This window comes from Trichoplusia ni, chromosome 4 (genome assembly GCF_003590095.1).
Source record: "Trichoplusia ni isolate ovarian cell line Hi5 chromosome 4, tn1, whole genome shotgun sequence".
Taxonomy (NCBI): domain Eukaryota; kingdom Metazoa; phylum Arthropoda; class Insecta; order Lepidoptera; family Noctuidae; genus Trichoplusia; species Trichoplusia ni.
Window position 1 is genome coordinate 18,754,930 of NC_039481.1, and position 72,089 is coordinate 18,827,018.

The 72,089-nt window shown below is 33.6% G+C and overlaps 2 protein-coding genes across 2 annotated transcripts; one reads left to right on the forward strand and one right to left on the reverse strand.

Moving 5' to 3' along the window:
• Nucleotides 1-24,317: 24,317 nt before the first annotated feature.
• On the reverse strand, nt 24,318-25,409 carry LOC113493231. Its single transcript, XM_026871102.1, has one exon. It carries the CDS (start codon nt 25,407-25,409, stop codon nt 24,318-24,320), a length of 1,092 nt encoding a protein of 363 aa, XP_026726903.1.
• A 2,280-nt stretch (nt 25,410-27,689) lies between these two features.
• Nucleotides 27,690-58,440, forward strand: LOC113493445 (calexcitin-2). The gene is made up of 6 exons (XM_026871432.1): nt 27,690-27,708; nt 50,190-50,255; nt 50,331-50,383; nt 53,233-53,352; nt 55,425-55,637; nt 57,370-58,440. Exons 2-6 carry the CDS (start codon nt 50,198-50,200, stop codon nt 57,478-57,480), a joined length of 555 nt encoding a protein of 184 aa, XP_026727233.1. The 5' UTR covers nt 27,690-27,708; nt 50,190-50,197; the 3' UTR covers nt 57,481-58,440.
• Nucleotides 58,441-72,089: the final 13,649 nt, after the last annotated feature.

The following is a 72,089-nucleotide window of genomic DNA, read 5'->3' on the forward strand; positions in this document are numbered from 1 at the left end:
ATTGGACCGGCATTTGTTCCAGTTTCAGCCTTTGTAAAGTTCTAGACTGAAGTAAACGCTGATTGGATTTGGTATCGGAGTTACTCGCTCGCTCTAGATATTGTTTAAAAGTTTTTGCTCGTTTTTTATTTAAATTTAGTTTGTTATTTTACGTATACGTGAATGTTTTGGACTCTGCATAAATTTGAAGTAATAAACACATTTGTTTACAAGTTTAATGTGGCAGTTACATGTTGAAATTTAATTATTTGAAAACGAATTTTAGTCGGGTTTATTTTGTAGATTTTATTTTTCAATGTTAACTGTATAATATTTTTTGTGAAATATGAATTTTATATAGCTGTATTGCGAGAACTTTTGCCCAAATCTCTACCATGTATCGCCGTGTAGTGGTCCAAGCTGCTATACTGTAGGCCATGGTTTTGATTATCGCTCAAGGCGACTGTTTGCATGATAAGCACCATCAATAACTCTGCCTGGCTATAATTTGTTAAAAATATGTATGTAGGTAATTAAAAGTATGTTTTTCAGTTGTCTAGCATCACTCATGTTCAAGAATTATATATATGTAAGCCGTGAAGTAAGTAAGTTTAAATTATGGTTATATTACCTATTTATATTACATTGATATAATTTACTTAAAATTTGTAAGCTTAATTTAAAAAAACTTATTTTACAAACGTTATTTTAAAAATTCCCTTCATCCTCAGCAATCCAATTTGTCGGTTCCGTATTCGAAATCTGATTGGAGAAGACGTGACCAATGGTCCAGCTGCAGCGATGACGTCACTCACTACAATTTGCGTTAAAACGTGAACTCGTGACCACTCCGAATCGAAGATACGTGTACTGAGTTTCAAGTTTGAAGAGTCTTTTGGAGTGGCAACACGTTAGTTTACTTATTTTGTAGTCACAGTATATGGATGACCATTTAAAAGATTTTATAAAGGTTTATCTAGCTTTTTTTAGATGCCAATGCTGGAAAAATGCCTGTGAGGCCTTCTTTTTCCAAAAATCTGAAAAAAAATTGGGAGTTATTTAGCTAGTCTCAACATTATTTTGGGTCATCTATAGAATAAATGTGACTATGTCACAAAAAACATTAAATATTCTACTAGGTAGATATGTATCAAAATGAAAATTGGTAAAATAATGCGTGGTTTACTATAAAGACTTTTAATATTATTTCATTATTAAAACTCATGTTGTTAATAGCATCGATGTGACAAACGTTTAGACACGTATCTGGAAATATGAATGTAGCCTAGCAAAATATTTGTACTGAAAGTCGACTCTATTTTGTAGAGTTTTTAATATTCAATTCTCGACGATACATGTATTTGTTATCACAGTCCGCCATATATTCGATGCTAAGGAGCGGCCCGTCAACTGCAATGCAGTCGATAGACGAACAACAAAATTCACTACTACGAAAACTCGATGTCATATTTAAAATATAAATGTGAGTTTTTTTTGTCATTACAGGGCAGTTATTACGGTTTAATGCAGATTTTAGATGGAAAAATGTTTGAAAAATCGAATTCTGCTGTCATCTCATTTATTTAAAATTTTCATTTTTTGCTTGATATGTTTCGCTGTAAACCCTTAAAGCAGGAGTTTATTATTAAATTTACTACCTGGGAATTAAATTGGGAAATCCGTTTTTAATAGTAATAGTTATTTCTTTTACTTATACATAATTCAGTTTTTCAAATAAATTATGATTATTGAAAAAAACATGCGTTGTCGGTGGTACGGGTCCTATCTAAAGTATTATGAAATAACGTTTGAGAAAATATCGTTTCAGTCAAACGTAGTAGTAATAGTTACGCTCAATATAATGTTATTGAAACTAGATACAATAATAGTAAATTGATGCGAAATTTTCTCTCTTTGTATTTTTTAATCCTTGCTAAAACAGCCTAATGGACTACTTCTGTAGTTCTAAAATTATTCTATTTCAATTTTAAGATTCCATAATTCGGATGAAAGCGTATCAACGTTAATATTCTTAAATTTGATTACTTTCACCTTACAAAACCAATTTGTAATGTACGCATATTTTGATGATATGTTTTCAAAATGTTCGCGTTATCAAATTATCTCATTCGTTTGTGGAAAGTAACATGTTGAATGAATTTAATTTTATAATTACGTTCGAACCATGTTTTGATTACCTCATCAGTATAAAATAATATGAGCCATGTGCGCATGCATTATTTTAGGCATAATTGTGTTCAAATTAGATATTGTTTGCATAAGCCGATGACTATAATATATGTATATATCATAGTTTGTATTTAAAATTTTGGTGGAAACTAAACGAAATATGTAAGTGTGACTCGCCACAATGAGGGTTCTAAACTTAATAAAGAAAAATCAATTGTAAAACTCGTTACTATCAATTCCAGTATCAGTTTTAACTGTATAGATTTCCTTTCAAAATCAAAGCAGTCGATCGCAATAAAAAAACACCGTAACCACTTAAAAGGATTAATCCCGGACCATGTTTGTCCAACCCAGGATTCCAATTCATTGCAATCCCGTGGAGTGAACTTTATTTTAGTAAAAAAATAAGTTTTTGTTAATAGAACTGTCATATCGTTGGATACCGTTGCCGCGTTGCCAAATAACAAAACTCTTTTAAAAAGTTGGTCCACATATGAATTTAAAAAGATAAAAGATGAAATGTATATCTTTTTACTTTTGCTGGCACGTTTCACTTTGTTTTCGTTACTAGTTTTATTTTATTTTTTTACTATATAAACGTCCTAACATTAAAGTTTGAAGTGTTATATTTATTTGGCTTCATTGAATATTTAATGCAAGTAAAAGATTTCATAATATGCCGTTTTTGCGGCAAGTCAGAATATTTTCTTAAATTAAATAAAATTACATTTATTCTTATAATTAATTTTACATTTTACATTTAAAGTTAAAACACAACAGATAGACTGAAATCAATAAACAACATACAATGCGAATAAACTATATCAGACCAAAGATTTTTCCACTATCTTTGTTAAACAGGAAAAAGTCAATATACTTATAGATTAGTTGTTTTTGTACATACGTATTCCAGCGATGAGCGACCATGATACATCACGAAATCTATTTCCAACCGGCGTAATATTAGGAATCAGCTGTAATTGAGTATTTCATTCACCAATCCTTGAATGACAACCGCTATCCGCATCAAATACCTCCCTGACATCACGAGTTAGATTAAAGAAGATATTAACGAATCAACAACACTATCTAATGATAGAACATAATTGAAATAACTGCTAAAACACCTACCTTCCTTCTAAAATTGAAAAGTGTGCAATAGAGATAGCGCTCTACATTATGCAGAGCGCCGTCTCACTCCCACAATTGAATCAATTTTACTTTAGGGGATAGAGGTAGGTGCCATAATCCCATCTAATAATAACTGATCTGATTGACATTTTGTTTGGTGGGTACAAATGGACCAAAGAGGTGGAATACCACACTGATTGACTGGTGAACAAGAATGTTCTTCATTAAATCAGCTAGCTAGATTTAGAACTTCTTGAACGCGGAACAAAAGCTTGAAAGTAATCAATAGACTATGTCTTAATATACGCTTATGTGAATACAGCATGGTTGTCCTTTAAAACCACACAAGTGGACAGTTAAAATTAAATAATAATATAATGACTAGTGATCGCTAAAATTTTTTTGATTTATGAGAATTGTGTGAAAATTGTGGAATATTTTAAAAGAAATACCCACAGGCGCGTAATTATTAGAAATATTTGTAATTCTTAACTTTTACGACATAGTAAAATCATCTACTATATATTTTATAAATGTCATGCAAAAGAACCTTATTTTTTCTATAAATACTTTCCAAGGCACGAGAATATAAAATGCTTTATAATTAGCATAAAAGGAATATTTTATTGTTAATGTAACACAGTATTATTCCCATAGGAACGCGCACGTCTGTTCGACAAGTAATTAAGTAGAAATTATCGATACAAAGAGGTTTTAACAGAAGGCTAACTCGAATAATTTGTTAAAATTTTTATTAATAGATCATTATGGGATATTATAAAAATAAAAATGGATTTTTAATCATTTTCTTCTAAGTGGGCAACACGATAAAAAATATTTAAATTTTTTTTTTCTTTCTATGTGGAAGATTATTTGGTTAAATTTATTACTAGGTACGGGAACCTTTGGAAAGTACTTAAATTCAGATTTTTCATAATCTGTTTCAGTTCATTTCGGTTTCTTTTATATGTGACATTTATCATACCAATACTGTGAAGGGTGGGCGATACGGGGAGCTGTCTGTGTAACTTTGACATTCAATAAGTGCTACTTTGTAGCCTGTTCCGAATAAACGTTTTTTTATTTTATTTTGATTCATTATTAATAGTGGCTATGCCTATATGTATGTAAAAGCTAGAAAAATCTTTTAAAGAAAGTTACGCCTTCTGCAATTTATTTATTAAATAATATGCGATCCAATTTATTAATTATATTTCATACAGAATTCGCTGATTGCATTGTGAACGAACAATTAACGAGAATCATTAAAACTGGTTTACATTTGCGTTCCAAATTATCTGAAACGTTTTATCCCAATCACAAGTTATGTTATTTAAATTTAACAATACTCTTTGGACTAATAAGCATGTTACTAATTAACGATTGGTGGATTTTCGATAAGATTTCTGTTTTGATCCAGTTTACTCCCTGTTTTTAGAGCTCTAGATAGAACACTATACTACTGAAGCACCACAGTCTGTCCATCTGTCCGTCCGTCTGTCATCAGGTATCGAATACCGAAAGCGACCTACCGGCTGATAACTATTAGTTAAAATTTAAATAGACGATGCGTCACATACTTATTGCTGCTATTACAAAAAATATTATATATAATTTATAGGTTCAACAACGGCAATTGCCATTGGTAACGCTAAATATCGCTTGGTTAAAACTTAGACGCACGAATATAAAGAGCAATTACTGAGTATTTCTTGACACAAAACACATATACTATGTTCGGCTAGACCAATTCAAACTTAATTGGAATCTTGAATAAATTGGACAATAGAAAACTATCTTACACACTGTTTTGTTTCGTAAAATAAATCCAATGTTCCATTGAAAACTCTCTCACCGTCGAAGATCGAATTTACCTCTCTGAGGTACAAATGTGCTGTTTATTTGATGTATAAACAGTGTATTTGCTGGGGCAAGCCTGGGAGAGATGCTATCTGATTCAAAGCCGATTCGAAGAACTGAGAGCCGCTGATACGACTGCAGATACTCGCTAGATCAATAGTTTGGTTGGTGAGGAAAATGCATTAAGGACGAAGGAGGTTTTAGTGCAAGGTAGGATTTTTTTTTAAATAAGAATACTTTTTCGAGTTTATTTCATTATTGCCTTTGTTCTGTTTTGTTTTAAGCAAGCAATGTAGTATTAAGTGTTCTAAAACCGTCAATTTCTTGTTCAATCACGCATTTATGAACACTTTTCCGAAGCAAATAGAGATGCGTTAGTTTGTGAAATTCATATTGTTTGTAAAAATAGGTACTCTTTATGAACGCATTTCAATGAAATAAAACAAGGAATTATAAAAAAATATTACGTCGAAATAACTCACATAAAGAGTTTCTCAGTAAACCTATCTAGACTAAGCAAAGTCTACAAACTTGTCAAGGTAAAACAAACTTTATGAACATAAAGCCATGTACTAAAATCACATAACCCAGTTCCGTTGGTTAAATAAAATTCAACTAAGTTCGGTCCCTGGAGGAAATCGTTGACATCGTGAGGAAGCTCGTTGTTTCACGTTTGTAACCGAATTTAATTGTGTTACACCAGTAACATGAGTTACACCACAGTTATGCTCATAGTTGGTAAAACTGTTAGTCATGTTGACATCGATCGTGGAACCAAAGGTTTGTGATCGCTGGAAGAGACAAAAAATATACTGAAGAGAGTAAGTTTGATTTTTTTGAAGGTTTTGTTTTATTTCTAACACAAACATAAAGAATAGTATAACCGACTCAAAAGTAATTGTGTTAAAATTTTGACCACTATGTTTGCGTTTCTGTGTGTCTATCTGGGGTAAAATGGCCCCTAAATGGGTAAACCGATTCAGATGCTGTATTTTTGTCATGACTTAAAAAAAATGTTTTTACGAAAACCATGCTACTTTCAAGATCCAGTTAACAATCAGAACCTACTTTCAAAATTTACTTGTATCCTATCTTGGAATCTATCACTTATAGAATAAAATTCTTTCAAATTTACAAAATCGCAGCCACAAATAACACCCTTGGTAACACTATTTGTCAGAAATGTAAAGACTTATCGAATTTGAAAAGCAGATCCAAATAACTGCTTGAACGAGTCCCCGGGCTATCGCAATGCGATTATGCCAGGATTATGCCCATCACAATAGTTTCATGGGCTCGAATTGGTTCCCAACAATCGGAGATCCATACATGGATTGAACATTTTATAGACGCTTAATAACTCTTAAGCGTCTGTTAAATGTTCGTGTAGAGTTTTAGTGGGACAAAATTTGTGTGTTGCTGCGTTTTCATCAAAATTAGCTTTTAATGCGATATATTTAATATGACTCTTAAAGTCGTGGTTATTACTCGAAAATTTATTCTACGGCTTATTAAAGAGTTAAAAAAACGAGTCACGGCTAAAAAAACAACCCTTTGGTATATAAACTCTATAGTTTTAGTGGGTTTCAATTTACACGAACGACACGAAAATAAGATTATTGCTGACTTAATTTCAATAAATAATTAAAAAACAAACATATTTCTTCATGCAAATTAATTAAAATTAATATCGAGTAATACTTTAACATATTTCAAACAAAAGCAATCAATTCAATGCTTGTTTGAAATTAAAATAATTGGTAGTTATTTATGTCGATAAATTAACCATAATTATATCCACTTACAATTCGACAACCAAATCAGTTGATAGAAGTAGTGACAATGCTACTATTATTTAAAAATGTTGTGATTGTTTCATCAAATGGATTCCAAAGCATGTTAATTACTGCCTTTTCCCAACTATATTGGGGTCGGCTACCAGTCCAACCGGATTCAGCTAAGTACCAGTGTTTTACAAGGAACTACTGCCTATCTGACCTCTTGAAACCAGTTAAGTGGGCAACACGATACCCCTTAGTTAGACTGGTTGTCTGACTTTATAAAATTTCATAACACCCCAAAACATCTAATAGCGTAATCTCTTTAACTTAGTGTTAAATTTTCCGACTTACCAAAATAGAATGCAAAGATTCCAGTAGCTCAACTAAGCTGCATCTGTAGTAAACACTGGTTTCGCTAATTCCTCAAGGGAAGAAAACGTAGCAAACTAAAGAGAATATTTTACGACTAACCAGTTTTGTTCTAGTAAACAAATTGTGTTTACGATGTAGAAATAGCATTTGTATACATCGGTTTTAATCATAAAATGATATAATTTTAATATTGTATTATTTTAGGAACAATAAAATACGACTGAATTATATATTTGTTGGAACAAATGACAGTCCAAAGTTCTGAGGGCATAAAAATAACTATAAAAAAACCTTACCTTGAAAATATTATGGTAAATACATCAAAATGTCCGGATGATTTTAAGCATTTAGTTGAAATGCATTTCAGCGTAGAGATCGAATTTTTACGAAACGAGTAACGAATCTACATAATATATATACCCATGGATACGTATTATTGAATTATAGTGTCGTATAAGGGCAACCATGTGCCCATGTGTCAACTTCATAAGACGTCATTCTCTGAAAAATATCATGAAAAGCATCTTGCTTGGAATTCAAACACACATCAAACGCTTTTAGTGGTATATTTAATGGACTGGATTTGTACTCTATCTATTTTGGCTTTGGGAGATAATTTTTAAACTTTTCAACTTCAGATAATTAGTTTCTGCTCTTTAAAATAGAACCTCAAGACACTGTTTATTAACCATTTTTAACAAGTCTAAACTCCTTTAAATCCCTAAATCGAAAGATGGGTATCCCACATGCAGGCAATAACCATTAATAAAGCTGTATTTACAGTGTGTCGTGCGTTAATTAGATCGCGTGATTTGGTTCTTAATTGCTGGTTTCCACAAATGCTTGTAACTTGGGTTATCATAATGAACTCTTGGCAGGGAATGGGGTAAGTGTTAACTGAAATATAATTGCAGGCTTGAAATTAGGGAGGAAAATAATGGGTCTTGATTTAGGTGGGTTTTTGCGTCGTCAAAGTTTTTATGTTCGCAACAGTAGAAAAGCAGCAAGCAGCAGAAGATTAGGTCGTTTTTTACTTTTCCCCCTTATGATACTTGTGACGGTTTTTAATTTAAATTGATTAACGATAAAAATGTTTTTAAAAGACATAAAACAAATTCGGTCGAACAAGATCGCACAAGCAAATATATTACAAATAATTCAACATCTTAAAATTTGTTTCAGGATATTCTTGGTAGGAATCTACTGAAACTGAAACTTCAAACAAGCCGTGCTTATGATCATGCAAATATTAATCGCAAGTAACAAGAATACTGGGGTCGTTTCATCTCTGAAACTAAACTATTTCTCGTAGAAGTGAGACAGGGCACTAGAGAGTGTAGAGCGATGTCTCTTTTCAACACAAGCAATGGTCTTACATTCAGATGTAGTGGTAGGTTCCTAACATAAAAAGCTATTATTCTCGTGGGACTATGCATCATACTCTGTAACTGTCACTATTTTAATATTGTTTACCTCCTTTATAAGAAACTTTTCTTCCTAGGTGAGATAATTGAGCGATTGATATGGATAGTTTTGTGATTTTCTTCTTTTGAATATAGGAAAAATAAAGAAGACTTTTTAGGGATTTTTGACGTATTTTTATATATTTTAAGAAAAGAAAGAAGAACTCGAAACTACAGCTGCCAATGAGTTTGAAGAAGTGGTATGAGTGTTAGCCCTTTGCATAGTCAGTTCAACATCACTTCTACAGGATAGCGGTTAGCAAAAATACTTTCTTATATATATCATGTAGCCAGTTTTAAGTGACTGTTGTATGTCCGTACGTTGTACATCTATTCTCAGTCCCTTCACCCTGTAAACTACTTTACCACTCCAAAACTAAGTGCAGCGTATATTTTTAGAGTTAAAACAATGTTGGACGCAGATGGCTGTTACTTTGCAGTTTCATAGTGGAAGTGCTTGGCAAACAGATTGATAACACGATGTTTTGATAATATTTGTGGCGATGTTGTCGTCGGTAAATTCTAAAAACGTATTTTCTTGCTCATTCCACTCATGACTGTTTTTATAAGATTACAAGTGTTGGTCATAAAGTATATAAAAAAAACCTTTCAATAAGAGCAACACTTGAAATAACAGCAGTTTGGTTTCGGTAAATAGATCATAGTAACAGTATAGTTTTTGAACGGTTTATCCAAAAATTCTCGAATAAAGTGTTCTCGTTTTATTGTTAACATACTCGTAAGTCTGAGCGAAAGGTTTGACTGTTTCACTGAACTGTGACGGTGTTCCAATTGTTCACTAAAACGTTCAGTTTTTGTTTTTTTTGATAACTGGCAAGTTGGCAACTGTGTTTTGACATCTGAATGACATTCGAGTTTTCAGTGACTTTTATATGCGCTTGACTGGTGACACTGTTGGTGGTACTGTTTTTGTAACATTTGTCATTGCTGCTCTGCTCCTATTAATTAAAACATGATATAGCCATAGCAACAAATAGGCTACGAAAGGATTTTTTAAATCGGGATAGTAGTTGCATGTAGTTGCACTGAGATTAACCGGTTCAAACAACTCTTCAGCTTTTTATTTAGTATTGACAATAGCAGTCCTTGATTTATCTTTTCAACGCAATATAAATTGCATCAAGAAATATATTCAAAAGAAAAAAACAGAAATCTTCCAGCAAAACTTATCTTTGTACCAATAATAAATATAACAGCTACGTGAGACACCTACCAATGAAAGCCAAGGGATATTGAATAGTCGCAGCTATTTACTAAGGGATGCTCGATAACAGAGCCTGCAGGCATCTACCAAGAGCTGTTAAAGTAATAGTATTGGAGATGCAGGAAAGAGATGTCGCTCTACATCGTGTAATGCGTTGTCACGCTTCCACTAGTGCCACATGCCACTCTAAGACCTGATGGTAGGCTCCTAGATCCCATGGGAAATTTTATGCGAAAGATGAGTAAGGAGCCTTTTCCTATGCGTTGGGCCAAGGTCATATTTTGGAACGAAAATATATTTTTCAATTTTCCTGTTTAGTGAAACGGAAGGTCCTGTTTATGATGAATATACGTATGAATATACAGACGTATTACGTATCTAGTCATGACAAAAGGCACGACGATTGCTGTCAAATTGCTATTCTTTAAGTGATTAGTTATTTAAGAATTACACCTTTGAAGTGGATAATCGTAAATTAAAATATCAAAATAGAGAAGACTTTTTTAACAAATCTTAATAATTTAGTGTCATTGACTGATCTGTTGGTCTAGGTGTTAGTGACCGTGACTGCTATACCGGAGGTCGTGGGTTCAAATACGACCCAGGACTGATGTTTTATCATTTGTTCTGGTTTTTAGTGTAGTTTAGTAGATGTAGATGTATAAGTAGGTATGTATCGGATGTCTGGTACTCATAATACAAGCTTTGCTTAGTTCGAGACTAGATGGCGTTGTGTTAAACTTTTAGAATATTATATTATTCCAAATTCAACGGGCCTGTTGGACTAGTGGTTAGTGACCCTGACTGCTATACCGGAGGTCGTGGGTTCGATTCCCACCCAGGACAAAATAAATGTTCATGTGATGAGCACGATCATCTGTTCTGTGTCTGGGTGTTATTTATCTATATTATGTATGTATTTAGAAATATATAAGTTTGTTTATCAGTTGTCTAGTACTCATAAAACAAGCTCATATTATATTACATTATATAATCGTATGCATTTCCACAGTAAATTGATTTACGAGCATATAAACATAAGTTTCAAAGATCCTTTTAAAACTAAGAATATCTAAAAGAACTGCAGCCGGTGAAATGCAAAAGTTTTAAATGTCGGAACAATGAAGAAAAATGGCCGCACTTATCTGTAGGCGAGGTACATTGCCAGAATATATTCATGATGCATTTGGTTTATTGACTGATGGTTGCACCGAATGTGAAGGAAAATAAATGATGAGCATAACCTTTTAAAGTGTATGAACAAGATAGGTAAACTTTTTAAAAATATATTTTATTTAATTTCATGTTTTTTACGAGGTTTTCTAAGGTGCAGATGAAGCCATTCTATCTTCGATTGTCTCGTATGTTTATTTTAACGGTTTCGCTCCCAAAGGTTAAATAAGAAACCGTATCCCTGCAGCATTGCCGTCTGCCTGATTTTTTTCTGTTGCCAGACTGTATCTCATGAACCGCGATAACTAGAAGGTGACAGGTGAAATTTACAAAAAAAAACATATTTTAAATACACAGTTGAATATGATCGAAATAACAAACTCTTCAGACGTTCTAAAAATAAATATATTGAAAATGTACCTTTGCAAGCAATGCCGATAAAAATATCATAATTAATTTAATACGGCGTCTATCATTGTCATAATGACATGACGACAAATTAAACATACCTATATGAAACAAATTCTATAATTACGATAAATAATTCAATAATAGTCATAACAAGAGAACGATGACTAATAATTCCCTCATGCGTCTTCCAAGGAAATCGATTTTTAAATATTTAAACCTTCCAACTTCCTGTTGGACTCGTGTTCATACATTTTTAATCTATCTATACTAATATATTAAGCTGAAGAGTTTGTTTGTTTGTTTGAACGCGCTAATCTCAGAAACTACTGGTCCGAATTGAAAAATTATTTTTGTGTTGAATAGACCATTCATCGGGGAAGGCTTTAGGCTATAAACCATCACGCTGCGACTAATAGGAGCGAAGATACAATGGAAAATGTGAAAAAAACAGGGCCGGTATAAATCATAACTTATATCTTCTACCCACGGGGACGAAGTCGCGGGCAACAGCTAGTGTTTTATAACCCTTCAATTCACGGAATGGCTAAACCCAATTATGGAACTTAACATTTGTCTGTTACCACTGATGACATAAGGAAACTTTATAAGTCTAGTATCAACATTCATACAATAGGGATGATGACAATCTTGTAATTTAATATCCATCTTATAGTTTAGTGCATAATAATGGATACACATTTTTTCTTTTGACCCGCAAACATATATATAAAAATTACAGTCAGTGAAACTTACGCGTGACGTCACAATATTGAAAACCAAACTTTAAAGCAGTTCATCAGTAAATTTTCTTTGTTCAGAAAAAATACGTGTCCAATACTTTTCAATTATCTAACCAGTCGTCTCTGTATCCTATACAGGGCCTCCGAATACTTGTTAAAGTACTGTTGCTCTTGTGGAAGCAAGATTTCACTATACTGTGTTGGGTGGCGACTCTCTTCCACAACTCCAATGATCTTAGCTTAAAAGGTGGTGAGATTATACTAGGTAGACTGAAAATTTCAGAACAGGAACTTAGTCATTCAGCGTAGTTTGAAACTATTCGTATTGAAGTACCTAAAATGCGTTTGCGAAATTAAATAAACTGTTTTGGGTGAAATCGCTATATGCTATCGAGCAGCCTGCGTTATGCGTGTGATTATCATTTCATTTTCCTTTGTTTACCTTATCACATTGTGATCAATATATCAATAAAGTCTTCCTTAATATTTTGTAAACTTTCGGAAACAAGATAAATTAAGGCTCTATCTATTCTTAAGCACGAACCACCACCCACCGGAAACCACTTAAATCACTTGGCGCCTTTCTGGGTTTAACTTAAAAAAGTGTAAGCAGATTAAAGTGAGTTAAAGTTTGTATTGCCGATAACTTTGGGTAAGAAGGGCTTTTGTTTGCAAAGGGCTAAAAGAGGTCTTGATATTGAGAGATTAAGTCAAATAAAGGTGGGTTGCATCTGCTTTGGAAGTTTTGTGAAGAAGTTTTTAAAATTTTTGACACATAATATATACGACTCTTTATCTGTCGTTATGTTTGTATAACTGAAATAGCCAGTTTTAAATAAAACAGTTCAAAAAAAGTTGTGTATTCAGGTTTTAAGTATTTTTCATGTACAGATGCGACTTTTTCAGGTCAATGTCGATAAAAAATAGATTAAAAGATATTGTAAGAATCCAAACCATTACAAAAACCAATACAGCACTGAAACTCGAAATATTTTAATGTTACGAAAAGACAATAGAAGTTTAAGTTTTGCTTATTTTTCTGTTTTATATTCTTTTATTTAATTAGATGAGAGATGAGAAAGGCTTAACCGTTCACCTGCCTTCAACAAACATTAAACCTTATAATAATGCTAAATTTGCAATCTAAGCATCTATTCAGTTAAAAACCGGTCAAATCACACCATTATCTATACAAAATATCTTTGGAAAGGTGATAACTACCAGAATAGACAACAGTTAACGTTGCTTCCCTTGTTTTAACTACAATTTAACACTTTGTATTCAATTTTAAAGCACACTCAGACGTTTAATACGGTGCTTTAAGATTTTGTTACCCAGTTTATGAGATCGTCTAAGTGAGGTCTAAATACTTGTTTATAGAAAAATTATAGGTATTTGTTAGAGTGCAATATTATTTTAGTGTCTGTTCATTTAATGACAACTTAAAATTGCTTCAAAATTATTATTTTCTTGTTGATATTCCGTTATCAACTGCAAAAACAGTTTAGTGCCGACATTCATTTTAACACATTATTTCCCATGGAAAGTTGGTGGCCAAGCTATAACTGCACAAGTTGACCGATTGCAGGTAAAGCGACGCTTGGCACGGTCGGTCCAGTGATGGATGACCTTCTTTGTCATTACTAGTTGCTCCGTAAAAGCGCTTTAAATTGTGGGTCCCGGCTGTTATTCGAACATTTATGACTGTCGATGCTGGTAGAAAAAAGTTAAAGCTAGAATGTCTGACAACCAATCCTAAGGAATATAGTATTGCACAGGCAACTGGGCTGAGGAGGTCAGATAGGCAGGTGCTCCTTGTAAAACACTGGTATTTAGCTGAACCCGGTTAGACTGGAAGTTGACCCCAACATAGATGAGAAAAGGCTAGTCTACGTAAATGAAAACTAGATTTTAGTAGTTTCGTGTACCATAGTAACAGTCTGAAAGATTTACATTGATGAGAACTGCTAGCTTCAAAGTGTTCTCACCACTAATTGCCTCTTTATCGACAAAGTGAGTTCCTAAACTCTTAACTACTATCGATAGTGATGTGATCTGATGTATCGATATTTTTTTAGTTTTTAGTATAGTAGTTTTTTTTTATAGTCTGACGTGTATTAGGGTAAAGCGCAAGTGGAAACATAATAAAATATGTCAATGATGTTTTTCTATGTAACACAAGTATTTTCGGAGATTTCTGTGATATTTTTCTTCAGATTTTTTAAGTACTGGATGAAATTGTAATGAATTCCTTTGGATCCAACGTGGCATCATGTTGTGTGAGATTATGTTTTTTTGACTAATTATTTTGTCGAATCCTGTTTAGCATTCTTCTTATGTTCAGTTCCCATACTCAGTGCACATTAATACCCCTAATTTTACATGAAATGATTAACAAAACTAATTATTAGAAAAAAAGAAAAGTTAACTCCTCCATTCGAAGGAGATTTTAGTGGTTATAAATCTCATTATCATCATTCTATAGTTTTATTCTAATTATTCTATTTAGCACTACAGCCCAGATAACAATAAACTCTGTTAATTAGACAAACTTTCAAATATATCTAAACAACCATCAAGTCAATTACAACTTTAACAGAAGATATTACATACTACTATATCAAGTCTAAACATAACTCATTCAGGAACGGCGTCGTCATTTCATCTCTCACACTATGCAATGTAATGTATGCTAAACCATCCTAAAATACTCCGTCACTAAAGAAAATCTACGTCTCTTTGAGAGACAAGAGACATTCATCGCGATATTAGTGGTAGAACCTTATCATCTTTCTTAGTATTTGTACGCGTCTGCGAAACGTGACAGGCATATACTAGTGTTAGAGAGACAATCATAGAATACCGAAGTTGAAGGAAGTGGTTACTGGGGTTACATAACTGTAAATATTGAGAGTTGATGATCAACCTCAGCGTATCCGCTGCTAAAAACTCATTACGCGTCGTCGTCGCCTTATTATATCGGCTACTTGCTAATAAAAATCCCGTCAAAATCGGTCCAGCTATTTCAAAAAATAGCCAGAACACAGGCAGACAGACAAAAGATATAAAAAATGTTATTTTCTTTTTGCACCTACCATATGCCTGTGGCAAAAGCGAATATTTCAAAATCTCAAACAATCACTCTATAGATATTATAGTTATAGAAAACAAAATTACTCCAATAAATACATTGGTATCTACAATCATTACCATAATTACATTCAAATGAAAATCGTTAAAATAATTTGAATAAGAAAATTAAGTTATTTACGATGATTCATGTATCACGCTAGTGGGCAATCAATAGTTGACATATGTTTACATTCTCACGATGTTACATACCATGGCGACTTGTTCAGCGGGATATTAAACTCAGTTCGTTGTGAAATAATGTGCATTGTGCATAATTTAAGTTATAATTAAGGTTTAGTAAATTTATTCTCTAACTTATCTACCTACCTACTCACGCTTAAATTAGTTTATAACCCCTGACTGAAAAAGTGGTCTTATTATTTTGTCGTGTCTGTGTTTGGTTTAATAGATATGATTGTTTGTTGATTTAATATGTTAACTCGGTGTGTTGACTACGCCTATTGGGTTTTCTCTCTTGAAATATATTTTAAGTTTTCAAAACGGAGGATAAACCATACAGCATGATGCAAAACGCGCGTTTATTCACGTTATTTATCTCGATTGCCCGACTAGCTTCATCCGGGATCGCGGCTCGCGACCCCCGCGCCGCCATAGAATCAATTAACAATGAATCATGCTAACAAACTACAGAACTATAAAGTAAAAACCATTAAGAATATATAGGGTGATCACCATTAGATAACAACAGGGCACTAGTTATTAATTACAATAGCTTCGAACACAAAACACGTGTTTAAAAGCTTCGAGCAATCAATCAATCAATAATTATCAAAACAAGAGAACGTCGGCGAGCGCGAATGGATCGGACTCACGCTATTATGCTACCGTATAGGCGTGGCTTGGGAGTTACAAAGCATTTATATTGTTTTTAAATATCACTTTTTTATTCTGATTTGATTGTGACATGGTTGTTGAGAAAAAGGTCTTAATTCTTTCTGTAAAGAGATGCTGCTAATGCTTGCTTAGTGATGTTGATGATTTTTTATTTATTTTTGGAATGCAGTTTTCTAAACAATAGTCGCCACTAGATTAAATGTAAAAAAGGTTACATTAGAGTATGTGAGTCGTTTTATAAAAAACCTAAAGTTTGCAATGCTATATTTTTTTGCAAATTCAATTTACATTACATACATTTACAAAATGCATACAATTTAAGTACATAGGTATATAACGAAAGGTATTAAGACATTAAATATTCGTCTTTCTCTAATTTCTATTATTATTAAAAAAACGACTCCCGCACTCATTTTGTCAGCCCTACGTTTCAACGACCACGAAAATCTCGATAATTATTTATTAATATCGATAAAAATACTTCCCATCCCTACGTCTTGCCATAACCACGTTAGCTGAAGGTATAAAAGTACTTAATGATCCAATTATCCGCTTTGACCGGTTCATTTGTTCATTGTTATTATCTTACCAGGTAAAGGATAATAAACTGAAAGAAATCCCTTCGTTATTTCACGAAATATTCATTGTCAAGGAAAGTCATTAAAAATGGTATTGGATTTATTGTTGAGGAGAATTTGAGTGTAGTATTCTTTGTTGTTAATTCTATTCAATGAAAAAATAATGTAAAAATTTTCAAGACAACATTTTAAGCAATTATTTAATATTATATAATTTAAATTTAATTTAACATCTTATGAGTTTCTTGAAATCATGTCTTCATCAATCATCGGTTATAAAATGATGATGAGATCATTCTAAATGTAAACCTCTTTAACATAGCACTCTACGGAAAAAAGAATTAAATTTAAAAAATAAAATCATAATATTCACCAATATATTCATTGTTTTAATTTTTCAGTAGGTATCGCAATTGCAGCCATTTCAATTATCCTAATATCGTTATATTTCATATCTTTACCAATAATTATTTCGTCGTGTCAATTTTAACCTAATATTTAATTTGAAGGATGGTAAAATATTTTATTTTCTCGCCAGTTTTTACCCACTGCATCCAGCGTATTCGATCGGCGCAGTTCCGCTTGTGGTTTCAGTTAGCGGTAACGTTAGTTTCAAAGCGAGCCATGTTGCTTTCAAGATGCTTTGATGAGGGGAGCCAATTGCAGCACTTTTTATTAACGGCCAGTCTGTTTTTATTGGCGGTTTTTTTTATTTTAAAACCGAATTTTAAGTTAATTGGTCGTTAAAAAATATAAATCTAAGATTGCATTTGAAAATGTAGAACATCATGATATACTTATTTTTTTTGGATACGAAAAATATAAGTATACATTTCTAGATATTTTACCAAGTAGTATTCTGTAGTCATTCATGTTATTACGTAGAAAATGTAGGAAAAATACGACCGTAAACTAGTAATTTACAAAATAGGCGCTATTAGTGTAAAGCAAAATAAGTGACATACAATGTACTAGCTAGGTAAAATGATGTTATCTATATCGACACGTCTGAAAAAAAAAACAATGTAGAACAATAAATCAAAACAAAACACGACTCGTTACAACACAATTTTAATTGAATTATCCCGAAACATAATTACAACAGAAAATGAGGTCATACATCCAAAATTAGCTAAAGCAAAATTAATCGAAATTTCAAAGTCATTCTCGCTAATTGCGTGGAAAACATCGTTTAAACTTCACGCAGAGTCAATTTGTGCGTAAATCGAAGGTGCAAATATTCAGGGCATGCCGATCAATCTTTGGGTCCCGGTTTCTTTGCAACTGCAGCGGTGCGAGCAGAGAAGGCTGGGTGAGAGTCGCCGCACGGCATTCTGTGTCAAGCCGCCATCGCCGCAGACCGCCTACCAGGTACCGACCCTTGCTTATTACGACTACTCTGTGCTCTTACGTACATTTCAAAAGTGTTTTTCTCGATTATAATTTTCTATTTTTCTATTCGATTAACGAAATTCAAACGCTAAATTAGAAAAAAGTTTTTATTAAAATTAAAAATAGAGATTAAACTTTGAATGTTCGATACAATTTAGAAAAAAGTGTTCGATAGTTCCGGTAGCTTTCGATTTTCTAAATTTAAACTCCTGATAAACAGTGCAGGTTAGCTTCATTTTTATTTTTTTGTTGGTAAAGTACCGTGATATTTAACGGTCATAGATTTTTATGACCGCTAGTTAAAAGTCTCCGTTAAAGTTTTGTTGAGCGCGCGTGTATTTTATAGTGGCTGGTTTAATTTAGGTTCCCTTTAATATTTGTGCAAAATGTAGGCTTTTTATGATAATTATTTTATTAGTGTTCAAATGTTTAAAAATAGACTCGATTTTGTTCTAAAATCCTTAGTGCATATATTCAATATAAATCGAAAATATATAGTCCTAGAGGTTTTTTCTACGATGTTTGAGTAATCAATAAAAATATTATTTTTTTCTATTTTTAACACGAAAATTTTATCCAAAAACCTATTTGTGAAACGTGAAAAAACCGTAACTTTTTATCTTGAGAATGTTTTTTTAAGCATCGCGTGCTCATTTTTGTGGTAACTTAAGGCTCTAGGGATCATATTACAATGCTTCACGTAGGGCTGGTTACGCAAGACATAAAAGGCATAGACATTTTTATTCGTAGCACTTACAGGGTTAGGTTTCCCTTTGTATTAAATTCAGCTGTGGTGTTCTAAGGGTTAAGATAACGAGAATCACGTACGAATTTGGAACGTGCTTTTTTTTTAAGATTAGGCTCGGATATAGTGGTGTTTTATATCGTATAATATTTCAATAAATTGTGTTGAGGGGAGGGCTTCCGATTTTCAAAATGTTCTGATAGATCGCTTGTTTCGTGACGTCAGATTATTTTTGGGGTTGTATAAAATGTGAATGGTTTATTATTATTATGTTACAGTGTATCGGAATTATTGTTCCAATGTATTTTGTAACGTTTTATTGCAAGTCATTAAAATTGAGTTTCCGTTTCGTGTAATTAATACGGGGTTTTATATTTCCTTGGAAACGTTATATAAATATCGTTATAAAAAGTAGGAATATTAATAGATTTGTTCGTGTAACGAAATAGCGAATCAGCGAAAATGTTTATAAAAGTGAAATAGAAACTGATAAAATTACTTAAAAAAATCGTATTAAAGTTAAATATTTAAACTCCCTTAAAAAAAGAAGTGTAAACTTTTTTATTCCAACAAACCATAATTACATAACTTGTCAATATCCAATATTCTAAAAATATAAACCGACAATCCCAAACATTTTAACGTTCATACATTTTTGCTTATCCCAAGACTCGAACCCGGTCCATTTTGCGCAGTACACACTATACTGCGGCAATCGAGCCGGCACGCCATCTGGATGGAGACCACACCCTAAAAATATAAAACATACAATGTTCAAGGAAAGGGGTACACAGATAGTGATCAGAATTTACAGTGCGTGTACAGTCACACGCAAAATACTGCAGTGTACTTTGTATGGAAAGTATCGGTACATATGAGTACATAAATTGATGTAGTGGGTTGTCGATAACCGAAATTTGATTGGAATCTGGTATCATGTTTCAATATATTCCTTTTTTTTATTTCTTCTATTCTGGCTCTTCACGGTTAGGGTTGGGCAATGACAATATTTACTAAAGGTAGAAAAACAAAGGAATATGAAAAGGTACATTAAATTTGGAATGACGTTTAAGAGAATCCTGTTGTTAGTTTTCTTTTTTTATTCTTTTTAAAGTCGTTTTTTTAAGCGACTGAGTGATGTAAATTCGTAAAAAACGTCAGTGCTCTAAGATCTCCTTTAGGTTTTCGATTTCCTATGATATCCACATTCTGGTTGTACGGAACAGCTAAAACGTTGAAATTTTCACGGATGATGTATTTTTGTTGCCGCTTTAACATTTATGGAAGATAAAATGAAAGTCGAGGTTAAGCAACGTTTGTTGGGGTCATTAATATGATGGGTAACCACTTTATCAGAAAATTAGTTTTTTTGACCCTAATGTCGCGAGTCTAACTCGCACTTATTTTTTAATGCAAAAGGTTTTGATATTATTAAAATAACACTTATGAGTCAGCAATTTGCGAGCGGTTTATAGGAAGCCTAGTCCATCGATAATAAAATAATGAGCCATAAAGCCATAAAAAAACTTTAAGTATCTTAATTTATTATTATTAAGATAAAAAAATATTCGATGTCTAGTTCAGTTGACCCGGTACCACGAAACGTCCGTGAGAAAGCCATGCAGTCCTATTTTTAATTACGTAAACGTTACGTGAAATATATACTTTTTTTAATCTAGATATTAAATTGAGCTGGTAGATCATGGTAGGGGGGGATACTTAAGGTCTTCGTCTTCAGTTGTGAAGCGACAGTGGCTGGAGTCTGACGTGTGGTTAGCAGGACTTTAATAGTTTCTGAATTGAAGTTTAAGTGAACTTAACTTCGAAGCGAATAAACAGCTTTAAGGTTAGTTTTAGTTCTTTTTTGAATATTTTTTGAAAGTAAGAATCAAATATTATGATACTACTTATATTATTATGATTATTTTAGAAGTAAAGACATTCTACTTTTTTGAAGGCGGCCAACCACAGTTTGTGGTATCATATAAATACTAACAATATCATTCGCGTACGTAATATATAGCCGCGTCTGAACCAACCTTTACAAAAGAATATCAACTCAACGTTGAAGAATAAAAAACAAAAGTGAATTAATTTTTATTTTAAAATTAATTTGAAAACGCGACTAAAATACAACCAACTTTCAAAGAATCATTACAAATAACAAAAAAAAATCTACGCGAAAAAGCAACAAAAAAAATTTAACCGAAAGCCCATGGGTTCAAAACGAATTAGTCAAGCAATCTGTAACAATAGTCCTGATAACATCGAAACCCTGTAATCAGTTTTATCACCCTTCCTGTAACGACTGAAAACCTGCTTCCACTTCTCAAAGTAAGATAATTTATCGTGTGGAAGAGAGATGCCATTATACACTGTACATCACGCTGTCTCGCCCCTACAACGGCTACAGTTTCACTTTAACCGGCGGTGCTAGGCCCTTGGCCCTTTTGCCATTTGTCTCCGACCCTTTGTTTCGTCTAATTTATTATTTTAAGGTTTCGATTTTACGATTCTGTCTTGCAAGCTGGAAAGATTTCATTTTAATTGAAAGATTGAAATTTAACTGGTAAAAGCTTGTTACAATTAATTTTGTTTAGGGTTTGAATTTAATTTGTAATTTTTGTTCAATGTTTAATATTAATTACAGAAAAAAATGTGATGCAATAGATACGTTACGCAGGAATATATTAATCAAAATCTAAATGTTTTATTACTAGTCGGCCTAAAGAAGGCGTTTAGTCAGTCTCTTGCATTTCCGTGTCTGTATTGCGAGTCCGAGTTTCGTAGTTTTCAGTTAGTTATCTGACAGCAAATTTACTTTACATTTTTACTTTATTCAGATTTTTAACAATACTTTTAAACAACCAATCAAAGAAAACAGTTTGAAATAAAACATGTAAACGTTTTCCTTCCAAATACCGCACACAGCTGATAATTTTCAATAACTTATTCATAACCCCATTATTCCCGAAGCTTTCTTTTTCATTTCCCCCGCGTTTCTCCCACTTCTTATAGCAATGCCACAGTGGGACTCTCATTCAGTAGCTTTTATAACCTGCTGAAGAAATCCTAAGGGCCTACCGAGTCTCTTCAAGTAATATTATAACAGATGTGGGAGCGGGATAGAGCGCTACATTGCATAGAGCGCTGTCTCTTTTTTACAATTGCAATAAAATTACTTTCAGTGATCGTGGTATGAGGTTTGCGTGAGAAATGCTGAATTTCATGTTTTATCTCATTTCGTTGAAGTGTTTCTCGGTTTTGCGTGCCAAGTACTGCCAAATACTGTTAGTACGATACAATTGTAGGAAAATGAACTTTATAGCTTGGTAATAAAGGTTGGGTAAATGAGTGTTGGGTTGGTTGTGAGTGTCTTTTTTCAATTTTCTGTCATAATTGTATTACTCAGGAGATTTAAGGATAGATAAATGTATGAATTGCCACATTATTTATTTTGTATTATGTTTTTCACTCAAAAAAAAGAGAATTTTAATTAATTTAGAATGCAGATAGTTCATAACGTTTATGTTCCCCGGACAATTTTCGATTTGTAGCGGGTTTACTTACTTAAGTCTATTCAACTAGCTGTATTCAACGGGTCTGCCGTTGAATACAGCTAGTTGAATAGACTTAAGTCCAACTATTTCCTTATTTCTTGCGGCTGATGAAAATCATGGATTCCATGCACAAATCCCTTTTTTATTCCAATAAACATAAAAAATTATAAAATGTTTTCAATCTTCTATTCAATGTTCGCTAAAACCTCATTCCACAGAAATGGATTTTTCATCTGCATTTCCAATTTATTCGACTCTATCGTTACATTACTGCGTACATTTGAAACATTTACTTCAGATTTTCTGGAATCGGATATTACAATTTAACTTTTCAATTCTTGGTATTCAGGCTTACTGATCGTATCGAAAATTGAATTGTTAGCCAGTAACACGCTATATTTTTTTGTTTAGAGGAAAAACGTTTTTAGTTCCAAGTAAGACTTAATAAAAACTTTATAACAATGTGTCTAAAAATATAATTTCTTCGTAACAAATATGAAGGAAATAGAAGTCTTACGAAAAGGAATTATTATACACGGTGATTTTTTAGTCGTCTTACAAAAGCAGCCCATTTCTTGTATCCAATGACTAGAACACGTTCATGATAAAAAAATAGGTATTTATGAGATTTGAATAAATTTAAAATGCAATTTTTATTCAATATTATGATGCAATTCGTATTTTAGAAACACAGCTCTGTTGCGAGCGCCGTCCGAGCCTTGTAACAATGGTGAAGGGCGCGGGCGACGGCGTTTTTATCATTTTAAGAGTATTTTCAGATTTCTCTTGTTTAATTTTTCTTCGGATTTTTCTTCTTAGTTGATGATAAAAAAATAATAATCGCGCCTAGGATTTCACGTCGCCTTTACGTCGGATACATGAACTGGGCTCTTTTTGTAAGACGACTAAAAAACCACCGTGTATATTTATTTAGGTATGATTGGTTTCAAAGTCTTCTTCTTCTTAAAGTGCCGTCTCCCTTCAAAGTTTAGCAATCATTTGTAATCTTGATCTTGTACTTTTGTTGAACCAGTCACGTAGATTTTGTACTCAATAAATTCTTCTTGTACCAGGCTTCTTCCTTCCCTGCGTGCAACTTGGTATGACTATTTGTAGTAGGATATACATATATTTGCTTGAAATTTCTCAAATTTCGAGGCAGCAAAATTTAACATATTCAGGCAGCAAAATATTAAAGAGTACAAACAAAGAATTACCCAAAATGTTTACAAACGATAAATTGAAACAATATTGCAATGCAAACTGATCCCTTAATAACGGTTCATGGATATATTTAATCCTGAAAATAAATATTTTGAAACTGAATCTGAATTGATTTAAATTTCAATAGTATTAAAGCTAACTTAATCCCTAAATCGTGTCCGTTATATCTGCAAATACGATGAAAGGACGGGAACTAAAATTTAAATAATAAACTGCGAGTGAATCTATTTACCGCCGCCGCCGTTAGCCTGGGGGTCTACTATCGACTTTTATAAAGTCGTAAATATCTTTTAAAATCATATTATTTGTAGTTGTCAAAGTATGACGGAACATTTTGGACAAGTAGAGGTGTCTTGTCGAGTAAATAAATAAATAAATAAATAAATAAATCATTTATTATCAGGTAACAAAGACCCATAGATAAATACCTTAACCTAAGTATACATACAATAATAACAATTTTGTTAGTAAATACAACTTAAATCTATGTTAGTAACACTGGTGCACTATGTCTTTGTGCGTTCCGGTGGTACTTGTCCGCGAAACCGACGAAATACCACATTCTGTGGCCAGAAGCTCTCGTCCATCACCTGAGGCAGGTAGCATGTTGGTATGCGCACCACAAACGCCTTAAAGTTGACGTTGCGATGCGATTCCAGCAGCTGCACTCTCGGCACGTACTTCAGCCTCTGGCGAACGTACTTGACGATGTCCTCCGCGTCAGTGGTGTAGTGAAGACGGGAAATGTACACCGGCGTATTCGGCTTCGCGGCACGCAGGTTTTCGTTGGGCTCATAAGGAGCCTTGCCGCAGCGGTTCTTACAGCTCCTCTGACGGCGCTTCCTCCTTTGCACCGTCACAAAGCCGTCATCATCAGCCCGGGTTTTCTCCTTTACGGCCACGGGCTTTGCGGGGGGAGCAGTGGGAATGCTCACAGTGACCACCGGGTCAGAGGGTCGCGTCGGTCGGGCAGCGCTGCGGGGAGGAGCTGCGGGGACGGGAGCGGGGCTGCGTTGCACACTAGGCGCGCGAAACGCAGACGCAGCAATCGGCGCCGGCGACAAAACTGCTGACGCGAAACTCGTGACTGATGTGTCGAGGCAGCCAGCACCTCGGCGCGTGTTTACGTAGCTTACACGCGCCGGTGACCCAGTTAACGCCACAGAGTTGCGCAACTCGTTGAGTTCTGTGCGCAGGTCTGCGACGGTGATCTGGGATGTCTCCAACTTCCTCTGCACATCAGCTAAACTAGCTTTCAAAGACACAATGTCTTTCAAAAGGCTCGTAACGTCGACGTGGTCGAATGTGACTGGAGGTAACTTGTTCAAGTCCCTCGCCACAAACGTCGGCACGTCGTCAGGATCGGTACACTTCAGTAGCGTGATAATGTCCTGCACACTTGTCTTAGTCCCGTCGCGCCGACGAGACACCATCTGCTCGACCTTATCGAGCGACCGGAACAGCAACAGCTTCGCAGCAGCGATGTCATCCTCGCTGAAGTTCGTGACACAGATCTGGACGGCGGACACCTCGTCCATCACGTCCAGTTTCTGCTGCAGGAACGCCAGCAGTTCATTTGCCACAAGTTTGTCACTCATGGCCACAAAATTACGAGCGTCGGCTTGCGCCGCGCTACACGATAATAATATGTATTATTATGAACAGTGTCGCAACGTCCGCCTCAGAGCGCAGTGCACACACGAATGAACCATGCAATAATAGATCCATAGATCCGTCGGCCATAAGAACTTCAGCTGTCAATTATCGACTTGCTAATAAATAGAAGACTAAAATCAAACATTAAACCGCGATAAAATCCGGAAAAGTAGTTTCATTTCAAAATGTTGTATGTACTGTTAAAAAGTAGTTTTATCTATTTCTTCTTCGCATTTTTAAATGTTTTTAATTACAAATCGGAATATTTCTGGCATTGTAAACAGTAGTTTTATAATTCAGTAACATAACTGTGACACTTAATCAATTCCTATTGTAATCAACTGTACTTTTTTGCATAAGCAAAAAACTTTTTACTATGGCTGAGACGTACTAGTAATAAATATGTACACATGCTAATACACGTCCCTACATATTTTGTTGCCTCAATAAATACACCACCTGTCTAAATCTTAAGTGGCCCTTTTCATTGCCAAAAACACTCAATATTTCACACCAGAACCATTAAAACGAGAGCAGATAATTTATGAAGGCAAGAAAAGGGGCTTGCGAAAAATATTGGCAGGATTTGATAAATTTCAGCCTTCTCCCAGATATAGCAAAAAATATTAAGCTGGAATTTAAGAAATATGGCATTTCTTTTGACCTAGGTATTCGATTTGTCAAGTACTTTCCAAAAATGATCGTATTTTTTAGGGTTCTGTGCCCGCATGACTAAATCGAAAGCCTGGCACCAAGACTCCGCTGTCTGCCGCCAGGCTATATCCCGTGAACCGCTGTAGCTGGACAGTTAAAATTTTCACAGATGATGTTCTTCTGTGTTGCCACTTATGTGTATCTGTTTGTATTACGTAACTAATCATTACCGTTATAAAATTTGATTGGTGGCCATTTCCTAAGCGTAAGGAACTCTCCGTGCCACGAGTCCAACTCATACTTGACTGGTTTTATGACCACAATTTAGGGAGAAAAGTTTGAAGTTTTGAATAGTTTTCTACCGTGATAAATTCGGATAATTCTTTTCACAAGGCTTAAAAAAATAATATAAAACTCCTGCAGTACCCAGCGAAGTGGAAGCTAGATAAAGGATTCATAATCCGTCGACTATGCAAAGACTGACAAACGCTTTTTTAATGACCGCGGAATTACGGCTGGGATTATTATAATAATGAGTACTGCAGAAATAACGCTGGTCTGTTCAAAGCAGACAAAGAGATACATATTAATATAATTATACTGTAATTGTATCCAAAATAATTTCTGCTACTTTTCCTTTTCGCTGTTAATGGCATGGTAGAGAAAAATAAAACACGACTACATTATTCTGATGATTACCATCGAACTAGTTTATACAGATTATTGTTACTAATCTTACTTTACCAACTAAGAATAATGTTATAAGAACTTCCACCACTCAGGCCCCCAAGATCAAGCTTCCAGCTTAGTTTGGGGGCCATTGTCAATAAATGTAATGAAAATTTTAATTTTCAAAACAATAATTTGTTCTTATTTTATTCTATTCTTATGATGTAGGCAGAAGGAATCAAGGGGTGTACCAGCCAATAAAAATGAAAGAAATAAAATAACTAAAGATAATTGCAATCCCAGCAGGATGGTCCTAAAGGGATACCGCGATCCTGGTTCACGGAGGGCAAAAAATAGAACCCATGTTCTAAACCAATGTGGGTTTTTGTCAGAAAAGGTCGGACACTCCCTTCCACCCAACCCAAAGCGGAAGGAATTATTTGATGATTTCCCATCAGGAAAAATGGCAGTTGCAGCAGTAGACGAAAAACTACGTGTAATGCGCTACATCGTTTTTATTGAAATAATTTTACTCTGAAATTATTTCAATAAAAATTAGATAATAATAATACATTTAGATGCGACCTAATTCATTAGTTCTTGTTGCTGTCTTCTCTAGTACAAGCATACAACGTTATCGACTAAAATCGACTATACTGACATCCTTATCAACTTTAATTGTCTCTCGTCCAAACATCCTTTCAATTCCATTAATTAGTTTACTTATCATTATTACTTCATTATCGATTTCGACATCGCCTATTACGGTTATTACGTTTTATGGACTTTAAAGGATTTTATGATAATTTAACGATAGCATGGCCCCAATTAAATACATTTCAGTTCAATTTGTATGCCCTCCAATTAACTCCCTCGTTTGCTTGCAGATATCACTTTGAAGAGTCGCAGATCTCACTGGTAAGTGCAACTTGTAGCAAATTGTTTAGTTTTAAATGTCTTAATTCTAAATTTGAGATTTTCTAGATTAGGTATGACCGTTTGAATTGATTTCAACCTTTATTAACACGATTCTACAAAATGACCGATAATTTGAAACGTTTGTCGATGATCCGATCAAATTCAGATTATAACCTTAGCATCTTGGTCGATAAAGCCTAATCGTCTTGGTTTGGGTCCTAATGGACTTTCTTTAAGTTTGAAGAATGTAATTATTTACATGTCCTATAAAGAAAATTAAAAAAATACATATTATATAAAACATTTTACTTGAGCTCTACAATTGTCATATGGACGAAGGGTTTTGTAAGTGTCGACAATGAATAAGCAAGATTATGAAAATTTGAAAGTTGACTCTTGGCATAGACATAACCTAGTTTCAAACTTTAATACGAGATCATTTTTCCTGTCTTGCCTTTTGGGAAATTAAAACCTTTTCCGATGAGAAATGCGGAAGCTTTTGTTCTGAAAAAAGAAGGTTTACTTTGACTTAAAAATTTTTTACAAAACATATAGTTGATAAGTTTCTACTAAATCATTCAAAATTTTAATAAAATCTGGTTAGCTAGAAAACAAGATAATCATAAAAAACAATACATTTCAAGGTAATTTAAATATTAATGTATGATTGTGTACTAAAGTAAATACCATCATAAAGGTAAAGAAAGAAAATGACTTTCAGAGACTAAATTTCTTAAATACAGTTATGAGAAATTTCTATGTTCAAAGCAAACTAATTTTGGTTAGTTTAACTAATGGTTTCGAGGTTGTTTAAAAATTCATTAACTTAAATGAAATTCTCGTTAAATAGTCTTACTTTATTAATTCTAAAACCTCGACCGAAGGTTTTTAAAGTAAATGTATATAATATCTTTAATCTTCATTAACAACTCAAACTAGTTAGAGTTTATGGAAATCAAAGTACTTGATGAGACGTGCAACTAGTTTCCTTGATTTTTTTATATATTTGCCCATTTATGCCCACTTTTGTCATTATTTGAATTAAAATCATACTCTAAAATTATAAGCAATTTACTGAAGAATGAAAAAAGAAAAAAGAGGGCAAAAATTGATTTGCTAAGACTAATCTTATACGTAATAAGCCAATTTATTTTGCTATTATGAGATAAGAGCCGTGAAGAATAAGATTTTTTTCTAAAAATAAAAGATGAACGATCTCGAAACGCCTAGAAGTATAATTGAAAATTAAAAATCATTTCCCAAAGATCTCTTGTAGAGAATAGACCAGACGATCTATTCTTTAAAATCAATAATGAATAACAAACCTCTCAACAACAGAAGTACTTGAAAAAATTCGATTACCACTTGACCATTTACTTTTTACTGAATAATTCTTTTTCAAGAAGAGCGTATCAGCAAAAACAAAACACACCCGGCAGAATGAACAACCAAGGTTTTAAGCATTTTGAATTTATAATTCTGTTGTTATCTGTACCCCTTTGCTTATGCAAATACTAGCAAAGTACTATATTCTACGTCTTGCAATTTGAGAGAGATGATAGGGATAAGAAGCCACAACACCCATATTTAAAGCGTTGGAACTGAGCCAGGGAGTATATCATCTGAGATAAATGCAGGAAAATATAATTACCAACATTTTGTCGGACGATTATCATTTTATGTATTTTGAAGTAAGGAAAACTGTCGGTTGTTGAATTCTTGCCAGACTTTAATTGTTTGTGGAAGAGTCTTTATCATTCCAGCTATTATTCATTTACGTGAAACAGATTATTTTTTAAGTAGTAAAGAAGCTAGTAGCTATTCCGTGATGAATAATTTTCTGATCCTGGAATCCAGAATCTATATACTAATATATAAAGGTGAAGAGTTTGTTTGTTTGTTTGAACGCGCTAATCTCAGGTACTACTGGACTAAATTGAAAAATTCTTTTTGTGTTGAATAGACCATTCATCGAGGAAGGCTTTAGGCTAAAAACCATCACGCTGCGACTAATAGGAGCGAAGTACAATGGAAAATGTGAAAAAAAAGTGGGCGGGTATAAATCATAACTTATATTTTCTACCCACGGGGACGAAGTCGCGGGCAACAGCTAGTCATTAATAAACCTTTGTGAATTATTATTAAATCTTAGTAAAACATTGCGATGGTTTCATACTACAATTAAAACAAAAAAGTTAGCTAAGTAAGTTACAGACAATTGTATTTCTCTCGACTCTAGAGAGAGCTCTATTTTAGTTCTAAGCTCATATTTCCAAAGTCTCAATTTCAAGGGTTATTAGGCTTGGCAATGTACGAAATATAACGTACGTGACAATGTTTGGGCGGGAATAGTTGTTTCACAAACACGCCGTGCAGGTTGGATAATTTGACACGTAGGCTTGTGTCACACTCGCCGTTTTGATATCTGAAACCAAAAGTGTTAGTGATATTATAGATGGAATATAGTACCTATTGGAGAATTTTCAATTGTATTTAAGTGTTTATTATTTAAATGTAGTGCTTTATTCTGCTCACTACTCTGACCTCATTTTTTCCCACAAATATAGAAACTAAATTGTGAAATGTAAGTGACATATAAATTTCAAATATGTTTTTATAATAATGATAATTTTGGAGAAAGCTTTTTTTTGCTGTGTCCATTGCATCAAAATTAAAACAAAAGATTTCTATATTATATAACTCCAGTTATGTTACTCTAAGCTGTGACGACCAGAATATTGTGTCCGCGCTTAGTAGAATGCTCAAAATAATCATTCTGCGAAATTGAAACAATCTTGTCACATAGTTTTAATTAAAGTTAGAATATTCAAAACGTAAAAGCTTGAAAGGATATTCGTGTGAACATATTTTACATACATATGAGTTTCAGTAAGGGGATTTGGACGTCACCATAAAATCTGTAAGAAGTAAAATCGTAAAGGAGGTTGAATATAGGATTAGATAGCATACCTTTTGATCCTCTCTCTCTTGATTGTACACTAAGCTTACGAATCTTTGAAATATTGGTCTCCGATACACCTTTTGGGATTTGAATAATAAAATGCCAAATCAGATATTTGAACAATCCCAGATCAAATATGGGATTGGACACAAAGAAAGGTATCCTATTTTCTATTTCGGTTTAAATCTGGGAAGATGAAAAGGTAAAATTCTTGATCTGGATACATGGAGTTTCATTTTACTTTTGACATTTCTATTTCTTAGAAATATGTAATTCTCTTGGGATGTAGCACCACTTGCTTTTCGACTTGAATTTTAGTTTTCAATAGTCATTATACACGGGAGTAGACGTTTTTATAATTCCTTCGTTTAAAATCGTTTTTACAGTAAAAGCCTGGATAGAATAGGGTTAGTTTTATTAAATTAATTTTCTGTACAGTGAGAGACTAACCTTAATTATACTATGGATTTTTGGCAATAAAAAACAAGAAAACAAAGACACTTCTTCAGAACTGGAAGAAGTAAGAAAAAGAACTAAATACACCTTTTTTGAAATCCAATTATTAATTTTATGTTTCAAGGTGTAGTTCTGCCTCTCTAAACTTAACTGCAAATGCCACAACAGTGTCACTGACAAAACTTTATGCTATCTACAACAATTTATTGCGTAAGTTTAACCTCTGAACCTCCGAGGCAACACTGATTTATTGTGACCGGTAACTGTTGCATTATACCCCAAAGACGTTTGAGGATCAACACTTGGATAAGCGACGAAGTGTTGGTTACGTCACGATACACAGATAAACCTTTTTAAAATAAGGTTTCTTATTTTTGACACGCTTTACTCACGCCTATTTAATCGCTGTAGCCCAACTAGTCGCCTTTACTCACGGTTGGGTCCGAAACTAGACGGGCTACCCCAATAAACACGCGTGAGTAAACCATGACACAATTTAATAATAAAAAAATTATGAATTCTTCTGTTTAATTTTTTTTCTTGTCAAAAACAATAATGGATGAGACGTCGAGAAAAAACATTTTCTCATAATTAGTTTCTACTAATTAGCCTCTGTTATGATATAATATTAAAATAATAATCTTGTTAACAATATACGCCGCAGGCTGATTCCTATCCTTTACTTATTAAAACAATATTCATTGTTTAAAAATCCTTTGTAATTATAAATGCTTAGTCCAAAATATCTATTTTCATTAAGTAAAACATATTTTTTTTGGTTACACCATATATCTTTAAATTCGATATCAAACGAAATCTTTGTAACAATATCCATTACATTCTCATTTTAACTCGTTTATTTTCAATGAAAATGAAAATTTCAAATTATTATTTAGACTAACAGCAGAGGATAAAATATAAAACGTAATCCTACATAAAAAAATATCTTTTTTATAACACGATTAAATTTAGCTATTCCTACCTAATTTTTCATAATGGCAGAACCATTAAGCTCCAAAAGTTCAAGAGATAGATAAATACAGGTCACTGACAAGGGAAATTGCTTCAAATTAACAAAAGCGACACTTCGAAATCACTTTGTACATTTTTACTGCCGCGATAAAAATCGACTGTCAACGGATCAGAAAAAGAAAACTCGTATTTTCTCTAATTGGTATTTATTACTTTTAATTTAACTTAGTTTTAATGCCATTTTGACAATGTTTGTCAGTTAGACAGTTGGTTCTAATTAAAATTGAAATATATAAATGTCTTCTAACTGCTTGGACGTTATTGTGACAGACACGTCTCTCAGCCTATTCTTATTTGGCACTTGTTGTTGTTCTTAATCGCATTACTTTGTATTGTATTATTTTCGTCTTCCATTTTGGACGATACTTAAATTTCACATTTTTTATAATCCTTGTCCCTCTCAACTTTTAAAACAGAATATTTAACCTTTTTACCGTACACGAAATTTATGTAATGTTCGGGACATGCAAAAAATGCGGCGTTCTCGCCATCTGACTGTGATATTTATCTCACCATTCGTTTTTATACCGTTCAAAAATAGCACCGGCGGACAACAAACTACTATTTCCCTTTCCCGAAAATGCAGACAAAACACCGACAAAAAATCCGAAACGACGTTACATCACGAATTAACTATTCGCAAAATTAAAAAGTTAGGCTTTGTCGGCTGAGTTATCGCGGGACTGACAAAGGGGGGAAATGCGTGGCTATTGCAAAATGAAAAATTGTCACCAGTCATTCGATCATGGACGACAAGGACTATTGTGCCGGTTCGACTCGCGTTGACACCCAAAATGTACGGCCATTATTAATGGAGAGACCAATCGACGAAGTGGTGTGGTGGCGTATTTATCATTGTGACGTGCAGGCTGAATAATTAATTGGATATTTTTATGTCAATGGTTTCCGCGTCACTGACTATGAATGAATTGTTGAAGTATTTATGAGCGGGTTTGATGAACAGCTTGATTTTCTATGACACTTTTGGACGTAATGTATTAATTATCAAACCTACACTGCGTGTGTGTTTGATTGAAGATTGCCGAAGTGCTGATGATTTTGTATTTCGCTTATATGTGCACATTATGCACTGCGTGTTTCATTGAAGACTGAAGAAGTGCGGATTATTTCGTATTTCGCGTTTACGTATGTATATTAAATCCTTACCACTCTTGAAGGCTTTAAAATCTTCCCTTGTTTTAATTAAGAAAAGAGCAACTTATTTAGTTTCTTGTCGGTTCTTCTCCATAAAAATGACACTTTGGAACCGTGCAACTAGAGTCAGTAATGTAACGTTTTAAAAGTGCCTGAGAAACGGCCTATTTGAAATAAAAACTTTTGATTTTGAGAATAAATTACATACAGAATCCTCCTCTTCAACCCTCTTTTATTCGCATTAATCTTCAAAATTCAAGAGACAAGATACAATATCCATGCGTCCAGGAAACAAGGAGAAATAAACTTGAGACCGAAGTCTTTATTTCCTGCTTTAAGGATCTCTTAACAAACGATTAGGTCTGTCCGTTCACTTTTGTGGGAAAACCTTCGCAATTTATTACAGCAGTTAAGTTTGTAAGCTTTATTATATTTGATGCTGCAAATGTTGTCAAATAAAAATATACATATACTAAACAAATTACAGATTTCCTAATTCAATCAAAACTAATTAACAGAACTACCAAAGGCCTTCCTACGACTTCAAAAACTCCACTACTCAATTGATTCTTGAACTATTCAACATTAAACCAGGCATAACCATACCTATCAAGGGATTTAACTCCAAAATTGTTTAATAAATCAACCAAACCCAACGGTTGAAGCTTTGAGATTTAGTCAATGTTGTTACATAATCAGTTGGACTAATTTACATTTCAAATTGGTCCCTTGTTTGAAGTGCCCAAGATTTACGAAAATCCACTAAATATTCTAGCAGTCTTCAAAGTTATTTATTTCGGTTACTTGTTGAAACGTGTATAAATACGACTGTTTTGTGTTCTGCTTGTAACAAAATTAAATACATTGTTGTTTTGGGACATCAAGGATTTTGTTGATTGTGTGAATCGAAATTAAACATGGGAATTTTGCTCTTATTGCAACACGACAAGCTGCTAAATTGTACAAATGATTATGAGAAAAATTTCTTGGAATAAAAACTTCTTTAACAAAGTCGGGGCAGGTTAATCCATGTTAGTACTGGAAAGATACATTTTTTTCTTTGACTTGAAAGGCAGATACTTGGGGAAAGCCTCATGTCCTTTATAAAGTCCTAAGTCAGCTACAACCCTATTGTCGTTTATCAAGCTTAGTATCTATCCCCAAAACGCCAATAAGAATCTTCTAAGCACCTCCCCTTATAAATGGCTTTTAATGTCGTTAGCTGTAAAATTAGGATTTATGTCAAATAACTTTCACCTACTCCTTTAGGCAATCGTGTGGATAGCAATTTCTGTAACTTACCAGGTATTTTTTGGTATAAAATTTATACATGTCATCTCTCTTGACTAGAATTACGCAGCCTTGGAAATACTTCTCATACTGAGTTAGAAAAGGTACAAGAGGCGGTCTTAACAAATAATAAGGTGTTCTTTAACACCTTACATTAAACTCTTTCGGTCACATTATCTATTTTCTGTTGACGAATAATATCGTAGTTCCCAGTGTACCTTCCTACTTTTACGGGAGATATCGAAAGTATTTTCTTTTCAGACTGAAATAGCTAGTTAATTTTCTTACATTTGTGATGCTTGAACACGCAAGCTTATTACTTCTCGATGTAATGTAAGAGATTGTTTCCCCAAATTTCCTTATCAAAATTATGTTACCAAATGTTGGTGTTACTGAAATTTATATTGTACTGACTTAACCCCACTATTGTTCCCGCGTTTATTCCACTCCAATAGTTTAATCAATGCGATTAAAATAAAAGATGTGTGAGTGTGACGTAATGATTATGTCGTATAACGTGTATGTATTTATTGATTTGAAATGTCCCTAAATGGGCTAACCCTTCCCTACTCCTTTTTATTTAAATTGTGGGCCCTGGCAATTACTCATACATCTTTGACAGACGTTACAGGTAGTAAGAAGCTTGAAAGTCTGACAACCAGCCAAAGTTTATCGTGTTGCCCAGGTTACTGGGTTGAGGAGGTTAAATAGGCAGTCGCTCCTTGTAAAATACTGGAACCTAGCTGAATCCAGTTAGACTAAAAGCCAACCCCGACATATTTGCTAAAAGACTATGCCGATGATGATGACATAGTATAAGGTTAAAACAGGGCCCCGTTACTGAGGGTCTGTCAGCCTGTTTTCTATCCTTTTGACTATACCTAAGAATAACAATAAACCTTTCAACATAAAAGCCCACAAAACTACGATCATTTCTCTTAAGTTTTATTGAATGAAGTTCAGTACCTTCGCATCGTAATTTGTTAACGCTCTAATAGACTGGGCAGTACTATAATTTACGAGCAATCCTAGTGAATTTCGGTCTAGTTGCTGAAGTATGCCGGTTATAAATCCTTTATGTCTCCGCCTAGTTTATTGCTGTCAGCTAAGTACCTGTTTTCATGTCCTTTTTGGGTAACCGTACGAATTGACTTTACTACCAGTTTCATTATTATGATGATCTTTTTTTAAATTTGTATGAGTCTTTATTAATTTTGATAGGAATTGAAAATTGTATGGTAAAGTATTGATCCCGATTTTTGAGGACTTTTAACGTCATTATAAGGCTGACATCGAATTCTGAGAAAACAATTGATGATTGTGAAAATACCAACTTTTTTCGTATTTTATCATCACATTTTGACGGTCTGTTGCTTGCTTCAACTTTATCGTGACATCACACAATCCTTTACCGGGATCTAGTTTGAAAATTATTGATAACTGAAAAAAACTACTGTTTTATTATGTAGGTAACATTATTATGCTTTAATACGATTTGTGGGTCTTTGTAATACTTTCCTTTGTCGTTAACTAATGACGTCATTATGAGAATATTTTATGCAATAACCACTATTATTTTCTTTGTTAGAATTTCCTTTATGTCGAATGTATTTCCTTGTGCTGCGGTTGTTTGTTTCATGAATATCCGAGGTAGAAAATACTTTGTGTCAGCCAGCGGAAATCATTCTTATGGTTTTCGCTTTTACTATATAAAACTAAACTGAACTATGCAAATCATGCTGGCAACGCTGAGGTTTTCGTAAAAACAGTAAAAAAAATCCTGTTTCTTTCCTCAATTTTGATTGTTTTGTTATTATTTCTTTTCATTGTCATAGACTGCTACAGGAAGTATGAATATGAGCTATAATATAGCTGCAGTTTAAATCCACACTTTTCTAATTCGAAATATTTTCAGCTCTAATTAATTCATGCCTAGTACTTCTGCCAATAGACAGAACATTGAATCACTAGCAAAGTTATTGATTTATTATAATACAAGGAAATGGTTAAACTTATTTAACATACCAAAAACCTTTATCTAAACCTCCTAAACGAATTATCATAAAGTACTCACATACACTTTCATATGATATTTTTCCACATCAGAATTCGTTCAAATATCATAAATATTTAGGTGCTTTGAGCGAAATCGCCATTTTTATTACGAAGCCTTCGAAGGCCTACATCACATCGCAGTAATAGAGAGACGACGTAACGTTTGAAGTTAAACCCACATTTACTGCGAAAGTGTGTTGGGAACTGTATTTGTGGAACTTCTTAGTTTTTTATAGACGCTGGTAGAATTGTTTTGAAATAGTATTGTGAAGGTTCTAATATTCTTGAAAGTAACTTTTAAAGAGTAAAATAAGTAAAGAGTTAATTTTTAGTATACATATAATTTAGTTTAGGGTCAGGTGAAGATCATATTCGATTAAAGTTAACGTAGAAGTAGTCGGCACACTTATTTGCCTTCTCTAGGGTAAAGGAAGTTAGTATTACCACATAAAAACAGCTAAAAAAGGCCTCCTCTAGGGTAAAGGGAGTTGGTATTCCCACATAAGAACAGCTAAAAAATGTTGTATTTCTTTTTCATTCTTTTAAAATGCCATTAAAAACACAATATGGTTTTCGAAGTAACAAAAATATACTTCGACTAAACTACCTCAACAAAATCTAATTATTAGTGAGAGAATCCTCATTTACATATATTTAAAAGTTCGAGAAAAAATCAGATTTATAAATCTATCTGGCAGAACATAAATAGCCAACATCTATCTTCTATTACATTAGCAATCTGGACAGATAACATAAAACCATCTCCAATTGAATCTTTCTACGAAGAAATCTTTATTCTATTCAATACAACGCGTCGGAAACTGCTAAGTCCTCAGGTGCCTAACTTCGGCCATTTTCGAATGTTCGTATTCAGACCTCGTTTCATTCTTTCCTTTTGATTTAGATGTGAAAAACTTTATCCAGTTAAAGTTTTCTAGGTCTTTTCATGTGGGAAAGGATGTCTTGTAAAAACTAGATGAAAACGGGTGAAGGCGTTGATTTAGTTAAGGCTTTCGAATAGTTGAGTGTTTCTGGCTCTGCGGTCCGTCTGTTTATCCGTCTGTATATCTCATTAATCGTCGTTGGTGAACAGTTGCATTTTTGGCATATCATGAGGTATTTCATGTATTTTAGCATATTTATTCGTGTTATTTCTTTCAAATAACACAAATATGCTAGTCAAATGCCAAACTAGTACAAAAAGCAATTTACCACTGTCGTTTTAAAAATGTGATTTATTATCGGGAAAATAGTAAAAAATTGTTACCTATGTACCTTACTATTAACGCAAAAGCATTACAACTTTACCGACGTCCGTTAAATTTTTGACATACTAATAAATGCAAAAACGGAAGACCACACACGTTTGATATAATTTACAATTTACGACTAAACTTAATACCTAAAGCAAAACATTTTGTATGTTCCTATGTACTTGAGCAACATTTTCCCTCCAAAAAAACAATTCTAAGCACAAAAAACAAACCCTTTTTTCATGACTTTCCTGAAATAGACAGCATTGAATTTTTTAACTTGCCCTCCTATTATAAACCTTGTAAAGGGTCGTTTATTTTGAACACCGCTTGCGATCAAAGCGCTTGTGGTATTCCAGTTTATGTAACTGAATGTTGTTCAAATATTTATCATGTGAGTTTAATAATTAAACGAGGCTAGGCAGTATCAAAAGGCCGCGCATTTCGGTAGTGGAAAGGGGATGATTCGCTAAGCAATAGTTTATAATCTAGGCAAAATATGTAGTATTATGTCAATTCATTATTCAATCAATCAATACAATCTCTCAAATCTATCACGGTCCACAGTGGATATACGCCTACCCAAGTTTCTCCAACTTCTTTCTTTGCCCAGTATTCATATTAAAACGTTGGATGAACTTTTGATTTTAAAAAACAATGCATCAAAACACATCACACTTAATTCCGCATTGCCACGCAGTTACCGGTGTAGGTATTGTGAAAAACCACCTTTTTTTCAATTTAGTACAACACGAAAAAGCTCTTTACTCTGCACTTAGATGAATTCAAGTTTGGTATAATGAAAATCTTGAGCATTATTCGTAATAATCCAATCTTTCTAAAATTAATTATCTTAAGTAATTTTATGCAAAATAACTCACCACCTAATAACGAATTCCCTTCGAAGGATTAATTTGAAAATTTAAAGTATTTCATTACATTCCAAAGAGAGTTCGGATACATTTGAGTCCAGGACTCGCTTACCACGGAAAAATAAAGCGGGGTTCTTGCCGTTGTTGAAGCAAGATAGAGCTATACAAATGTATAGTGCTGTTTCCCCTCCACAGAGGCCGCATTCTTGTTTAAAGATTTTGTAGATTTAGAATTTTATGAATGTCTAGTTGCTACGCTAGACTGTTAAAATATTTTTGTCATTTTTGCCATTTTAGTTCCATTAGCCTATTATAACTCGCTCTTGTCCGAGATTTTTAGTGTGCTTAATGAGCACATTTTGACCATCCTCCTATTTTGGCACATTCTCTCATGATTGTTCGAGGAATAGGCAATTCTTGGTATTAAATGCCTAACGCCTAATAGACAAGCTGCAATATGGATGGATCGATATCAATCACCTCCCTTGATACGGCATCGCAATTACTGTTGTAGCATGCAAGTGTGGATTGGAAAATGATGGATGTTGTGTGTTCATATACTTAGAGGTCTAATGGAACCTGCCTCTTGTGATGTTCAATCGTAACTATTATATTTTATAGGTACGAGTATAAATCTGTAAAAATCTGTTAATAGATAATTGGAAGTGTCGGGATGACCGGGATCACTCGCAGCTCATGGGAGATAAGAGGAGGGCTTTTGCGAATCTATGCGACATTCTCGCCGTAATAAAAAATAATAGTAAAAGTCATCAGAATTATCACTTTAAAATTTTATTGAAATGTTCCATATCCAAAGAGTAAATGTGGAGTCTTATTTCGGAGTCGTCGCCGTCTGGTAGTCCGTCGTCTTTGTCAGAATCATAAGTGACCGATAAATTGCCAGCAATTTACTTTTTGCCTTGACAGTTGCTATTGTTCAGAATAGTTTGTAACTAGTATAAATTGTAATTTTAAATCCATCAAACCGTAACAATCATACTTGCATGAGGAATGGTACTGCGGACAGCTTAATTATCCTAACGAGCTTTCCCCGGTCTGCTGTGATTCTAGATATTAAGTCAACATGGCGTCCATCCGCTATTGTCACTACTAAGTATAGAAGAGAGGTAGGAAGTGGCATAATTCGCGAGTAAGGCGACATTAAGAGATAAGGATCCACTTTACTAACCAAAATTATATAAATTTTACTAACCCCAAGATATTCTTTTGTTTTTGTTTGTGAATCGGGCATTGTTTTAATTTTTTACATTTTTGACAGAAGAAAAGAGCGACTAGTTGAAAATAAATTTGGCGATGACATGCCAGAGACAAGTTATATTTTGTTTTTCACTCTAACGCTGATAGGATAGCTTTGTACCCGTCAAGACACTTACCAAAAACAAAAAATATTGCCATTTTTAAATGTATCTTGTGTCGCGGAAGTTTCACATACATTCAAGTCACATACGCAGAGACACCCAGACTTAGAACAAGCGTTCGTGAACCACATAAATACTTGTCTTATGTGGGGATCCAATCGGTTTCCCATAAATTGGAACTTTCTATTCATCACTATGTTTTTGCGATCTAACATTATCTTGACTATTCTAGATCCTCATTTCTCTACTACTCTAACAATGTCTGTTCTCTCCATCCTTCTATCTTCCTGGACTAAAACCTATTTAAATTCAAAACCACAAACCCATTCCGGTAACCCTACCCTCGCCGCGAAATTTTCACGTATTTCGAAGGACGTGTAATTTCTTATGTAAATATTTGATAGCGTCGAGTTTCGTATCGCAAATGCAAAAGTCGGAATTTATACACGCTTTGTTATGTTTGTTTAAAATATCGGGCGCTTGACGCGGTAAAGGGTTGAATTATTTTATTAGGGTTGTGATTTTGTTTGAGGTTAAGTGAAGGCATTGGCGGAGGTTTTTGGTTAGCTTCTTTGAGGACGAAAATTCATCAAACATTTTTTTTCTCCTCGTCAAATTCTACTCTATTCATGGTTTGGAAGCAAAATAAATTATATTATTTTGAAATTTTGCAAATAACGTGTCTTTTTGTTCACATGCGCGATATGTCGCGGTTTTTATTCAATTCATTATTCATTTGTGAAATCAAAAATGCTTATTCTCAGTCTTGTGAATACGATTTTTATGTTTTTGAAGCCCCAAAATTAAAAGCCTTTAAGAAGTATGTATTAATATGTTTCTTTAAAAAAAATATGTTCGTAAAATTTATTTAGGCATCTCATTCAGAGTGCCTGGATGAATTTTCAGTTCTCTTTCCCAAACTGGTACCCACCTACTGATTCCCAATTCCGTATCCAGTAATCCACTTAAATGAACGGGAACACATCAAGCCTTAACTGGTTAATTCTATTTACGCCAAACACTCGGGTCTTCATTAATATTTTCAAACGTTGCCTTGAATCAGAAACAAAAGCGGAGATTTATTTCCAGTCGCTTTAGCTCGGAGTGACCCAATTTAACTATTTTAACAGACCATGGACAATTTGACCAAAGATAGGTTATCGGTTGTCTGTGGTCATAGATATAGGAGATTGACTGGACAGTTCCATTTGCGGACTCTAAAGAATATGTGGGTCAGTAAGACAGTCGTTTTTATCTATGAGATAAGGCATTTGCTTTGTTGTGGGTCAATTACTTTGATTCGAAGCCAATATCATGAGTTTTTATAACATCATTTTAGGGCACATCTTCTAACAGCAAAAGTAGAGATTTTGCGGCACTTACCGTACCTTCAAGTTTGACAGAAATATGCAGTTTTATGGATTTTAAAAATCAATCAAATCAAAGCTTTATCAAAGATCAAATTAAGGGTTATTTTATCTGACAGTCCATTTTTCCTTAAACGGCATCCTGATGGCAATCTAAACTTCAAATAAATAAAACCGTTTTTGCCTTGATATTATTTCGGGTACATTCAAATCGATTTGGTAATACAATAAAGTGAATAGTGTACGTAATGACGTTCTCTGATGTACGAGTATGTAGCACTCGTAGTGATGCGGAGTGGAGGCCTTTTGGCACAGCTGTGGCATCGCATGTGAAGGTATACAACCAGACCTATACATACACGAGATGGATCGATATGAATTCTGTAAGGAGTTTTGTGATTTGGAGTATGGAATCTGTATTTAACACAATGAATATTTTAAATGGGACTAAAATATTCTACTTAAGTATGATCAAATATTTTTAGATATGATTAAATGCATTTTTGTTAGCAAACTGTTTTTTTACAAAAATAATCTTTGAAACAAAGTCATATTAGTACAGTAGCTTATTCAATTGATTTTTAAATAGGAAAAAAAACCATACGTTTCTGCTACACATATGTATGTGAAGATTTTTAATAAAATCTCAGTTTTTCTATGCTTTTTAATCCCATTCTACGGGAAACGACAAAAGAGCAACAAATAACCTAGTTTCAGTTGAAAACTCTTGATCATAAATACTCTAATATTAACAGAAACCGTAAATTTAAATCACCATCGCCAAGGGATTTGTGAGTCATGAATTATTTACACGAAGATAAAGAGATTATTATACCTTCGGTTATACGTATGCTTGGGGCGGTGATTATAGTCTCTAGAAGTGACGTACAGAGCTCTTTAGAGAATACTTGAAGCTGGATCATTTTTGTTTTAAGCTGTAGAAAAATATATTTTAAAAGTTTAAAAAATATTAGTTCTTAGATTGAATTGGAAAAATATGATTTGACGTCATCGTAATGGAAGCGTGTTGAAATCAAAAATGGAAATAATGTGATCAACAAATTGCAATATCAGTATGGAAAATAGAAATTTTGTTCCAAAAAATATTGAATTGCAATTAAGTGTGACCCAATTTATGTAAACGTATAGACTGTCAGTCAACAATATTAAAAGCAGTTGACATAATTAAATGACTTATTAGATTAGAAATAACGATCGATCAGTCCGCGTTCATACATACATTAGCCTATTTCTCTAGGGCATCTATCAATATAAATAATTAATTATACAATTGACGGGCCTGTTGGTCTAGTGGTTAGTGACTCTGACTGCTATACCGGAGGTCGTGGGTTCGATCCCCGCCCAGGACAAATATTGTGTGATGAGCATGATCATTTGTATTTGATCATGTCTGGGAGTAATTTATCTATAATATGTATGTATTTAGAAATATATAAGTAAGTTTATCAGTTGTCTGGTTACCATAACACAAGCTCTGCTTAGCTTGGGATCAGATAACCGTGTGTGAGTTGTCCCAGAATATAATATTATATATTATAATTATATTGAATATATTAATTATGTATAACATTCCGTTGTATAATTTATAATATTGAAGCTGAGTGCACATGTTCTTATTAGGTTCAACCAATGAGTATTTTTATACTAAAACTAAAGTTTAAAGTAAAGATGCAATAGTGAAGAATAACATGCGATACATTGCGGGAATATATTCCTCTACTTTACTAAGTATAACAAAAGATAACTGAGGAGCTAGATAAAGCGGCACATAAGAATGAAAAGCGATAGAAATCTTGAAAAGCATGGTAATGACATTCAAGTTTGACGTATGACGTGATTTTTACAAGTCAGTTCAGAAAATTGAAGCCATCCGTCAGCATTATCGCTCATACATATATGTATCATTTATCTACACGAAACATACTTACATATCCAACCATCTATATTTTGTATTTTGACATTCAAATCTTAATATATATAAATTACGTGTTGTTACGTCACGTTGTTTTTCCGCGATGGACTCCTAAAGTACTTTCCAGATTTAGGATAACTTACATCTCAATTCATAGTCGCAATATTATAATCTTGCAAATTATTTATCTACAACCTACCCTCCTACCTACTACGCAGACGAAATCGCTGGCATCAGCTAGTATCACACAATAGACTGTCACAAAATAACACAATATTGTAGCAAATAAAATAAGACTTGTTTGACATTGTTTTTCCGACCATAACGAAGATTAATAGTGTTTATCTAGTTTTTTTCTGATTCTTGTACTAATAAGAATTTTGTTTACCGACAAAACCTAGACCAGTAACTCGTTATGATTTATATCTTTATTTTTTTCAAAAAGTCTAGACCAAATATCTTACGTCATAAGTTACGCAACAGTTAGTACTGGCTGTCATGATGTATTGTGACGTCACGATTCAGAAAAATAAGGCTTATTATGAAAGGCGAAGAAAGCTGTCTTAACTTTGATTAATAGAATGAGAGCGATGATATTAACCTTCTAGATTTAACTCTGCTTTTTGTTGCCACCAGCAAGCAGTTTAGTTTTCATTCAGATTATTTTAGTGTTTGTTGTTTTATCATCAGCCTAGCCTTTTCCCAACTATTTTGGGGTCGGCTACCAGTCTAACCGGCTTCAGCTAAGAGCCAGTGGTTTACAAGAGCGACTGCCTCTATGTGACCTCATCAATCCAGTTACCTGGGAAACACGGTACCCCTTGGTTACACTGGTTGTCAGACTTTTCAGGCTTCCGACTACCTGTAACGACTGTTAAAGATGTAGGAATAACAGCCGGGACCCACAATTTAACGTGCCTTCCGAAACACGGAAGTGTTTGTTGTTTTAGTATCGCAGAAATACCGCATCATTCATAAAATCTAGCTATTAAAATTCTTGCCATATTTCTCGGTGACAAACTTCCAGACTTAAGTTGTAGCTTTTTTAGTTTACCTTTTGCCTCAGTACGAATGCTAAATTTATGAGAACAATAAACAATGTAAAACAGAGATAGAGATCTGACATGAGTCACAGTAAAATGATCAATATCTTTTATAATAGGGGTCCATATATGAGCTATAAACTATGCTCATGAATACGGTTAAACACATGCCATGTCAGTGTATGGAACACAGGCCATGTTTGCAATTATCCCATTACAATTTCAGCTAATTTCAAATGCTTTAAATGCCCTGTCCCGACATGCGTTCGCGTTTCATAGCTGGCTCTGATTTCAAATCATTACTGGCACGCGATTAGCTTTCATAGTTGGAAACGTAAAAGGTACCAGTTCCGTTGTAGTTTTGTGTTAAAGATAATTCGATTTCAGTTTATGAAACATCTATTTTATTTTAGTTTTTTGTGCTTTTAGGTTTTTTTTTTTGAAAGTGTCAACATGTATTAATCTACTTCAATATAAAACCAATTTATGCTGTTTCCTGGGAGGCTTTGACTACTTGATTCTCCTGACATATACAATGTTTGAGTTTGTGGCGTGGCTCTATATAAATACTTGTTCTTACCAGATCCTGAATGATTATAAAGTTTTTTTTTAGCTTGCAACACAATTTTTCCTTTTGATTTCTTAGGTTTACCTTTAAAACAGTTTCTATAGCTTAGAGTGTAATCTTAATGTTGCATTGTCTTGCGGACTTTTCCTAAATTTACCGTTCAATTTAAACTTTCTTCATTTATTTTCCCTCACATGACAAATTTTCTTTCATCTTACTCTCAAAACAGTCCATACATATTTTTACCTCGCAACGTAAAATGCTTTTTATACAATCCACCTTTAGGAAACACGTAAACTGAGAAACATCTGTAGCAATACGTATCTTATATTAGAGTCCCCATATGTTGCCGTCTATTGCTTACGACCTCCACGGGACAAACCCTACAACGTCAGGGGGCATTCATTGACGAACTTTTGTCCCAACTCGTCCTAACTTGTCCCAACTTGCCCAGACGCGAGGGACGAATTACTACCAAACGCACGAACCCTCATAAAGTAATGCTTATTAGCTTTCGGGGGTTGAGATGACTAAGTCTACATATTATTTTATACGATTCGCTAACTTAGCTATTGTCAATTTTATTATAGGTGTTAGAGTATGTTTAGGCAGTCGCTCCTTGTAAAACACTGGTACTCAGTTAAAACTGGTTAGACTGGAAGCCAACCATAGTTGGGAAAAGGCTAGGCCGATGAGTATGTTTAATCTGAATGCGTAGATAGCCGAGTGGTTAAGGTCACCCCAGCTAATCTACTGAAAAGAATTTTAGAGAAACTCCCGCGACACAAGAATTAATTATTTTTTGCGAGAAACCAGGCAACCAACCGGTTATACGTACTAAATACCTCCGGTTTGCAGATAGTGACAGTAATAGAATGACAAATGTATGTAATGTTAAATCTGAATCTCGTTACCATTAACAGTAACTGTAGCAACAAAACAGAAAGGCTGTTCTTCAACAGACTGAAGTTATGCAGCATGTAAAGGTAGTTTTTTTAATTTATTTTCAAAAACATGTTGCTGAGGCATTCTCTCCCAGTCAATGATGAAGAGATATTTTTGTCAAGTAATAGATGTATAGCCAAGTTCGAGATAACCTAAATGTATTCTCTAGTGAAATAAAATGAAATGAAATGAAATCATTTATTCCGCAAATAGGATATTTCATCACTTTTACATGTCTTTTATGAGAACGCTGGAGCCGACATTTAATATCTGACTACCCAGTATCACAGTACTCTATCCAACATATAGTTAGATAATTGTCATTTACCTAAAACCAGTCTCGCTCAACAACAACTTCTGTTATTTACTAACCCTGTGGTTCGCATCACAAATTACAGTGTTACCAAAATAATTAGGTATTAGGCAACACCTGTTATAATTATTTCTACCATTTCTACCAATCATTACTAATTACCACATACAGTGCTAAGTAAATTACTGTGGAACAGTTTGAAACATGTGGTAACCGCAATTGTGAGGTCGTTCATTTATTTGACACATTGTTACGAAGTTTTCAGACGAAATAATTGGGGTATTAAGTTCAGTATAATTATGTCATTTGACTTGGTGATTTTTATTTTACCGTTGTTGGAGTAAACGTGTGTTATGAATTTAAATTACCCATAATGAGGGCTAGTTGGCTAAATAAGTTACTTTAGGAAAACCCATTTTCCAAATTTTCTTTTTCTGCTTTTTATTTAATTTTCCGTGTATCTTTTCTTTTGTAATGTCGACTATGTACTACAGTTAGTAATAATTAACAAAATAGAACCATTATTATTATCATACTTCCGCCCGGTCATGAAGACACTTAAAGCTCTACATTTTCAGAGCTATAATTTTAAGTATCCTAAAAAGGGCATAATTTCAACTAGTTACTGGCCCTCATCTCATATTCCCGGCGATACCGGGTTAATGCTGGGCCTCCATTAGCGGGATTTATGGACCCTATCACTATCAAAGGACCTCTGAGGGCATCCTTTACCTTTCGCAGCGATATCCACTTAATTAATGACTTTAAAGCCGTGAATTACTTTGAATGAAATGGATTTTAGATGGTAATAGCTAGGCTTGTTTAATGGATTCATGTTAACGGGTTTGTCGCTAAATAGTATAAGATAAATTGAGTAGTCTGCTGGAGGTCACTCGTCCATACGTCTCTCTCTTCTAAACTTGGGTCTTGGCTCTTTTTGAAAAAAACTCGTGATAAATTACTTTTTACAAATAATATGCTACAACGTTTAGAATTGTAATTTTAATCGTATTATTTATAGTTACTCCCCGATATATCTGACAAAATCTAAAATATTTTCTTCAATTTTAAGAAATTTTAACTAACTTCGAAAAATAACGACTCTCGCAACTAGGAATTTAGTCCCTGTGCGACAAAAATTCAAGTCAAATGTTTCATAGCTCAAGCTTTCATAGATCACACAAAAGCTTGACGGGGGTTTAGAGATTGTGGGGTTCAAATCCACGACAGGTCACAGCTGCAGAATTTCCTAGATATTTAGGAAAGCTACACATAGTTCAGTGTCCAGTCCTACAAATAATCTTGTAACGTTTACTACCGGACATCCCTTCCTCTACAATTTTATTGCGTAGTAGTAAATCTAAATGAAGGCTTTTCACCCGTCACTCATTTTGATGCGGGTTGCTCTTCACTTAATTCTAACCCGAGTTAATTCCGGTGCTATGCCAAGTATTAGTAAATCATGTAGTGGATACATCCCTGATTCCTTTTTGGACAACAGGGAAGGATAGTTTTGAAAATGGCATGCAAGAATTACTTATTTGCACTTACAAGAAAATTAACTCACAATTTCCTTGTTATAATCAGTAATGAAAATTGAACCCCAGGAACTTTTTTCTGCGCCCACTTCCACTTGGGAACATTTCCTTCATTTCTTTCATTTTCCAGTCTTAATTATACCGGAACCATCGAAACAAATTAAGAAAAATACATAACAGTAAATACCGACTACATACCACTTAGATTACCAGTTGGCAAAAGAAGTATCGAAACTTCGCAGCTTGCTTCGACAAAATTTTGTCCAAAAAAAAAATCAATTACTTTTTTTTTCCCCGAGCATTTTTTGCTAAACTGCTGACCTGTTTCAAACGGGTCATTAAGAACTATAAAAACAGCTGGCTCGTCCTCATTAAGAGAGTATTCCGAGGCAAGTCAGCCGTGCCTACAGTTAGTTGGCTCAGTGGCAACGATTAGGCAAAGCTCGACCCAAATGAAACCCTTCGCCGTGGTTTTTACGAGACACTCAGATTAATTATATAGCAGTTAGGACATACGTTGTGATGTTGGTCAACTGTAAATAATTGTAACGGCCAGGATAATACAAGGGTTATATAAATTCTTCATCGCCTTTAATTAATACGAGGGAAAAGCTATGATCGGGATAGCCTGACTAATTTCCGAGACCGAGAGAGACCTTAATAGTGATCTGAAACGTTGGCAGGGTCGTAAGTCAAACTGACGTCGGCGAGCGCGTATCCCTGCTGGCAGACTTGGCAGTCGCTCATCTTTTGCAGACTTTTACCAGAATACCGAAGTGACATTTGTATTTATATTCTAGAGAGAGAGAGATTCTACTTGTCACACCTGCCTCCAATATTAAACAAATGAACTCTATAATTACAGTTACCTTCACAATAAGAGTCGAACGTAAATATCCCGGGATAATGGATTGTGTATGCAAATGTGTGATATATAACCGGACGGGGGACTCCGGGATTATCGCGTCTTTAAAAAATCCCGGATATTCCGGATCGTTTATTTAAATGAGTCCGAATTAAACCCGGGTGAATTATGATTTTGTTTGTTTGAATAAATTATTTGGTTTTGGGATTGTACAAGTTTCATTTTATTTGTGTTTAAATTAATAGGGGATAATTATAAAAACGATTATGATGAAGAGATTACAGGAATACGAGTTCTGTAATTATAATGTTTGGAGTTGTAATTACATAATTCATTTAAGAAAAACATTGCACGCAAGAGATTATATGTATGAGTACTACTTATGACCGACGACCTCCGTGGTCGAGTGGCGTACGCACCGGTTTCAAGGTGTCGCTAGCTCTGAGGTCCCGGGTTCGATCCCCGGTCGGGTCAATGTAAAAATTCTTATTTCTACATTGTCTCGGGTCTGGGTGTTTGTGGTACCTTCGTTGTATCTGAATTCCATAACACAAGTGCTTTAGCAACTTACTTTGGGTTCAGATCAATGTATGTGATGTTGTCCGCATTTATATTTATTTATTTATATTAATTTATTATTATTTATATTAATGACTGAAAAAAAGGGGCAAGCTTCAAACTTACAGCAGCAATCTCATTTTACGTCAGAAGATAATAATTATAAAATCATTATAGATTAGTTTTAACCAAAGGAAAACAACGACTAACAATAACATTAAAAAGATATTTTAAGAGACGAACATCCTCAAATTCTTGACATAGAAATAATACTCCAGATATTGTGATCGAAAAAAAAATAACATTGCAACTAAAAGAGAACAGTAGCTCTCCCTGAAACAGTAAATGTAGTCACAGAATTGATTGCAACGTCGTTCAATTGGCTGAAATAATGGTCTTTCATGGTCAATTGAAAGGCATTGAATGCCGTAAAGCCGGAGCAATCATGGCCGTTTTTCTCATTTCCCGCCTTTAGAATATATTGCTCTTTTTAAACAATGAAGACCATTTTTATGAATGTGATGGCAACTGGAGACTACTAATGAACTTGTTGGTTACTCTTTCTGTTATATTAAGGCTTTTAATAAGGTTGCTCTGCTAAAAACTAATAAACAAGCACTTTTAGGTGTTGATGTTAATAATATCTTGCGAAAAGACGTGGGACGTGTATGTATTTTAAGGTAACGTTTATAATATAAAATTGGTTATCCAACCGGCAATCGATCATTTAAAGCCATGTAACACAAACACAAACAAAAATATAGTTAAAAACACGTCAAAACAGAATTCCTAACTTAAAATTCAAGTAGAAAAACAAAACTTAAAAAATGGCGCGACACAAAATTATTTTGTTTTTTTTTCGCTTCATAACGTGCTAATCCAATTTTTTTGTTCCAGATTTAAACATGTCCGTCTCCGAGTTCCGACGAAAGAAGCTCCTTTATGTCTTCAACGTTTTCTTTGGTAAAGTAATAAAAAAAATCGTAAGAAATTTCAGGCGTTTTTACAAGGCTTGTTAAAACTTTGGTCGTTTTTCAGATGTCAATCAGAGCGGCACGATAGAGAGAAAAGACTTTGAACTCGCTATAGAGGTAAGTTTTAACTTTAAAAGCTTTTATAATCAGTTTAATGTTTGTCGACAATATGGGTTTTTGAAGCTAAGAAAATGTTTAAACAAAATTGTGTTAAACTTGTTTTTAAGTATTTTTAGGAGCGGCGACTGCTTTTTATGTAAACATATTTAATTTCTACTTTCGTCGTTTATCGTAACGTGATATTCAAGAACAACAATCATTACTTATGTTTAAATGTTGTTGTGTACTTATGTTTGCCCTTTATTGCAACTGAAGACTTCAAATTTCCACTACATTTATTCTAAACCTAATCGAAAATAGAGTAAGCAAATAGTTTTATAAATCTAAAGTATAACCGTTTGAAGTGACTTTTCTTCATAGTTACATTATGCTCATAAGTCATAACACATTTACATAACACGCACGAGAACATTCATATTCCAAGCAATCATCCTCCAACTCATATTCTTTTCATTGTCGTATTGAAATATGTTGCCAATGCCATATTGCCATACAGTATATGTGCCAGACAAGATTGGCATCATTGGCATTGTTCGGAATGGCAATACACATAAATTGCGGGTTTGTGAGGTATAGCTAATCTAAACAGAGGTTTGTAGGAGCGCCACAAGGCATTGTTTATTCGCTGTTCGGGTAACACCGATACTGATTTCTAGTTACAAGTGTTTGTGAACATTTATAGTGTGGACTTTTTGGCGTTGGTGTTTCGTATAGGTAACTTTTTAAATATGATAATTTAGCTTTAGTATGAGCAGCGATGGAATGTATTATAACTAAAACGGCTGAACGTAAATTCAATTCTTTAAATGAGTAACATTATTTCTATAATATATTTCCGATCGTATAAAAAGGTATCTTAGCGATAGTAAAACAAGTACTCAAATTAAATTATATATCAATTTTCTTACAGCCAGTATTGAAATCACTGAAACTACTTGAAGTTTTATCTATGTATGGTTTAATAACAATATTTCGTATTTAAACGTTCAGAAGCACAGTTAGCAAAAAAGTTAAACTACCAAACATTTTTTAAAACATCCATAATATTGGTGTTTAGTAAGTTTTCAGTAGAATCTTGGTGTTAAAACTACATTGTTTTCCAGTCCTGTTACTAAGGTACTACATTCGATTGTATTCAGGAGTTTATTTTACTGTCGCTACATCGGATTTACGAGAGTAAAGTAACTTTTTGACTGCCGAAGGCAAATTGTTTTGAGCGAGATTTATGACGTCATAAAAGACTTTTGAAAACGTAACTCATGAATGTCGTAACACTTCTTAAAGTACGCAAAGTTTCAAACTTGTGAAATGACATGAAGATTAAACTTCTCTAGAATTTACTCATGATTTAAGTACTGCCAGGATATTATGAGTCTACTATTACTGAAAAAAATATTATTTTTCTATCAACGCCATTGTTTTCGCAATCATTCAAACTATTTCAAAACATATGCCTAAAGATCACACTTCAAAATAAAACTAAAAAATTAAATCCCACAAATTTTGATCCAAAGTAGTGCAGTGAAGTCCACAATACTTTTACTTATTTTAGAAATTGAAATCTAAAATAACACATAATATACGTAAATGATAAAAGTTAAATTATTGCCGGACTAGTTTTAATTCCAGCGAGAATCCTTAATCATGAGCTGACATGATGCAAGGAGATCGCGACATAATCCTAAAAAGCTCCTTCGTATTAAGCATTATTTTAAGAGGTCTCATTTTCCTATTCAACAACTGAATCCAAATTATACCGAGAAACAATCATATTATACATACCATCAATATAAATTTGAGTAGAGTCTAATTTAGAAGATCAAATACCACCACAATAGGCATGCAATTGCCAATCACAAAAGCTAATTAATACCGTACTACACCAGGACAAAGCCTATTTAGTTTGCAATTTCGAGTTTGTGTAGTGCTAATAGGAGTTCCAGAAATTCTCGGTAGCATGTTCGAAATTATACCCGTTGGATACCAAGAAACTTGAGTGTTGTTACATGGAATTAGTGATAATTTGCAAATTTTAGAATGTAAAGTTAGCTACTATTTAGATAATGACATGGGAAAATGCTTTAACCAACCATACTGGCTGGATAGAAATGGTCCGATTAAAATTGTATATAAATAATCTATTGGAAATTTTTAATCTTTTACATAACCTTTTAATATTTTTTTTAGAAGCGATTTTGGTCCACAAAAACTTTAACGACACTAATAAAAGCAGTCAGCTGAATTCAATATACGATTTTACGAGACTTAACTACTTAAAATAGTTCATCAACTAACTATAGATGTTATATCTTCGTCCAATCCTTTGTTCCAAAATCGTCTATGATTGAGACAGGCATATTGATTGTTAGCCAAAGCAAAGTGACGTTAATAGCAATCATTTTCACATCACTCATTTGAGTAAACATTAATCAATCCTCTAGCATGTGGGATTGAGGTCACGTGGACGCCAACACCACTATGTTCTGTAATATGAAGGTCGGTTATTACAAAATAGTAGAGAAGATAAATGTTTAGGGATCATGATGATTAGGACTATTTCGAATACTGCAGCTGTGAAAAAATAGTAAATGTTATTGAATCTGAGAGTGAACCACATACTTTCCACCTTTCAAGCATGCAGAGGACTTTTAATAAAAATAGCAAATGCGAAACTCTTTTCGTAAATAGTTTATTTATTTTTATTATTACACACAACGTACAAAGACTACTAAAGTGTAATAATATACAAACTTATAACACATTTTGTAAAATACGACAGGTACAAAGGTACCTTTTTATATTTTTATAGTCTACAACACTGTAATTCATGTTATTATTTCGTATAGAAAATCTGCCACCTCCGGGGATGGAAGCCCGGAGACCCCAAGAATACGGAGACACACGAGATCATGATCAAGATTTGGGATGGACTGCGGAAGAGGGCTGACTCCAACAAAGATGGACAGGTTTGATATGAATTTCATTAATCCTGATCATCAGCCCATATCCGTCCACTGCTAGACATAGGCCTCCCCAATTGCACGATAGTAGATCTATTATCAATTTCATTAGAACACCATAAAAAATGATTTGAGGTAAGTAGATAGTTTAGAAAGATTGGAACACGGCCCTAACTAAGCTTTGGACAAAATTACATAAATGCCGATGCACCTATAAGAGATAAAGTGTTGGAGTTTTTAAAATGTTATCATTTGAAGGTTTTCCACCCATCATGACACGAGTAGTATATTTAAATTAGGTTAGGTTCTCAACTTCAGAGCTATTGATTCTTGTCGCTCGCTATTATTTTAAAACGAATTATTTTTGGAATCTCTTGAAATAGGACCTGAACGGTCTCGCCGGTAACTTTACCCATTTCACTGTCTCGGTCCAAACCCTACAGTGCTTTAGGGAATTCTTAAATTAAATTCATTTCCAGTTCGGCCTTCGGAACATTTTTAATGAAAGCGTTGTGCTAAAGGAAACTCAGGCACCTTAAAGAGGGTTAAACAATGTCTCATAAAAGTGAAATGCCTAATTTAATCAGAATCAAAAGGCAACTAGTTTGAAAGAGTCATTTTTTCTTAAGATAAGTCCGAACTATCAGTTTTGAAATTTAAAAATTAGGCTCATAAAATAAAATGAGCACTCTTCAGTAAATTTATACCAACATTCCTTTTTCTGGAAGCTGCTTGAATAAAATCGAGTTTTTATTTATACCCAAAAATTTGCAAGCAAGGAAGAGATATTCTTCATAAATCCTAAACAAACAATAAAGGTGACGCGAGCACGACCTTTCACCTAATTAACAGTAGGTATTCAAAATGATTTCCCCAAAAACAAAGGAACAACGTATTCCACTCATATGCAAAAACACAATTTCAGGCACACAAAAGATCTGCCTGATAAAATTAACCCAATAACGACGGGTATGCGTCCAAACCCATCGTGCTTAATTACGCGTACCTGCATCCCCTCACTTTCCTATTGCCAATGCCTGGCTTTTATTAGATTTTTTCGCTGCGTAATTTACTTATTGTTTCCCTCGGTCCTCGGCATTTTATAAACCGTAGCCAGCCAGTTGATTATATAAGTCTTGTTGATGTAATATGAAGTATGTAAATTGTTCCGCTAGTAATTTCAGTTAAGGTTTCGGAGCCGAAATGCTTTAATCATGCGCGCTTTCGTTATTATTAAATCGTGCTCTTCTCATCTTTGTTTGAGCAAAAATGAACGTAGGGTGCTGGAGTTAGATTGACTAGATTGTATTCTGATGTATGTACTGCTTCCCTGGTATCTTCACGAGATTTTGGAATCTGGCAAAAATGTTACGTTGTACAAATTTTTTTTTTCTGAAGTCGATCTTATTTCTTAACAAAATTAAACTATTGTACCTTATATCATACCATTATTTATAACTTCCACTTTTTTGTGTTTAAATTGTTTTATCAATGGAATTAATTCTAAAATCTGGAAATCAAATTCTCTCTCACATCTGTCAATCTTTTACATGTCAACTTTTGGTTACAAGAATGTTAAAACTTCAGAATGATTCAACTCTGTAGAAAGTTCAAAGTTCACGTGAGACTAATTCCGTCAGTTTTCTCTAACATCTCATTAATTTTGTGGTTCCTAGAATAAAGGACCACGAAAATTCACGAATTGAAGTACTTCCAGACTCAAAGGAATTTGTTACGTTTTTTTATAGTCTGGAATACAAATTACAAATTAGATCGGATTGCTTTCAAATTGGATCGAGTCGCTCGGAATCGTGAAAGTGCCTATTTAATCTCATCTCACATTACATTACGCAATTCACAAAACTGTTTTTAATGCTTTTGCCCTAAACTTTTTACGACATGCCAAGTGAAATACATGTTTTGGGATCGCGTTTTAGCATCTGTGCTTTAGGTTGGCGGCAAAGTTCTAATTACATTTTGATTTCTTTAGTGGTATCAGGCTTTCATTTTCCCATTATGCAACCATCTCCGATAACGAGGTCGCAAGTAGGATTTTTCATTTCTTGTTCTTTTATTAGGTTTCCGTCGAGGAGTGGACCTCCATGTGGAACGACTACGCCCAGAACCCTTCAGCGGCTCTGAAATGGCAGCAGCTGTATGCTCAGTTCATGTTCCAACTTGAAGACGCCAGTGCTGATGGCACCATCGATAGTGATGAGTTCACAACCGTCTGCTCTTCTTATGGCATCGACCCTCAGGAGTGCAAGGTCGCCTTCAACAAAATGGCTAAGGTAAGATTATTCCAGGTAATATTTCAGCATGACCCTGGGCAGATTGAGATGGAAGGAATGGTCCATTAATGAGCATTACTGAGAATTAGCAAAAAAGACAGAAAATTCGGTAAAACCCAATTAGTAGTTGATTAAATAATTTAGATAAAAACCGAAATAAGTAATGATTTTTTTTAAACATCCATTTGAATTTGAGTGACATAAAATTTATTGTTAATATCAAATTAAATGATGTAACGGTTTACTCACGCGTATTTATCGGGGTAGCCCGACTAGTTTCCGACCCAACCGGAGTCCTTAATCATGAGCAGACGCGGCGGGATCGCGAGTCGAAGTCGAAGTCGAGTTCGACTTGGGCTACCCCGATAAATAATTTAATAATGAATCAGTCTCACGATAGTTATTATAAAAATATCAAATTTATTTTTCTTTTTAAATTACAAAGGCCAGATCAGGACCATGATTTTTATGCTTTAGATTTTAAGATAAAAGCAAATTAGAATTAAGTAGTCTGTCTAGCCTTGGGGGAACATACACTATAAAGGACAATGAATCGTTTATAATTTTAATCATAATCTTCTTTTTAATCCCGCTTGTTAGTCGATTTTGTTACAAAAAGTTTGAAAATCTTATAAGAACAAAAAATCCTGAACAATACGTCGTTCAATGTTAATATTTCAATATTTCAGATCATAAATAAGGGTCTTTCTTCAGCTCAAGTTATAGGACTTAGTCACGATATTCTTGTCTAGATTTTATGATAACGATCCTGATTTACTGATATTTTTATGGGTTTCTATTAAGCCAGTATCATGAACTTTGTTAAGTAGACTATAAAACTCAATTAGCATACCTTTTATGGAAAGAATTTCATTAATATCATGATCTGTACTAGATAGTGATCTTACGTACAAACGAATATACATTTAGTTCCCTTTTTTCACTTTAATCTTTACTAATTCATTGAACTTCTAGATATTCGTCTCTTTTTTAAATTCGATCATGATTTTACACTTAACAGATAACCGATGCACCAAAATATTCATTGCCTGCACTCAGCGAGATAAAACGATCCAAACAATAAAAACAATACAAGCAATGCTTTTAGTTTAACGTTCGCCGAGCTTAAAAAAGCAAGAATTCGTGCTTCCAATATTGCTGATACACCTGCTATTTATTCTGCCTTGTCAGAATATTATATAGCCCCAATAACTTCGCGAATGGACGGATCGTTCTCATAAATTTTATTAAATATTGACTCGATAGCGTGGAACTTCGGGGAATCAATGCGAAAGTTGTATTTTTAATTGTAACTGTTAATTAAAAACGGTAATTGTTTATTTTGTACTGGCCTGAAAGTGAAATGGGGTGGATGTATGAGTTGGCAATTTGTAAATGTAAGCTTTTTGCAATTCTTTTTCAGAATTCGTTGGAAATGTTTCAAGTAGTATTTAATTTTTGTTTGTTTCTTTTTAATAGTCTTTATATTGATTTTTCTTTTAACAGGTACATTTTTGTGAGAACTGAAGTAGTTTGTATGACTGGCAAATTTTATTTCAACATAATGCATATTCTTCTGCCAAAACATAGTAACGCCTTGCAAATTATCAATGTAGGCAAAATGCCTCAGTATTCAATATACTGCATATTCTCGGATTTTTATGACCCTATTCCCATTCAGGTTTTATAAAAAATGAAAAAAGTTTTAATATTTTTATTAATTCTTTACTAGGGAAAGAACAGCGTCTCTTGGGAGGAGTTCCAGGAGCTATGGAAGGAGTACTTCTCCACCGAGGACCCCAACGCTCCGGGCAACTTCATATTCGGCAGAACAAGCTTCTAAGCACAAACACAACACACATCCACCAAAACAAGTGGAAATATGAAGATTCACTGACAAACCGTCTAACATTCCATTGATATATACATTTATATGTAATAAGACGAGGTTCGGCTTAGGGGTCCTCCACATCGCTTTACTTATCGCAGCGATCGAAGCTTCGGGAACATGTATGTGACCCCTTTATGTGTATCTTAGAGCCTTTGATCCATTCACGAGCTACAACTGTGACCGTCTCAGATGCTTGTTAAGAAACGCTCAATGGATAACGAACACCGTTCTACTCTCAGTGAATTTACCGACAATTTTAGCGTAGTGTCGTACACTCATAATTGGAATTCACGTAAGTCGTAAGACATTCTCGTTCGTGGATCAGAGGATTATAATATAAATTTTCATTTACGTGTGTATGTGTTCAACATAGAAATAATTCCTACATATTTCTCTTTAATAGTGGAACAATTTAAAATTTCATGTTTTATTACTAAGGCTCAAGTTTACTAGTACTTTTCAAATCTTTAGATTCTATTCTAATTACAACGAATGAAATTACTCACTTACTCATTATTATAGCATATCTAGTAGTCATATCTTATCGATCTTAAACTTTCTCTGCCGATTGTAGCCGAATTCAAAACTCTTTTTGTGAAAAATCGTGTGTTATTTGAAAATTGGATTTATGTAAAAATATTGTTATTGGATTGTAATAAGGGCTGTTACAAAAAATATTTCGAGAATAATAAAACGAGATTTTATTGCGATGATATTGATAACCGATCGATCGTGTGTCACAGCCCTTGCGTATGTTATCTCACCAGTTGTAATTTAATTGTTTTAAAAATAAAATGTTTAATATATATTGTTCTAGTCAAATGTTTTGTGATCTGAGAATCTATTGACGTTTCATCCTGTTAAGTCGCTATACTTTAGATATAATAGGCAATGATTAAATGTATGTAAATATTTGAAACTTTCATTTAATATCCTGTACCCTAATCTGTCACTTTTCCTCTTCAATAAGTGCCATAAAGGCATCCTTTTCTATGCTGTTACAATGGGTGGGCATCGATCAATCACTACAAAATGGTACAAAAACAAATTGGGAACAGATTGAACACGAAATTGATAGATCGATAGTATGTTGTGCGAATAATGGTATAAAGGTAAAAGTTTCTGACATCAAAATAAAATGAATGAACATTAAAAGTGAATTAATATCTAAACTAAACACAGCAACAAAAGCTGAACAAAACATTGGAAGTATATAAAACATTATCGTTCTTACATTATCTATCTATACTGAAGAATTCAACATTCTGAATACACGCTTCTGAAATAGGTACCTAAAGAGACCAGAATCACGTGAGACAAAAAGCGATCAAACATCTAAAGATACATAAACTGATAAACCATCCACGTGACTGGAACGGAACTAAGCGGGATGGTAGGTATATCCGAATGGTAGGCATGAGTGCCTAGGGCCCGGGCGCCTCGATATAACAGAGAAGTATCTTTTGGAATTCATTACATGGGTCTTCATACCGAAAAACAAAAAAATAGTCATATAAGTTCCAGATCCTTTGGTAGGTTCTATTAAAAGCTTGTACGTATATTTCCAGGCAATTATTAAGGTAAATTCCTAACATCTTTATCTTATACTTTACCCTATCTAAGTTCATCAAAAAGGGCTACAATTTTTAACATACTTTCGATACATCAGATTCCACCCATTTCCGCGCCGATTTTAATTTCCGATTCCATCAAGTTACACTCTTGAATATTTTTCTTGCAAAGCTTGTTGCTATGGTGATCGTTACCGTGTCATCATTACAAATGGAGTCATGATTTATTGGGGTTTTGATCATAAATGTATCCCATAGGAACAATTGGATGAATGGGAAATGAAAACGACTCATGGAAACAATAATTATGATTTACGTCATGTGCGATGGGATTGAGGTTATGAATAAAATTATTGTTCTAAATTGTGAAGTTTAAATGGATGTGAAGCAAGACTTCAATGTATTTGTGGCCTTGCCTAAGCGGAGTATCATATAATTTATGTTTCCTGAAGGGCTTGTTAGCGAATATAATAGAGGGTGTTATGTAGGTACGATAATAAAGTAAAGATTGAGTGAATATTACCCACTTGTACTAACTTTCGAAATGTTATATATTTTTTTTCATCTAGCCCACTGTGACCCACTGCTGGGCAAAGGCCTCTCCCAAATCCTTCCACGATTCTCTATTCTGACCATCAAATGAAAAACTAAATCTTGGTACGAAAAAAAATGCATAATTCAATTTTGCTTTGATCACATCACCAAAACTACCAAACTACCTAGGTAAGTAGATATTGTAGTGAACTACTTTTTCAACAAATAGCTCAGAGTAAGATTGCATAAACAAAAAGAAATCTACATTTTAGAAGAATGACCGCCTTCAAGCAATAAAGTTTCTACGTGAACTATAAACCATGCGGGTAGCCAAATATGTGACAAAAAGTGCCCGAGAATGAACCCAGAAAACTTGTTTCCATGACTACGTGCCAACGATTTATAATACCTGATTTTCAAGAAGTTACCCTTTGTTTGTACGTAAGCCTTCGACAAACTTTCGTTAGACGGTATTTTTTTTCGTGTCATCTAAGTAAACGCTTAGATTATAATATTCAGTACATTAATATTCAATATTCAGTTCACCTCGCTAAAGTGGATAAATGACTGTAAATGACAACACAAAAAATTACATCTATACTAATATAAAAAGCTGAAGAGTTTGAAAAAATAGGGCAGATATAAATCATAACTTATATCTTCTACCCACGCGGATCGCCCGAATAGACTTTTAACCTCGCCGCCCGTAATTAAGTCAGGAACAATCCGTAACTTTTCGAGCGATATCGGTAAATAAGCGAGAGATCAACAGTTCAACTAAATAGACATTGAACAATTCAAATTACTTCAATCTTCCTCTACCTATCACCTCAATTTTTTTTGCCGTTTATACCTCAACAATTTCATCATAATCCCCCAGTATATGGAAAACCCCTTTTCCCTGATGTTAATAATATCTAACTAGGTTTAAACCTCTACTGCTGACCACCACCTCACACCTAATGTGTTATCCACCTACTATCTTATATCAATATCAAGTAATATTACCGTAACGTTTTCACCAAGGATTTTGTATCCGGACTGCCGGATATTATCATATCATAATGCTTTGTTATGCTTACCTCTGCCGGTCTATTTCTAAGGATCGCCACTGAGGTAGGGTTGCTCTAGAGATGTTATTCCATTCATAAATTGAGGCTCAGGTGGGATCAATTATATCTAAGGTTGCATTTTAGCTGCCGAAATATAAATTGCAGGTATTAGTAGTTCTTTGAGTTAAACAGTTCTTGTCTACATCTTTCAATGACTTCTAAATGTCTTTTTTAATGGCAAATAATAGTTCGTCATCTATTTTGTCTATCGGTTTAATAAAATTAATCAATTTCAAGTTTTGATTACAGAAGATTAAAAAGACCCACTAAACATTACTTATTTTCTAGAGCAATCGCTTAAAATACTGATATTTTTGAATTTATATTTTCAATGTCGGTAACACTTCCAATTTGGCGTGCCACCGGTAATGAAGTGATGGCATAGATAGGGACGGATCAGGAGCGGCGTTCGTTAGACAGATTTCAATCACAGGTCAAAGCTAGATCTGCATTTGGTACTAACAATGCATACTCTAGTTTTGGGCTTAATTAGGTAATGTTTATAAAAAGAAACGATTAGTTCAGTTTTCAGTTTATATTATATAATATTTTCCATTGTATCTTCGCTCCTATTAGTCGCAGCGTGATTTTATATAGCCTTCCTTGATAAATGGTCTATTCAACACAAAAAAAAATCAATTCAAACCAGCAGTTCCTGAGATTAGCGCGTTCAAACAAACAAACTCTTCAGCTTTGTATATTAAGTATAGATAATACCTATATTTCTGTATGTAACTTTACTTATTAAGTCCATGTTATGGTCCATTCTAACATATTTTGCCTAAAAGATAAGCATTGATTTTATGCCATACAATAAATTATTACTTTCTGGCCGTACTTAGGTTACCCGAACATGGCCAATCTCATACATACAAATCGGTTTTGCAACTCATAAAAATCAAAACGAAATAAAAAACGACCAAATTGCGATATTAATATTTTGTCAACGTATTGTACACGAAAATGTCATCTGTGAAATGCGTATACATATAAATGAAAAAGCGATATTACTATTACATTGTACTATGGCTTATGGTCATAAAACTCTGAAAAAAGGTCATATATTATGTCAACCATACGAAAAGAAGATTTAAAACTTGGTATTTTCATAAAAGATGATTTGATGCTTAAGTGATAACAACATATGTACGCAATTAAGTTATAACTACACACAATAATTAATTTAACATAAGATAAACTACTATTAAGACAACAAAACAGAACAATAACCCAGTGTATATTATGAGTATAATACAAAGAATGTAAAGAAAATAAAATGATTCAGGAAAAACACAGGAGTTTTTAAACACAAACTTTCCCCTTCAACAACCGTAGCACAATCCATAAATCATTCAAAAACAAAGCTACACTAACAATTGTCGATAAAATTACCTGTCCATGCATAGAAGGTATCAATTTACTTTGAACAAAGCTATAAAACCTTCCTTGTTCTGTAACGAATGAGAGTCATTTGTCTTGGGGCGTATTGTACGGATATACCCCAGTCAATGCGTGTGACACCGCGTGCCTATATGTATGAATATGATGAAGTCTATCGTATCGGAGCATTGCAAAAGTACAAAATTTTATGGTAGTAAATATAATTATATGTTATAAATAATATTATAAGTTATGTATAGACATAAGAGATATATTATATAGATACAAGAGAGTATAACCTACTTAAAGTAATTGTACTTTAGTAAACACTAAAACTACAGAAAACAAAATACAAGTACAAATTCGTCCAATTCTTATGTAAAACAAATATTATTCTCAGTGTATAAACGTAAAAGAGTGATAAAAAAACTATATTTACAAATAAAAGTGACGGTGCTGACAAAAATTTAAATTCAAAAACCCGCGTCACCTAACGGTTCAATAAATAAAAGCACAAAAGCGCACTTTAATTTCAACAAAGAGTTCAAGCAACAAATTAGCTGCAACGAAGTCGTCGAGACTGCCGAGCCGCGAGTTGTGTGTTCTATCCCAGCAAGATCCATCACTTTTTGGATTATTTAAAACAATTCTAAACTTTGAAATTATATTTGCACTAATAATTTGAAGGATTGTTGGAATATATAATAATGAATATCTTCGAAAATATAACGTTCCGAAGGGCACGTTCTCATTCAATGTCGGAAATATTAACAGAGTCTGATTCACAAAACTCTACACTAGATGGCACCACTCACAATTTTCCAAATATATCAGACGAAAACGCTTGTGAACACACAGAGTTAAAGCAGCTGATTGAAAAACTACAGTCCGAATTATGTGACGTTCGGAAAGAAATAACACAGTTACGTATAGAAAATTCAGATTTAAGAAAAACAATAAATGGCATAACGGGCAAACAGGAGGCACCTGCACAAAAACATGCGAATGATGTCAAAACTCCAAGCAAAACGCCAATTCGTCGTGCCAGTCATACAACCAAAAGTGTAAACAAGAACCAGACTGGCAAGAAACAAAAGTTTAGCGACATCTCACACCCTGTAGCAACCATTTCTTCCGCTCCGACGGATAGTACGGAGCATAATATAAAACAAACAATCGATTCTACAGAAAAACAGCACAGATTATGTATCATAAGTGATAACAAGGCAAATAAGATCCTAACAAAGGCTATGGATGTATTCTTAAATTACAAAATATGTCATTATCTGACCCCAAACTGTGGAATTAAAATGTTATTAACAGGTTTGAAATCCAAATTGAAACACTATACAATGGATGACTACTGTGTAATATTAATAGGTTCCGAAGACTTTAAGAAAACAAAAAACTACATTGAACTGATTGCATATATTAGAAACAGCATCAAAGATATAAAAAATACGAATGTTATTATATGTCTCCCAACCTACAAATGTAATGAGCTAACCAATATGTTTAACTGCAGGATCGAAAATTTTAATCTCTTACTATGCTTAGATGTAATGTCCCATGAGTATGCTTATGTAGTAGACTCTAATTTAAATCTAAAATGTGATTATAATATGTTTCACAAACGGTCAGGATCTATTAGTAACAATGGTGTTTATACAATTTTAAACGATGTCCTGAATCTCATTACAGAGATAAAAAAATATAATTATGATATTACTGTTACCTCACAACCTAGCTCTGGCCAATTGTCTTGTCAAGATATCTTTAAATCTCCCAAGGTAGATAAGAAAAATATAAATAGTAATAAGAATATGTCTAATTTGATAGATTCCAGTTCACAAACAGACCTATCATTGCTAATAAATAAATGTCTATCAACCGAAAACACAAATAAAGGTTCTAAATTCACTCAAATTTTAACTGAAATAACTAATGTCAGTTCTAAGAATCCTGATTCTGAACAACCAGAAGGGTTTTTTCGTGTATAACCACCTGTCAATACTACATCAGAATATAAGTGGGTTATTAAACAAATGTGACTTACTTTATGTAAATTTAGAAAATATGGCACGTAAAGATAAACCAATAGACATAATATGTATTACAGAACACAATATGTTGCTGGAGGATTCCCATTTTCTCTGTTTTCCTAATTATAATCTTGCATCGATGTTCTGTCGTACTAATCGTAAAGGTGGTTCTTGCATATTAGTAAAAAATAGTTTAAAGTTTAAAACTATGAGCAGTATTGAAAGCCAAAGTATATCAAATGTCGTCGAATTTTCTTCTGTTGAGCTACTGGAACATAAAATTATTATAATAAACATTTATAGAGTACCAAATAACAAATTACCTGTATTGAACACATTTTTTGAAAAACTCATTTATATTCTAGATTCATTAATATGTAAAAATATGAAAATAATCATTTGTGGAGACCTTAACATAGATACACTTAAAAATACAAAATATTCATCAGAACTAAAGCAATTGATCTGTTCATATAATTTAAAACTTGCCATCCGACAACCAACTCGTATCAGTAGTGGAACATGTATAGATCAATTCATACATAATTGCAATAGGGCTACAGCAGAAGTTATAGAATTAGCTTTGTCTGACCATACTGCACAAGTTTTGAAAATACCTGTAAAAACTACTTGTTTGAAACCATTCTGGTACAGTTACAAAAGAGATTTTTGTGCAGAAAATAAGCAAAAATTTTTAGATTGTCTCAAAAGACTTACATTTACAGAAGTATACACAAATGATAATCCAAACTGCGCTTATGAAGAATTTTATAGTTTATTTAAATTATTTTATGACCTTTGTTTTCCTATTGTGAGAATTAAAATTCCATTAAATAAGCGTCCGAAATGGGTATCTAATGGAATAATACTATGCAGTAAACGTAAGAGAATGCTTCTTTGGAATTATAGAAAATCTAGTACTCAACTTAATAAAATAAAACTTAAACAATATTCGCTCAAGTTTAAAAAAATCATAAATTTAACAAAAAAATCACAAAATAATTATTTGATGAATACTTCGTCAAACAAATGTAAAACAGCGTGGAAAATAATAAATAATTGCAAAATAAACTACCCTAAAGAAAATATAAAACAAATTAAACTACAAGATCATTATGAACAAAATGCCTTCAATATAGCAAATGCATTCAACAATTTTTTTATTGATCTAATTCAAGAACAAAAAGGTAAGACAAAGATATCACTTAATAATAGTAATGTAAAGTCATTATTCATGAATCCTGCTACACCTTACGATATTTATAGAATAATTAAGGAATTGAAAAATACAAATAGTACAGGCTATGATGACATATGTACGACCATAGTTAAAGAAGTGAACCCTATAATTGCACCAATATTATGCGACATTGTTAACAAATGTATAGAACATGGTTATTTTCCTGATAAACTAAAGATTTCGGTTATTGTACCTCTATTCAAAAAGGACGATAAAGAAAATATGTCTTGTTACAGACCAGTAGCACTAATACCAATTTTTTCAAAAATATTTGAGAAGGTAATATATAATAATTTGTACATTTACTTAGAGAAGAATAAACTATTAATAGATGAACAGGTAGGGTTTAGAAAAAATAAGAACATAAATCTTGCCATTTACAATTTTCTTAATAAAATAATTACTGCTGTTGATAAAAAAATGCTTGTAACTGCGTTATACATGGATATGACCAAAGCATTTGACCATGTTGACCATAAAGTTCTATCATATAAATTATCTACATACGGAGTAAGAGGTAAGGCCCTAGATCTGATTAACTCTTATTTATCAGATAGAAGACAAATGACAAAAATAACTAGCCTGTTGGTCTAGTGGTTAGTGACAATGACTGCTATACCGGAGGTCGTGGGTTCGATTCCCGCCCAGGACAAATGTTGTGTGATGAGCATGATCATTTGTTCTGGTGTCTGGGTGTAATTTATCTATAATATGTATGTATTTAGAAATATTTAAGTAAGTTTATCAGTTGTCTGGTTACCATAACACAAGCTCTGCTTAGCTTGGGATCAGATAACCGTGTGTGAGTTGTCCCAGGATATATATAGGATATATATAGGATATAGAATTGATCCCAAAACTTGTATTGAAGATAAAATATTGTCAAATACTAGATTGGTTTCTTATGGAGTACCACAGGGAAGCGTCCTTGGTCCGCTCCTATTTCTTATCTATATTAATGACCTGCCAAAAGTAATTAATGAGCCAGTAGTTTTGTTTGCTGACGATAGTACAGTGGTTCACATCAGGAAATACCAAATAAATTATGATTCAATAATTAATAAATCTTTAAATAACATTGTTCAATGGATGAAGGATAATAATCAAATTTTAAACTTAAATAAAACTAAAATAATGCGATTTAGGAATTTACACCAGAAAAATACTATAAAACTAAATATAAATCACTTAAATCAACAAGTAGAAGAAGTTAACAATACTAAATTCTTAGGTTTACATATAGACTGCAATTTAACATGGAAAGCCCACATTGACCATATTTGTAAAAAGATGAACCAACAGTCGTATCTTTTGTATAAATTAACCAAGGTTGTCAACCAGAAAACAGTTATTATGGCATATCATGCTAATGTGGGATCTATCCTCCGATATGGAATCATCTTCTGGGGTAACTGCACAGAAAAAGAGTGTGCATTTAAATGTCAAAAACGTTGTATTAGAGCAATTTGTAACTTAAAAATAACGGATTCTTGCAGACCATATTTCAAAACTTTAAAAATTATGACTATGCCTTCATTGTATATTTATGAACTGACAATATTTATAGTCACAAATCCTACTCTATTTGAGAAGAGAGGGCCAAGCAAACGGGATCCCACTAGACTAACAATACCAATAAATAAAACTACATTTATGAACCAAAGTATTCTGGTTATGGCTAGTAGAGTCTATAACAAGTTACCAAATAATATTAAAACAATAGTTGAACTGCACCTTCTGAAAAACAAACTACAATCTTTTTTAGTAGAAAAGGCATATTATTCTATAAATGAATACCTAAACGATAAATTATAATATTTTACAAGTATTTAGTACACATTTCTTACTGGCTGTAACTTTAATATTTTATGTCACTAAATCAGTAATAATATGCACTGAATAACAATAAGTCACTAGCTAATTTTAATAATGTGTAATGCTATAGGTGTAATTAATAGTAATGTGTAATTGATAAAAATATTTAATTAGTAATAATGTGCAGTTAATAATCCATAATGTGTGATTAATAATAACATGTAATTTTAAGTTACTTCAATAGAACATTTGCACACCATTGCAATGGTCAAATACAGTGTTTCACAATTATAATTTTTTTACCATCTGTGTATTTGCACATACCTGTATTTAGCAAATAAATGAATTTGATTTGATTTGATTTGATTTGATTTGGAAATTGTAATTTTGTTTGGTTTTGAAATGGAATTGAATTAAAATTCAACCTAAAAACAACTAATGACTGTCTTTTTCTGATAGCATGATATGTATAATTAAATGAAATATTCGGTTAGAAACCTCATTCTGAGCCTCAGTTCTGGCCCATTTTCAATAAGATGTTCTATCATAGTAAATTAAGTTAAATGTTCAGTATATTAATGATTCGGTCATCTAATTTCAGTCATCAATTCAATCAATTTCAATTTGACAGTTTCTGTTCGCTACTTCACAACAATTCAAGAAAAAAGAATTAAAAAAACAAAAAACCCGCCTGCATGGATAACTACAATTATAAATCAACAGAAAAGACTGAAACAAGGTAAAAATTCAAAACAGAATTGCAGTTGGAGGCATGAAATTAAGTGCTTCTATATGATAAATTATTATCTCTTTGCGCATGCCTCCGACTGCAATTCTGTTTTGAATTTTTACCTTGTTTCAGTCTTTTCAGTTGATTTTTAATTGTAGTTATCCATGCAGGTGGGTTTTTTGTTTTTTTAAATTATTATTTTATTTATGTCTTTTTAGTTAAGAAAGATTACGTAACCGGATTAATTCCTTAAATGAGTTTATGTCATGTGGTTGATTTAGCAACTTTTTTTTATTATTTATTTATCGTTCCATTTAATATTAAAAATGCAAGTTATGTACATACTTAGAATCAGGGTTTAAAATCCTTCATTTTGATACCCCACTTAATATGCCTGGTAGATTTATTTTTATTTCCTCACATTATGGCTTCAAACAGCCGCTATATTGTTTTTTTTTTAAGTTTCATCTACTTAAGAACACTCGGGCTATTAAGACAAATCTAACGATACCTCAAATGTGAAAATCCATTCAACGGTTCTAGAGATACAAGGTAATAAAGAATATTACATACATACAAGATACGCGCTAAACACATAACCCTCCTGGCAGTCGGGTAAAAAATAGGTAAATCTAAAAGCACGCGATAGCTTCGCTTATTAAACATTGGATTCTAAATGCTTCGGAAACCACAAAAAAAAGATACAATTCATGTGAAATATGGACTTTAAATTTAACGGGTATTCTACCAAAACCGGTTAGACTGTAAGACTATAAAAATTTTCGGCAAATATTCCCCTAACTGTTTTAACATATATCAATTTTGCTTATTTTCTGTAATACACCACAAACAAGAAAGACAAACAAACAATGCCATCTCATTTCGCCGGTAACTAATGACTATGTCAACCCTCTGGTAACATAATAAGGCCCGCCATACACTGACGATGGTTAAACTGTGACGTAGCAACCGCTAAGTAAATTAACGAATGACCTTAAACAAGAACCACACCTTCCAAATCTTTTAGAGTCTATATTTCATTTGTAAAAGGCGTCTTGACACCAGAATTTGAAGAACTGAAGTCTAATCAAATTCTTCCAGCGGTCGATATACCAAAAAGCGTTGGTTGGGAATAGTGACTGGTATAGTGACCCTGCTATCATCGACTAATTAATATTCTTCTAGCGCTACTGCTGACACGTGAAATATCGGAAAGATTGTCATGTCCATATATTTTGTTCGAGTGATTCATTCACTACCAATGATCAAAAAGTCTTTGTGTAAGCGGCCTTATATCTGCCTTTACAACATAAGGTAAAAATATCACATTTAGACAAAATTTATTACCGCCTAGTCTGCCTACAAATCTAGGTTAGTTATATTACGAACTAAGTATATTAAGATTTCTCTTTTTGTCAGGCTGCATTATTTATGTTGAAGTTAATAGAAAGGGAAGTTCTTTGTCTGTCTATATTAAGGGACCATGTTGTCCACAAAGTAAAAGCGATGATATCATTACTTTAGAGGGTTTGTTGTATTTAATCGCGACAAATTTTCAGCCATGTCTTTCGGACACATAATAAATACCAAGGTCAAAGGCCTGTCATAGGTCTCAAAGCTGAACATAAGGCACGCACTGACTTTTCGAAGGTTGAGTGCGTTTTCGATCACTCGCTGGTCATGGTGGATTGCTGTACCATCGGGCTATGGGGTATGGAAACAGCGAGTGCACCTATATTGGCACACAGCCAACTCCACGGGAGTTGGCTGTGCCTGAGACACTACCCGCCACGGCCAAAACCTTTCAGGACATATCATCAATCACCTTCAATGAGTAACAATTAAAGTTAACAAATTGAAACCACATTCGACAAATACCTATCCCTAAACTGCCGAAGCTTTGTCAAAGTTACGAAAATGGCTCAAACGCCGGGAAAAATGTTTCAAAAACTCAATATTCGCAGGTACAATCCAATAAAAGTTGACAAATGACAATCTTGCGAGCACATTTGTGGGGAAGGGAACATTGCTTCAGATAAATCATTTTGCCAAAACGTAGAAACGTTGAAAAGACGACTTATGGTATTCCGAGGGTCCTATTGTGAGGTGAGTTTGTTACCTCATTTTGGGCAAAATGGATTGCGGATATGAGTATTAAGAAAGGTTTGAACGAATTTGGGTATCTGGTATTTGGAGCATACATTATAAAGTGAAATTGTCACTCGACGTGGTGTTTGCTGGGATAATTTTCCTTTATGTATAGACATGATGCTTCTAATTTGGGAATGCAGCAGGTACCAAATCACCTATCATAATTATTATATAGCCTGTTATTCTACTTCCTTTATCTAGAGAAAATTCGTGGTTGCCTTGTATTGATGCAATTTACGCCGAAGTATTTACTCTACCTCAGCGGCTAAATATCCATAATTTCTTGAAGTACTTTCATCTGTCAGTCCAATCAACATAGCACATCGGTCAGATACCCAAAAAAAGTTTAATGCAAACACTCCAAACCCTTCTAAAAGAACAATGTAAATAATTTCGTACAAGTTGAAGGCCCCTTTCCTAAATCAGTCCCGTTCATGTGGACAGGCACCATACACCCCGAGGGACGCAGTTACCTGAGATTGCAAATCCGTATTTGCATTTTTTTGTTACTTTGAGGAACTATTTTTCTTTTATATTTCTTTTGCTTCCGGGAAATGTGTGAAAAGGGGAATATAATAGCACATTGATGACCCACTGCTGGGCACAAGCCCTGTTCCCATCAAGGGAAGGTTAGGTGAGCAACTACCAGCCATCGGTATAATATCGAAGGTTTTGAAAGATCCCGTAATTCATAACTAGCCTAAAAATGCATGCATTAGCTTTAATCATTTTAGTTTGTCTCAAAAGACGACCAAAAGTTTGAAGAAACTGTGGTTCCGTAATAAAGATTCAATAGAAAAATCTTTTACTTTTGACTACCTTAAAAAAAAAAAAAGTTACTAATTAATAAATCTATTTCTATCCATCGACTTTTGTTACTAGCTAGAAACTGTGGTAGGAACATTGTATCAGAAAGTGAATTATAACAAATTAAATTCAGGCTACTATGTGTAGAATTACTTGAGTAACAAGTTTACGGCTGGCACTAAAGTTTCATGATCAATAGACCTACAATGTTAGGCAACACCTGCTGAACAGTCGTTAGAAATATTAGCTGCGTGTATTACAGCCTAGGCTGAGACCTAGGCGAACTAAATTGCCTCGAAATTGGTGTACGAACATAAATCTAGACTGAAATAATTTGAACAAATTACTGTAGCTACTATGTACAGCTGTGAAAAAATTGTATTTTTGTACGTTTGTACTTGGAATTTTATTGTTTTTCAGCAAAAGAAGCTGCAAAACTGTAATTCATTAGTTTATTATATTACTATAGACTAGCGGTGCCCCCAGTTCTACCCACGTGCCTAGATAGAGTCTCCTTTGCTACGGCGACAATGTTGTTTTCCAATTGTAACAGATTTTAAAGTCCTGTCAGTATTTTTGATAAATAAATTCGAAATCGATTTTACATTAAGTCAAATTTTAAATAAAATTTTTATAAGGTCCTTGACACACAGTACAAATCTACGTTTTCCCTTTGCCTACGTATTGCCTTTCACATGCAAATGTGCGTGTGTACCTACCTTATTATCGTGAATTATTTCCTGCTTCATTTAGAATTTCTTATTGGTTTACAAAACGATATGTTGTTTTGTTTTTTACTGTATAATAAGATCGTAATAATATGTATTGTAGTCGGTTGTTGTGTGACTATAGACATGTGTTTTGTCCTCTTTCTAAAGAACTAGCTGTTGCCCGCTACTTCATCCGCGTTAAGATACAATTAAGGACTTTTTTAATCAGATTCATTTTAGTCCACGCACTTTCTGCCCGTATTATTTCATTACTGCTCTGCTCCTATTAATCATAGCTTAGGTCAAGTGCAAGTCGAACTCGTGACACTGTGGGTTCCGTACAAATTTTAATAAGCTCAAGAAATACAATTTCTAACCATTGCTTAACCTCTCTTTTTTATTTTCATCGTGTTCCGATCAAAAATCGAAGTTGCTTCCGCGAGAAGTGAAGCAGTAACAACAAAAAAAT

What these genes read in the sequence shown, in the direction of transcription:
- LOC113493231 (XM_026871102.1), bottom strand. Translation starts at nt 25,409, where the DNA reads ATGAGTGACAAACTTGTGGCAAATGAACTGCTGGCGTTCCTGCAGCAG.
- LOC113493445 (XM_026871432.1), top strand. Translation starts at nt 50,198, where the DNA reads ATGTCCGTCTCCGAGTTCCGACGAAAGAAGCTCCTTTATGTCTTCAAC. An exon ending in ACTTTGAACTCGCTATAGAG is followed by an intron (nt 50,384 to 53,232) that starts GTAAGTTTTAAC and finishes TATTTCGTATAG; the next exon opens with AAAATCTGCCACCTCCGGGG. An exon ending in ACTCCAACAAAGATGGACAG is followed by an intron (nt 53,353 to 55,424) that starts GTTTGATATGAA and finishes TTCTTTTATTAG; the next exon opens with GTTTCCGTCGAGGAGTGGAC.